The following is a 72089-nucleotide window of genomic DNA, read 5'->3' as shown; positions in this document are numbered from 1 at the left end:
ACAGACATCTGGTTATCTTCCATGTCCACCCAGTTCCCCGTGGTTTACAGCTCAGAACACCTATGTCAGGGTGGAGGCAGATAAGGGGAGAGTCACTAGCAGAGGCGGATAAGAGAAGAGTCAACAGTGGAGGCAGCTAAGGGAAGGAGTTACTAACAGAACTTAGCTATGGAATTTCCCTTGGGGTCCCAAGGACTTTACCCTTCCTTCCTTCCTTCCTTCCTTCCTTCCTTCCTTCCTTCCTTCCTTCCTTCCTTCCTTCCTTCCTTCCTTCCTTCCATCTCTGTAGGACTTATGAACTGAGCATTCAAAAATTACTTTTCTTATAAATCCCTTTTCTCTCTTCTTTTTGGGTCACACCTGTTGATGCTCAGGGGTTACTCCTGGTTCTGCACTCAGAAATTACTCCTGACAGTGCTAAAGGGACCAAATGGAATGCAGGGGATTGAACCCTGGTCGATTGCATGCAAGACTAACACCCTATCACCGGTACTATTGCTCCAACCCCTGTTTTAAACCTCTTGTGAGCCTACTTAAAATAGTATTGCGTGAAGAAATAATTCCCAGTGCATATTTAGAAGAATATTTCAGGCTTCCACCTGTGCAAAGATCAATGCAGTAGAATGTAGAAAAGTAAAAAAGTTAAAGTTAGGGAAATATAATAAGTTGAAATCATAGATAATGTCACATTGGAAAATTGACTAAATGCTGTAAAAGGCAGCTACTATTGGTAGGCGGATAAACAAATTTAAATTTAACATTTAGTAAACTAGATATACACTAAATTGTTCTATACAAAACTTCTATATATTTCTCAACCTAATAAATAGCAAAATTAAATATATACATGTATGTATTAAAAATATATGGAATATTGTGTGTGTGTGTGTGTGTGTGTATGAATGAGTTTGGACAATACCAAACTAGTGCTCAAGAGATTATATTGTGCTGTGAATCAAATTGGACCTATTCCATGCAAAGCTTGGTCTCTGGCCCTTTCCACTATCTCCCTGGCCCAATTCTTGGCATATTCTTAAAAATAAATCTTGATTCCAGTAAGATACAACTGTTAATTAAATCAAAATTCTTGTTCTGAGGGTGGGAAAGCCAGTTAACCAGTGGGTGTTGGTTCCATATGAGGTACTTTGCAATTCAGTTTCTCAATCCATCTACATCCTTGATATCTCTTGGATCTTTCTCTTTCTCTATGTTCCTGACCTTTACACTCCCTTAGCTCAAGCCTCTTTCATCATTCTTTAGTTACAATGCAATGCAAATCACTATAATTTTGAATATTTCCTATGATTGATGTTGTTGTTCTTGTTGTTTAAGGTGCTAGGATTACACTTAGTGCCTCACACATGAAAGACATGCTCTTGTCATCTGAAAAAGAACAGAAACAACTGACAAGAAAGAGGGGTTTTGTTGGCATGAAAAAAACCTTAAGTTTGGAAGAATGCTTACCAGCATAGACTAAAGAGCAAGTTTCAAAGAGAGGGAGTTAGTGATCTGGTTATATGCCCAGCAGAGAGATGGTGACATAGCAACTTATACATATTCTAGTAGTTTTTTAGAGACTCATACATATCCATAAGGGAGAACAACAGTGAATATGTAAGTTAAAGAACCAGTAATGGACATATACTGCACATACAGAAAACGGTAGAAAAACATCATGGGGTGGGGGAGGGCTGTGGCTAGGCGTTTGCCTTGCACTCAGCCAACCTGGATTCCATCTCTGGCATCCCATATAGTCCTCTAGCACTGCCAGAAATAATTCCTTAGTGCAGATCCAGAGGTAACTCTAGAGAATAGCAGAGTGTGGCCCCCCTCCCAAAAAAATCAGTGGGGTGTAGTTTGGGTATGGTAATGAAAAGAAAGATGAGTGGGGGTTGAAGAGCGCTTTGCTGACTGGTACTGTCTGTTTGGGGCTAAATCCTTATAAGTACAAATGTCTTAAGGTTATGTCTTGTTTCAATCAGAATAGCAACAACAAAAATGGAAGAAGTGGTTTCTCCCAGAGAATTGTCATGCCCTCCTAACCATAGACTTGGATCAGTTTGTTTTAACTTTTTCTAACCTGAGAACCTAAGTTTTCAGTTGGGAAATGGATCAAAGTTACAAAAGCTAAAACATATTCCTGGGCACTCTGGTGCTTTATAAAAGCAATTTCTTGCTCTACCTCCCCCCACCTTTTCACATCCCTCACAGAATCACTCATATTCACTTATTGTTGAAGTATCTCATACAAGTAAAGTTCTTGGGCATTTATTATTTCTTCTACAGGCATATATAGCCTTTCAGGAAAAAGAACGAACCTGACTATTGGTCTTAGAAAGACATAAGATGAAGCTTAACTTTTTTCTCTCCCTAATTGTCAAGTTGTCAAGTTGTGATTCTGGTACTCAGATTTATATATAAAATAAGAATAAATCTGACCATACCATCTTGTTTTAAAATTAAGGTAGAACATAGATTCAGGGGCTGGGAAACTCATGGTTGGGTGATTATCTTTCACACACATTATTTGACCCTGATTTGATCCCTGGTACCACATATGATCCCTTGAGCACAGCCAGGAATGATCTCTAAATGCAAAGCGAAGGAAAGGCCCAGAGTATCATCAGACGCCCCCTCTCCAAAAAAAAAAAAAAGAAACAAAAAGAAACCCATATAAATAAATAATCAGTGAAGTAACTATTACCTTAAAAATGGCCTTGGGTAGCAAAAAGCAATTACCATGATTCCTCAGAATATAGGTGGAGCAGACAATCTCTCTCCATGTCAACATGTGAGACATGTGGAGTACTAAAAAAGTCAGATCTAGAACCATCTTTTCATCAGAATAGGGATGGTTCATGAGGAACCCTTGTGAGCTGCTGAAGAATAATGGAAAAGTAATCATTACAAAGGGTGTCCTTCTCTATTGCCTTACACAAGGCTCACTCCTTAAACTTTGTCACGACTTCAGAAGAGAAGGAGCACGTCAAATGAATTGAGACTGAGATTCTGCTATGACGAGAGGACCTCAAATCACAATTTAATGGAAGAAAAGAGAAGTAAAGAGTTTTGTGCATTTGCAGGGGTTGAATCAGAATTCTGTATGATGTCTACTGAAAACAGGATCTGGAACATAATCCCTATATGAACATGGCTATCATCTGTAGGTTCACTTGATAATGAAGTTTTTCTCCAGATATTCAGAGATCATGTTAGAGTAACCTCAAAGAATACTTAACAAATGAGGAGGAAACTGTGTGGGCTCCAATTGTAGCTCCCAAAACCTGTTGTTACATCAGGCGAGTTTCTTTAACTTTTTGTACTTCGACTCTCTCCTCAACAAATTGAAATATTGATGATGTCTACTACCTACGATTGTAGCAAAGACTGAATTACAAAGTATGTAAAGTATGTATATAGTTGTGTAATCATCAGGCAGCTAGGGAAAGCACCAAAGGCTCTCCCTCTCGCCAACCACGTTCAGTGGACTCTGGATGCTGTCCCATCCGGGACAGTCAATGCCATGGGCAGATGATGGAGGAAACAAGGCAGTCAGGCTGGTTGGTGATAAGTTGCCATTTATTCCATTCTTCCACATGCCTGTTCCAGTCTCCTTTAAGCTCCCCATTCTAGTCTCACATTGCCCCTCATTCCATCTCCTCCTGTCTCTCCCGCTCATCTCTCAGAGCTCCCTCCTGCAGTTACATCTCCCATCTTTCCACGGGCCTATGCCTGTATTCTTCCCCTACATTCTTCTTCCTCTTCCCCCTTGCTAGTCTCTGCACACTCCATCTTGCTGCCCTGCTCTCTCTCTTATCTCTCCCCAACTTCCCAGCATTGAAGGTTGGCAGAATAAACATATCAAAGCCCTTCCTGATGGCCCTTCAGGCTCAATACCACCTAGGGGTGTTTCTCCTCTCCTTAGTCCAATAACTTAATTAACATCTTAATTCTACTTCTTAATATTAGTCATTTTCTATGGACACAGTAAGAGATACATTGAGCTTATAGGATGGCTCTCCTGGGGACATCTCATCATGGATTCAGACTACAGTGCTCAGGCCAGATTAAACATTTCTAACCCTAGCAGGGTCTGAATCTAGTTACTTTTTGGATCATGACAGAATTTGTCCATGACCATGCTCTTAACTTATAGTTAAGCATTATGGCACTTTGGCCAGGCCCATTTCGATGCCAGGGTAGCTCACTGCTTGACCTTGGTACATCCAGTCCCTCGTTGGGACCTTGCTTTTGGGGTGCTAGGAAGTTAGGGAAACTGAGGCTTAGGTTGAGAGAACAGATGTCCTGGAGTGAATATCATTCAAAATCAATTAACTCCCAAGTCACAAAAGCATAGTATTAACTGTCTTCCTGTATCTATATAAAAGGACATTGCTCTGATTTAACTATACAAAGGACTTAAGAAGACAAAAGCAATATTCACAAGTTAAAAGAGTGCAAAGAAAGAGGTTACAAATAAACACAGAGGAATGGGAGCACTGTGATGGGAGTAACCCAATAAACCTAAGCTCCCTGTGGCAAGGCAGAAAGGACAAACCAATGTTATTCTGCACATAGTGACTAGCATAGAATAAAAGATTACTGAACAGGGACAGGAGTCAAGCCATAGGCCTGTAGCTGGTATTTAGGTGTGATATGTCTATGTTTAAACCACAGAGCCAATGGCACAGTAAGCATGAAACCTAAGCATCAATATCCAAAGTGAATAATGTGCCTATCAAGAAACAGGCTGGAAACTAGGGGTTAGGTGGGAGGGAAACTGGGGACATTGGTGGAAGGAAGTAGATACTGTTGTAAGATAAGTTCTGGAACACTATATTCCTGAAACTCAACTCTAAATAGGTTTGTAAGTCACAGTGCCTTAATAAAAAAAAGATAAGAAAAAGTTCACTGAACATTATAAGTATCAGAAATGAAAGTATAAGGATGCAGTTATAATCAGAAAAAGCTATAAAGGAAAATGCTTATCATTTACTAATAGATTACGGAGGTCCTTGGAATCACTTTATTTTACTCACAAAGGATCTGAAATACCTGATCTAAATATATTTATATGACAAAATTAGATATGAGTTAACTTTTAATCTCTGATGCTTTTTCAAATTTTGATTTACTTTCTGCTAAAATTCATAGTTTTTCTTCAAGCACTGTTAACAATTTTCATGAACTATACACAAAACTTGTCCCCAACAACCAGAATTTCCTTCTCCCTTTTTTGAACTCATTTTCATTTAAAAAAGGGAGCTCGTTAACACAGTATATAAAATCTAGGAAAGTTGTTTAAAGAGAAAATCCCAAGAGTTATCATTGCAAAGACAAAAATATTCCCCCTTGCCTTTCTTTGTAATATATCTCTATAAGGAGATAGAGCCTACTTCAGAGTATAGATCAAAACATCATGCTGTAATAATTAAGCATAGGCAGTGATGTAGCTCTACTATTTCTCAGTAACTAAACCAGATTGGGCTGGAGCGATAGCACAGCGGTAGGGCGTTTGCCTTGCACGCAGCCAACATGGCCGACCCGAGTTTGATTCCTCTGCCCCTCTCGGAGAGCCTGGCAAGCTATCTTGCCCACACGGCAGAGCCTGGCAAGCTCCCTGTGACGTATTTGATATGCCAAACACAGTAACAACAAAGTCTCCAATGGAGACGTTACTGGGCCCGCTCGAGCAAATCGACGATCAACGGGAGGGCCTTTACTTTACTTTACTTTTAAACCAGATTAAGGAATAAAAGTGATCTTTTAAAATAGATGGATTCAGAGTATACTCGGATATAGTCAGTTATAATCTCCTTTTTGAGGGTGGGAAGTTGAGAGGAGAAAAGCTGCTTCAATACCTGGAATGCCTGTTAGCTTGAATCTCTTCTAGAAATAGTTACTTCTGCTGAGAAGCTCTTTTCCCACCAAGGGCAGGCAGTGACTCCACTTCCTGGACTGTACTTAGCACCTAGGATACTACGGTTCTCTGTCAGCTTATTTTCATGCTACTTCTCCAGTATCTGGGAAATCTGTTTCTTTATCTATAAAATGAGTCAAAATTGACTATCCTTCAAGGCTATTACCTCTAAGAGTCCTTATGCAAAATACACAGGAAGTGTTAATTATAATTAAAACAATACAAAGAAACTATTGTCTGTTTGTCACATAATATTAACCTTCATTTTTCTGACTTAAAACCTAGGGACTCAAAAGCAAACACTGGAGTAGGGACAAGATAAGCAGATGTAGACGCACAATATCCTTGTCTGTTTTTCTTTTTTTATTCTTTTTGGGTACACTGCGATTCTTAGGGGTTACTCCTGGCTCTGCACTCAGGAATTACTCCTGACGCTTGGGGGACCACATGGAATGCTGGGAATCGAACCCCGGTTGCCGTGTGCCAGGCAAACGCCCTACCCACTGCTGTGTTATCGCTCCAGTCCTGTCTATGTTTTTCTAATGTCACCTGGCTTTAGATCTAGCTCCTCCGGAAGAAAAACAATGTTGTAGTAGCTAGTAAGTAAATATGAGACAAACACTAGCTGCGCAGGTAGCCGTGTGACTTACGTTTCAACTGTGGAATGAAGCTAGTGCCTGACTTCTCTGATTATTTATATAGTCACTCGGCCATTCATTCATTTATAGGATTATTCATCTATTTATCTATTGATCACTCATACAAACCTATTGTTTTCTTCATTACTTGTAATTGCTATGGAACAGTTGCCTTCTGTATTGATGTTTAATGTTTCTGTGTCTGATATTCATTTGACATTAAAAGTAAAAGGTAAAGGCCCTCCCGTTGTTCATCGATTTGCTCAAGCGGGCCCAGTAACGTCTCCATTGGAGACTTTGTTGTTACTGTGTTTGGCATATCGAATACATCACGGGGAGCTTGCCAGGCTCTGCCGTGTGGGCGAGATACTCTCCGTAGCTTGCCGGGCTCTCCGAGAGGGGTGGAGGAATCGAACTCGCGTCGGCCATGTTGGCTGCATGCAAGGCAAACGCCCTACCGCTGTGCCATCTATAATAATGTCTTAACTTTCTTTTAGGGAACTATTGATTTTTATTCTTTCCCTTGTTGGAGAAGATGATGTACTGAACCAGGTTATGCTCAGAGGCTTCTCCTGACTGTGCACTCAGGGGTCACTCCTGCTGGTGCTCAGAGTACTGTATGTGGTGGCAGATATCAAACGGGAATGGGGGGTAGCATAAACTCATGCAAGACAAGTGCCTCATCCCAATACTAGCTCTCTGACCCTGATTTTTATACTTAAGTGAATGATTCATGGACATAAAAGGATCAGTACCACCTCCTCTCAGAGATTAAAGTGACAGTTTGCTAACTTCTGCCAGGGTCTAGAAATGTCCCATTTCTTGACCTTTTGACTCATTTGAGGGTATGGAGACTACACCACATTTTTTTCTCCTAAGTTTTACTTTGTGTGTTAGATAGAGACAACCTCTGGAAAGAACTTCATCAGAAATTGTATATAATAAGAGCTACTAATATAATCTCTGTTCTTCAATTCTATTTTTGAGTCTATATTTTGTGCTACTTATTGGATATTTCCACTTTGCTGTTTTGAGATAGTTTCACTCTCAGAACGTTTAAAATAAAAATTTATCTTCCTCAAAAGCTCTATTTTTAGCTTCCCCTTTCTCTGATTGCTAACTTTAAACTTTTTCTTATTTTATAGGGTCCAAGTCTTTTTCATGTTTAACTTATCTCTCTCACATCTTGTTAACCATACAATATTATTCACAATCCCTCAATATCTTTCCATTTATCTTTTAATACTCAATTTTATTCTGGTTCATAATCTATCAGACTGTTACTAAGATAATTATTTGGTGGATTTTAATATTTACGTGTGTTTTATTTAGACATTTTTAGTATGTCTAGACATCTTAAGACTGCGAAAATACAATTTTGTTAAATAATGTTTTACTCTTCATCTTGTCCTATCACATTTCAGTTATAATTACCTTACAGTATAAAAAGACAAAATAACTGCAAATAGTTGTATAGTAGAATACTTATGGTTATGAATAATATGTGACTTTACTAGATGAGGAAGCAGGAGCCAAAGTATAAAGCATAATCTTAATTTTGAGAAATATAAGTACTTGTCTAGGAAAAGGTTAGTGAAATATGTCCACAAAGTAAACCATTGGAATAGTTTAATTTTTTGTATTTATTTGTCTCCTGATTTCTTTTCTTTTTCTTTTTTCTTTTTGGGTCATACTTGGCAATACTCAGGGGTTAGTCATGGCTCTGCACTCAGGAATCACTCCTGAAGATGCTCGGGGGTACCATATGGGATGCTGAAAATTGAACCCGGATTATCTGTGTGCAAGGCAAATGTCCTACCTGCTGTACTATTGCTCTAGCCCCTGTCTCCTGATTTTCTACAATGAATGTTTAGACTTTTATCACTAGAAATTATAGATGTCATAAATTTAAAACACATATATAGTGGGTACCCATATTCAGTGATTATATTCTCATCTTCTCTAAGACCTCCTTTAATCAAACCTCATCAACCTTATGTTACACTTTGTCCAAGGCATAGAGATTGCTTCCCTTTCATCCTAACCACAGTGACCTACATATATCCAGGGTCTATTTTTGTTCAAGTTTTCATCCCTTCTGTTCAACTCACTAGGTCATCCTTGCTGTGGAGTCTTACTCTCCTGATTAAGCCGAAACCTTCCAAGTCACCACACTTGATCGTACTTTCCTCAGAGCATCTGTCTTTGTTTTCAGGACTTACTCCTAGCCCTGTGCTACAGGTGGTTCTTAGGGGAGCATATGTATCTCTCTCCTGGAATTTATTTGTATCTCAGTTTTAAAAAAGAAGATAATTCGACTCTATGAGCTACTCTTCCATATGGGTAAATCTTAGGTCTTTCAAGAACTTGTCAACTTCTGGAGTGTGGGTTCATAGAGCTCCTGGGGTCTCGTATGGAAAGTTGGAATTTCTCAGAACATCAGAGATGGTGCCAAGGGACATCTATGTATGCATGTATTTTTCTCTTATTTTTATTCAGGTTGTAAAGAAGAGAAAAAGTTTATACATGCTCGAACTAGTTTTTAAAGGTACATTTATTGATTAACATAAAAAAATAAAAACTCATAGTAAAGGTGAGCTTCTAGCCACTCCATTGTCTTTCTGAGACTCCTAAACCTGCTTTGTGCTGCTTTCACTCAATGGCAGGTTTGCCTCATTTCAGCAAAGTGCTGGTGATTCTAGGCATTGTGTCTCCTGTGATGCATGTTGCTAAAAACATCCCAAGATAGAGCTAGGGGTGTAGAGCAAATCTAGAGCATCTGATTTGTATTTCTGAGGCCCTAAGTTCAAACTCTGCTACCCAGGACCATCCCAATTTCTCTGAAGTACTGGATTCCAAGATTCTCTCGATGGGGCCTGCTTAGGTTTCATGACCACCTGATTCCAATATCTGTGACCAATGATTGAGAACATTTGGTTGACCTGAGTTAATATCTTAATCTCTGGATCTGGTTCTAAAAGGGTTTCTTTCGGCCCCTAAAACAAATTTGATGACTAGAAAGTAGAGCATTGTATAAGGAGATAATAGGCTCTACTAAGAAGAAATTCTCTTAAGGCAGCTTGTTTAAACAATATTCTGCCTGAGTAATACATTAGCTAATGCCATTAGTTATTTGACCAAATTACAAGTTCAAAGACGTCTATATTTACCAAAAGAAAAATTAAGTGGGACTATGTCAAACTAACAGACTTCTACTTTCTGAAGTAGACACCATTGTGAAAGCAAAAAGATGACTTACCTCAGACGGAAAGATATCAGCAAATCATGCTCCTGACAAGGGGTTAATGCCCAAATATATAGAAGACTCATACAACTCAACAACAGAAAACAGCCTAACAAAAAATAATGTACAAAAGAGGCAAATAGACACTTCTCCAAGAAGATATGCAGATGGTCCAATAACACATAGAATATTCTTATCCTCACTTATCAGGCAGATGCATATCAAGGCCACCATGAGATGGAACCTCTCACTTGTCAGAATGTCAGAAAGGTTATCATCAAAAAGACGAGAAGCGACAAGTACAGTCAAGAATGTGGCAAAGAGGGAACCCTTATATACTCAGTAGGATGTGAATTGGTGCAACCACCATGAAAAGCAGTATAAAAATTTCTCAAAAAACTAAAACTAGCAACAAAATATGATCCAGTTATTCAAATTATGGTATTTATCAAAAAATGACAAAGAAATTTAACATTTGTGTAGCATTAGTGCATGCTACAATGAACCTAAAGGTACCGATGTATATATAACAGCCAAGCCATGGTAATAACCTAAGTATCCACAAATGAATGATCAGATAAAGATGTGGAATTTGTCATACTCACACACACACACACACACACACACACGCACACAGCTACTCAGTTATGGAAAAAAGGGAGAGAAAAGGAGAGAAAAATCTTTCCTATATATATATATATATATATGTATATATATATATATATTATTGTTTTGGATAAGTTGCAAATCACAGAACTTTTACTTCAAAAGGAATTTTCTAGAAAAAACACTTGAATCTAATAAAAGGGGCCATCACATGATAAAAATAGCTTTAGACTTTTAGTGCCAGACTGATAGTTCAAGAGATAATGTGTGTGGTTTGTATGCTAGAGGTTTAATGTTGATCTCTGGTACTTTAAGGTCCCCAGTGCACCACTGGGCATGATAACCAAGGAAAGTGTCAGAAGTAACCCCTGAGCATGGCCACGAGTAGCCTCTGAGCAAAGCCAGGGCCAAAACAAACAAACAAACAAATAAACTTTAAATGATACATTTAACGCAGTATATATACACAGGTATTTATAATGATGTACAACTGAAACAATATGGTATTATAAATCTATGCTACTGTATTGAAGTACCATAGATTTATAATACTATATTTAACATTTAAATTTAAATAATTAATTTGGTTTCAGAAACAATAAATATAACGTTTAACTGAGGGGAGAAACCCTTCTATCATTCAATTGCATGCTGTTATCTTTTCGTTCTTTCTTTAGAATTCTGTGAGAGACTGCATATTTGATGAATCATACTTTCGGGTCACATCTTCCTGACTTTCTGTGCCAGCCAAGTCTGAGGGATTTAGGGAAGTACAAGCTGGGGAGAGTAGGGAATGAGGGTTGGAGGCCCCAGGAGGAAAACAGGACCCTAAAGCATGTCATGAAGCAATTTCCACCCCCTTTTTTTTTTTTCTTTTTGGGTCACACCCAGCTATGCTCAGGGGTTACTCCTGGCTCATGCACTCAGGAATTGCTCCTGGCGGTGCTCGGGGGACCATATGGGATGCTGGGAATCGAACCTGTGTTGGCCATGTTGGCTGCGTGCAAGGCAAACGCCTTACTCGCTGTGCTATCACTCCAGCCCCTCCACCACTTTTTAATCTGGACTCTAGAGATAGTTTGGCTGACCAGTTTCTCTTTTACATTTTAGTCCTCCTCCACTCCCCCCCACTTGTGATTGAGTAAGTTTTGTTGACCCAGCTGTTGTTAGCTGTAACTTAGGAAAGCGAGGGGAAATTTTACAGTAGGGGAGCAAGTCTGAGAGTATAATTTCCATAGCCTGTTGAGTTTGATTTCTGAGGATCTGGAAGGAACAGCATCAAGTGGAGAGGTGGAGAGGCGACTTTCAAAGTGGAGGCAGTACTATGAGCAGGGATGACTCACTGCAAGTCCTTTTTCCAGTAAAAAATAAATAAAAAAGGAAGGACTCTGCTTCTATTTCATAGATGGAGTGAGATTAGCCCCTCGTTGTTGTGCTGGTCAGAAGTGATTTGAGGGGCCAGACAGCTAGTACAGAGGATACTCTCTCTCTGGTTTTGTGTGTAGCTGACCCAGATTCACTTCATGACACCATATATGGTTCCCTGAGTCCTGCCAGTTGTGATCACTCACACAGAGTCAGGACTTAGCCTTTGAGCACAGACAGGTATGATCTCAAAACCAAAAAACCACACCAAAAACAAACAAACAAACAAACAAACAAAAAAACAAAAAAAAACCCTAATAAATGTACTTTTGAGGAAATTTTTAAAATTTTCAATATTTAACAACAAAAACAGTTAGGAAAAGGTGAATGATTGCCAAAATTCATAGGTAGTGATACTTCTAAAAGAAACTAAAGACTGGATGCAAATGTCTTAACAAAATGTTTTTTTTCTTTTTCACTTTCTATTGGATTTCTATAAAGAATTGTTCGTGTGGGACAGGGAAATAGCCTATTGTACACATATGATGTTCTTGGTTAGATTCCCAAGTTGCAAGCCCTCCTTCCTTAAAAAAAGGAAACTTAATGACTGGGCCTAGCCTGTGTTTGAAATACCCTCCTTGTCCAGAGCAGCAAATGCCTCTTTATCCTTTCTTTGAGAGCTGTTTAATTACTCCCTCCTTCTACAGCATTACCATTCTGGCTTGGATATATGAGGGTCTGGGTTTGATTCCCGGCATCACAGAAAAAAAAAGGGCGGGGGGAATCCAAACTATTTCTTAACCAGAAAGAATGGATATCATAGTAGATGAAAAGGATACCTGAGAAAAACTGATGATGAACTGGAGTCTTAAAAGCTTTATTTTTCCATTCTGCTCACATTTCTAAATATTTTAAAGTGGTATGTGATGATATAATTCCACGAAAAGGTGATGAGATAAAACCAAGTAATTGAGAATTCAATTTGTCATTAGAAAATAATGTTGGACCAGAGAGAGATAGCTGAATGGGCTGAGTGAATACCAAGAATTTGTTACTGTTAGACCCAGGTTTGGTCCCTAGGCATCAATGATAATGCATGGTTCAAGCACAGACCTGAAAGCAGTAGCCCCTGAGCAGAGCTGGGTATGGCCTCAAAACCAAAAGTAAAATTGATAAGTGTAATTTTTAAAATAGAATCACAGTGAGGTACACAGTTACAAAGTTGTTCAAGATTTGGTTTCCATCATGTAATATTCCAATACTCATCCTTTCACCAGTGTACATTTCCACCACCAATGTCCCCAGTTTCCTTCCCACTACACCCCACTGTGGAGCATGGTGATGGGTACTGGAGCAAATAAGACCCAACCTTGCAAAGCGGCCCAGAAGCGAAGTTTTTCAAGAGGGAATATCTGGGCAAAGTTGGCAAGAACAGGGTGTCAGCCAGCACCTGGTGTTCTGACTTGAGCCTCACTCAACCTCCTAGTCACATGCACCAAAAACACAGAAATTGTCACGTATGCTTAGCAGGTCATCCTAACATCATCAAGTAGCCTTGTTTGGGACTGGACCAGGGCAAAGCAAAGTAGGAGAGCTGATAGGCAAATAATGCTAAATGTTATGTGATTGGACCTTCCTGTAAGCCAAGACCCTCTATAAAATATATGTGTATTTTCCAATAAAGCGAACAGCCATCAGCTGCTCCCGACAGGTGTTTCTCCACGTGCCCATCATCCTTCACCGCACATCTGCCTGGAACCAGTCAGTGCGCAATGTATCCAGGCATGTTGGGGGGAAATTGTTCCCCAACAACCCACCCCCAGCCTGCCTCTGTGGCAGGCACTTCTCTCTTCTCTCTCTCTCTCTCTCTCTCTCTCTCTCTCTCTCTCTCTCTCTCTCTCTCCTTTTGGGCATTATAGTTTGCAATACAGATACTGAAATGTTATTAGGTATATCTATTTTAGGTAAGTTTAATGTTTTAAAATAAATAAATAACTAAAAATCGAATTTCCTATGTATTTTTTTCTTTGACATGCTTCATAATACCATGTAACTCCCCTTTAAGGAGGGAGAGGACCTCAGCCTTTACAGGTTGAATCTCCTGTTCTGTTTCCTAAGCTGTATGACCAATGTTTGCACACACTTAGCTATGGTGCACTGGAAATCACATACTTTATTCTGACATCAGAGATCTTAATCAGCAGAGCTGCTGGGATCACATTAAGGTATGTGGGATGGTATCAGGGATCGAATTCATGCCCTTATCCTTGGAGGGCAGGCGTACTTGCTGAGTTATACTCGGTTTCCAATTTTTCTTCATTATCATGATAATTGGGGACATGTCACATGTGAATTTTATTAAACTAGGGCAAGATCCTTCTATTTCTAGGTCTTTAAAAGCTGTTTTTAGTTAAAAGAAATTGAACTTTGTTAATAGTATGCTCTAATGAGATAATTATATGGTTTGTATACTACATTCAAGCTGGAGTGATAGCACAGCAGTAGGGTGTTGGCCTTACAAGTGGCCAACATGGCCGACCCAAGTTCGATTCCTCCACCCCTCTCAGAGAGCCCGGCAAGCTACCGAGAGTATCTCGCCCACACGGCAGAGTCTGGCAAGCTACCCCTGATATATTCAATATGCCAAACACAGTAATAAGTCTCATGATGGAGACGTTACTGGGCCCGCTCGAGCAAATCGATGAACAATGGGAGGACTGTGACCGTATACTACATTTGGTTAATGTGATGTTTCACATACACTGATTTGCATAGGTTGAACAATTCTTGTATCCTAGGGATAAATACCATTTGGTCATGGTGCAAAATCTTTTAATGTGCTCTTTAATTCTATTTGTTATCATTTTTACTAAGTATTTTTGCATTTATAATTATCAAGGATATTGACTGGAGTTTTTTTTTTTTTTAGTAAATGTATAGTTTTCATATCCTGATAAAGCTGACCTCATACAATGGATGTGGAAACATTTTTTCCTCTTCAATTTTCTGAAAGAATTTGTATAAACATGTTTTGGAGAATTTTCTTTAAAGTCATCTAGTCCTGTGGGGTAAGATTTTTTTTTAAATTTATCACTAATTCAATTTCTTTCAATCCATTCAGATATTTGTTGTTGTTTCTTCATAGATCAGTCTTAGTAAGTTATATGTGTTTTAGAATTTTTCTATTTCTCCTAGGTGATTCAACTATTTTTTGAATAATTTTTGTGCAATTTTTTGGATAGGGCACACCCAGCTGTGCTCGGGGCTTAATTTCTGCATCTATGTTTAGAGATCATTCTTGACAGTGCTTGGGTACCAAATGAGGTGCTGGGGATGGCACCTGGGTAGAATGCCTATAATGTCCTACTTTCTCTCTTTTGACAGCTTTCATCTATAAGTCTATTTTGTCTAAAGACGACAGAGTCTGAGACCTGGTCTATGAACTGAGCTTTCTGTGGTTAGGGGGTGGGCTGACTCTGTTGGGGTGGGGTGGGGGGGGGAACTCTTCTGGAGGCGGCTGTGGTATAAATTATATCCTATCAGTAACAGAATTTTAAAAATATGTCTAAAATAAAAAATTTTAAAAAATTGTTAAAGAGGAAGAAAGAAGGATTAAGAAATCAAACTATGAGGAAAGGGCATAGGTGACAGCTTGAAGGAGAGACCAGAGAGCTTTAGGGATAGAACCTGGTGCAAAAGGATCTTTCCAGGGACATAGTCTAAGTTAGACATGAGCAGTTCCTTTGACCCCACCAACAATCAGCATCAGTAGTAAACCAACAACGGTCTAAGAAAGATGAGCCTTCTTAAGGAAACTGAAATGGTATGACATCACTTTTAGGTGAGGAAAGGTCAGAAGAGAGTTCACCTGTACATGTGAGATGCTTTTGGTTCTTTGTCTGGAATAATGAGTATACAGTAGCTAAAGAAATATTTCACATGTCTATCAACTCTTTTGGAGCTCTGTTGTCTATACTGTTCTTTATTGTTGGGGGTGAGGGTCTGGGGGTAGATGGAGACAATAACTTAACTGGAATATAGGAGAAGAATATAGGAGATGAGATGCAGAAAACTAAACAATAACAGACTCAATTTTCTGAGTGGAAGACAATATTAGTTGTAGAAAGCGTTGAACCCACAAAGATGCTATCTCAGTAGAATCCAGGGGTCTGCATAGGATGATAGCTCTGAGAGTGAATGAGAAAGATATTAGTGGTTCCACTATGAACATAGGCCAAATGGTCTGTCTGTCTATCTGACTTGAGCCAGCTAGCATGTATCCTTAGCCCACTTCCGGAGGACTTCTAACTTTAGGTTTGCCTTCAAAGATTCTATGGTGTCAGTGTGTACATTCATTTCCCTTTCAAATTCTTCTTAATAGGCCATATTCTTTAGCAATCTATCATGTCTTATTTTCTTTTTCCAGTCCATCAGGTTTTTTTTTTTCCATCAGGTTTTTAGCTAGGTGTTCCCTCTTTATTATCTCTCCATTTATCCTCTTATCTCCATTCCTGCTTCAGATAAGGACCTACTTCTCAGCTACTTGAATTACTTTAAAAGCCTGGAATAGAGGCTCATCTCATCCTTTTTCTAATCAAATGGATGCACTCTGCTCAATACATGTACAATTCTCATTATATTACTCTGCTTCTAGGAATGCTCAAGGGCTCCTTACTTATTTCAGGTAAAGTACAAACTTCTTAGCATGGTTTAAAAGCCCCTTTAACTTCACCCTTCTAACCTCTCCAACAGCAATTTACACCTTCTTCGGAAAGACAGTCTTCTTGGTATCTATGCTGGCATCATCTTGTCTCCTCTAGGTTTTTGTACATGGTCTTTTCTTTAGTTATAGCATTTCTCTCCCTGCTCCCACATTTACCAGGTAATCCTGCCAATAATCTCCCCCCATCAACCTCATGTTTCAGTGTTTTTGTATCTTTCCAAGACACGAGTGTAATATTCTAAGAAATTTTTTGTTTTAATTCTGTGAGATTCCAGTTGCAATGTGCATGAGAAGTTTTTCTCATAACAGTAATGACTGATTGATGTAAAGATAATTTTTTATTTTGGGGGACACAAGGGTGATGACTGGAACCAGTTTTTACAGTGCTAGGAGGACCATATACTACAAGGAATCAAATCCTGGAGCTCCTCATGCAAAGTATTTACTCCATCCTTATGGCTCTTTCCCCAATTCCAAAATCTGATAATAATCACTAATCAATATTAATACTCAACCTCTTGTTAGGATTCAGAAATAAAGACAAGGAATATAGAACTGACTTTTAGGAATGATTGCCCAGGGTGAGACAAAGATGACTAAATACTAAGAGAATCCACAGACCCCCAGGAGACAATGACTATGTTTTCCAGGCCAGCAGGGTAAAACTTTATAAAGTAGATTAACTTGTAAACCTTTCCCTGGAAAACTAGGAGTATTTTTCAGGTAGAGAAGAAAAAAAGATCAACTGTAGGCATATATATATGTGTATATATATATATATATATATATATATATATATATATATATGCGATAGCACAGCGGGTAGGGTGTCTGCCTTGCACGCAGCCAACATGGCCGACCTGAGTTCGATTCCTCCGCCCCTCTCGGAGAGCCTGGCAAGCTACCGAGAGTATTTGATATGCCAGACACAGTAACAACAAAGACTCCAATGGAGACATTACTGGGCCCGCTCGAGCAAATCGATGATCAACGGGAGGGCCTTTACTTTACTTACATATATATATATATATATATATATATATATATAATGTTAAACATTCTTAATTGTATCTCATTTGCTGATGCAGCATTAACACTATTGATTCACTGGGTATCAATCTAAGGGGGAATAACATCTGTTCATGTTTAGGGGATCACACATCCTTACTTCACTGCTAAAGCGTGGAGTGGTGTGGTGTTGGTAAATAAATGTATAGCCTATTTGTTCCTCTTCCATTTCTATGTGATCACAGATACTTAGATACTTAACAAAATCCTATGGTATATGCAAGCTCCACTCATCAAATCATGGTTCTTCAAAACTTACAGTTGCCCTACACCATCATTATGTGAAGCCTCTTGCCTCACCTGCAGATTTAAAGCACATGCCACTGAGTGTTGGTGAAGTGGTTTTATTTGGGGTATTTGGGCATATTTACCTTTATGCTTAGGATAGTCTCTCTCTCTCTTTCTCTCTTTCTCTTTCTTTCTTTCTTTCTTTCTTTCTTTCTTTCTTTCTTTCTTTCTTTCTTTTTTTGCTTTTTGGGTCACATCCGGCAATGCACAGGGGTTACTCCTGGCTCTGTACTCAGGAATTAGCCCTGGCAATGCTCAGGGGACCATATGGGATGTTGGGAATCAAATCCGGGTTGGCCGTGTGCAAGGCTAAAGCCCTACCCACTGTGCTGTTGCTCCAGCCCCAGAACAGTCTCTTTCTGAACTGATTATAAACTGAATTCTATTAGGTCTTTAGAATATTGTCAATGTTGTTATGTTCACTGTAAACTTTTGGGATTTGTCTGTGGAACACATATGTTATTAGGCTGTTACATGGTAAAAAAAATGACCAGTTAACAGGTGTAGATGCTGTCCTAATGGAAGTACAAGCATGATTTTAAAAATTCCTTTTAAACTTTAACTTTAAAATTGTATTTTGGGGCTGGAGGGAGAGCACAGCGGGTAGGGTGTTTGCCTTGCACGCGGCCGACCCGGGTTCGATTCCCAGCATCCCATATGATCCCCTGAGCACCGTCAGAGTAATTCCTGAGTGCAGAGCCAGGAGTAACCCCTGTGCATCACCAGGTGACACCCAAAAAGCAAAAAAATAAAATAAAATTGTATTTTGCTGAACTGAACATAAAGAACATATTTAGTCTATTTTCAAAATGAAAGATGGAGGGCTGCCTGCCTGCCATGTACAGGGACCTGGGTTTCATCCCTGGCTTGGCGTGACTTCCTTCAACTTTGGAACTCAAGGAAGCAGAACAGCTAATATGAGGTTCCTGTTGGTAAGTACAAACAATGAAATTGAAGAACCTGCCTCTTCCCTGCCTGTACCGCAGCAGTTCATGCTCCCCAGAAAACAAGCTCATAACTGGTTTTATTTCATTTTAAAAACAGGACAATGTGTCTGATTTGCAGATATGGTAGAGCATATGACTTGCATGTGGATACCATGGCACTACAAAAAAGAAAATTGATAAAACAAAATAAATCAATTAATGAAAAATGGAATAATACTGTCAAAATCCATCTAAGCTAGTCAAATTGCTGCAACTTTCTGCTATTCCCCACCTCATGTAACAATTCACTACTCTGTCTACTCACAGATTGTTTGTTTGGTTTTATCAAAATAGTAAAGATGGTTGCCATTATTACTATAAACATATGGTTCATTATATTTAGGCAATGATCTGTACATTTAATACTGCCACTTACTCTCAATGGGAACACTATTTTGATTCCATTTTACAAAGGAAGCTACTAACACAGAAATGTTAGCAAAATGCTCATGGTTACAGGATTTGGTGACACTTGGATATAAATGGAGAGTGTAGTAAATGTGGCGTTAGACCGTCTTTTGTTTTTATTTTATGTTTGGTGAGAGAAGGCAGACTAAATGGTGCTCAGAAGTTATTCCTGAGTCTGATCAGTAATGGCCCTTGGCGGTGCTTGGGCAACAATGTAGCACTGTACCACTGTCCTCCTGTTGTTCATCGATTTGCTTGAGCGGGCACCAGTAATGTCTCCATTGTGAGACCTGTTATTGTTTTTGGCATATTGAATATGCCACAGGGAGCTTGCCAGACTCTGCTGAGCTTGTCAGGCTCTGCTGTAGAGCTATTACCAAACTGGAGTTGGTCGCATGCAAGGTGACATGACCGCTTGTACTATCTCTCTGGACTCTGCAGTGTCTTTTTATTTAGAAGAGAGTTGGGCCTTAACTTCTGGTGCTTAGGGGTTACTCCTGGTTCAGTGCTCATAGATCATGTTTGGCAGTGCCCAGGAGACTATATGTGGTTCTGAGGATTAAATTTGGGTTGGCCACATGCAAAACAAGTGCCTTAACTTCTATACTATCTCTCTGGTTCTGTATTGTTTTTTTATTAACAGTTATAATAAATATAGTTTCTATTCACAGTGAAACCACAGTGAAACCACAGTGAAGACAGAAGGAACCCCCCCGCCAAAGAATCCATAATATGCCCTTAACGTAAATTCTGGGCTGGAGCACAGTGGTAGTGTGTTTGCCTTGCACGCGGCCAGCCCAGCCTACCCTGGTTGGATTCCTCTGCCCCTCTCAGAGAGCCTGGCAAGATACTGAGAGTATCTTGCCTGCACGGCAAAGCCTGGCAAGCTACCCATGACGTATTCAATAGCACAATAACAACAAGTTTTACAATGGAGACGTTACTGGGCCCGCTCAAACAAATCGATGAACAATGGGAGGACAGTGCTATACAGTGCTATATAAAGGTAAAGGTAAAGGTAAAGGCCCTCCCGTTGATCGTCGATTTGCTCGAGCGGGCCCAGTAACATCTCCATTGGAGACTTTGTTGTTACTGTGTCTGGCATATCGGATACTCTCGGTAGCTTGCCGGGCTCTCCGAGAGGGGCGGAGGAATCGAACTCGGGTCGGCCATGTTGGCCGCTTGTAAGGCGAACGCCCTACCCTCTGTGCTATAAAGTAAATTCCAAATAAATGCAAGTGAAAATCTTGGTCAGAGTAATAGTATGACTTTCAATAAATAGCCTGACTGTATTTCCATAGCAATTTCAGGTGTGTGCTACAATAGAATTCAACAGTTTTGGTTCAAAAATGAATGAGTGTGTGAATGCATAATATGGCATGGGTATATGATCTTGCACCATGTCACTGAAAAGTAGATCTTTCAGGCTGTCTTTAGAGGCCAGTTACAAAACTCTCTGGACAGGTAACCCCCTTTTTGCCATCAGTCTATCATAAACAAGACTGTGGAGATAAGGGAATAGGAAAGAGAGGACAACTTAGAAATAGCAGCAGCTGCATTTGCTTCTGGATGTGCTTGGGGGACCAGGCAGTGCCAGAAACTTAAACTGGATCTCCTGCATGAAGAGCACCTGTGCTAGCCACTGAGATGTCTGTGTCCCAGAATCATTGAATTTCTAATGACCTCTGTGCTTCGAAACTTAGTTTCTTTCCACCAATAATCTTGTATTCTTTAAGTTGATTTGAAAAATCACTCCATTTCAACTTGGAGCTGAAGGAAACAGAGAGAGAGTGGTTCTGGTTTCTGCTGATGAGTCCAGAGGTGATGTCTTGGCCCTGCTCTACCTCCCTGCTGCTCCTGAGCCTCACTGTCACCAGCAAATAGCGCACAGTGGAGCTCATTTCATTTCAGTTGCTCTATTACCCTTCCTTGCCAGAGTCCTATTAATGATTATTTCTGGAAATGGTCACTTACCCCTGGTCTTGAGACCTCTTCTAAAGTTCTTTTTTTTAAATAAAGTTTTTGTGGACCTCAGCAACTTGCTGCAGAAGTCTCTCCAGACCCTGATTATTAAAATTTTAGAATTCCTAGAGCGACATTATATTGTACCCACAACAAGCAATACAAAACACATTGTCTAGCATTGCGTTTTTTGGCAGGTATGAATGGTGGTGGGACTGGGTTTAAATATCGAAGATAACCAAAGTAGAGAAAGAGTATTGTGCAAATAGGCTTCCACACAGGCAGGGGTAGGTGTGGAATGTGTGTGTGTGTGTGGTGGGGGGGTGGGGAGATACTGGGGATTTTGATGGTGGAAAATGTGCACTGGTGAAGGGATGGGTATTTGATGACTGTATGATCAAAGCTCAAATATGAAGGCTCTGTTACTGTACCTCACTGTGAATTAATGAAAAGGGGAAAATAAATAAATAAATAAATAAATAAATAAATGGGAAGGCAATCTGGCTGCGACATCTGTCACCCCATTGATTGCCACTGTTGATTCAGCTGATCTGGGTGGCTAGGCGGGTATTCCCTTCCTCCCTCACCACTCCATGTGCATCCCTCCTGAAGCTACATGCTTGGTCGAAGAAGATGGCCTTCCCCAAATAGAGATGGACTGGTCTTTGGTGGAGGGTATATGAGTAGCTGTGTTCCCCTGCTAGACCCTCCAAATAAGCTCTCAAATAAATAAATAAAATAGTAATTTGTGTTTTTTCTATGCACTTAGTTATTTGTATTTATTAATTTATTTGGGAGGATCTCCCAAGCAGTGCTCAGTAGGTGCTGAGTTGCCATCCTGCAATTCTCAGCCAATCAGACTCTGGTTCAGGTAGTTCAATGCAGGACTCAGAAAAGTGCCACTCAGTGCCCAAGTTCTGGCGGTTCTCTAGACCAGCTCTGGTGGTGCTCAGGGTCCTGAAGGTACACATTTCGTGTTTGGTGGCCTTCAGGGTTTCAGCTAAAGGACTGTGCAGTGCTGAGGACTGCCCACACACCGAAGAATGTATTTAATTCTTGAATGATTTCTGTGTCCCTCTCCTATGTTTCTGTTCACTCTTGGAGATGTGTTTCCATTTCCCTAATCAAATCAGAACCTTCTCATCTTCCAGCCACTAACTCTACCTCTCACCTGTACATTAGTTCCTGCCCAGAACTATCTTCCTGTCTCTTTAATTTTATGAAAGGTTGATATTTCTACTTGGGATTTTAATTCAATGCAGTTGTTTTCCATGTTGTAGTTTCTGATTAAGCAAAAGCTTAAGGAGTATATTAAAAACATCTCATTGGAGGTTATTTTATTGCAGTGTGAAGACTCTTGTAAACCAAAAGAGTCATTTTGGATAAGCACACGTGCAACAAAAGTCAACTGTTTCTGGTAACTGAAAAATCTGTCAGAGATAAGTGAGTTATTTCTGAAATATGCCAAATCCTTTACCTTTATTAAGGAGTAAATAGTCTGGGGCTGGAGAGAAAATACAGGGGATAAGGCACTGCATTATCTTTGCATGCAGCCAGTCGGGGTTAATTCTTACTTTTTTCTTTTGACAGAAAACTACTCTGTTTATTTGAAGTCTTGTATTAAGTTGAAGGTGGACTTTTTTTTTTAATTAGTGAAACACCATGAGGTACAGTTGTAGACTTACAAATTTTTGTGCTTGAGTTTCAGTTATGCAATGATCAAGTACCCATCACTCCACCAGTGCCCATTTTCCACCACCACGGGTCCCAGTATCCCTCCCACCCCCCATTCCCCCATCCCACTCTGCCTCTGTAGCAGGGCATTCCCTTTTGTTCTCTCTCTCCTTTTGGGTGTTGTGGTTTGCAAAAGAGGCATTGAGTGGCAATCATGTTTGGTCTATAGTCTACTTTCAGCATGCTTCTCCCATCCTGGGAGGATCCTCCCCACACCCTTTATTTGGTGCTCCCTTGTATATCTGAGCTCCCTTTTCCCTTAGCATGTGTGTCTGGCCTCCAAGCCATGGAGCAAAATTCCTGGTACTAATCTCAGCCACTCTTGGGTGTTAAGTCTCCTATTTTGTTACTTTATGTTCCCCAGATGAATGCAGTCTTTCTGTGTCTATCCCCCTCTTTCTGACTCATTTCATTTAACATGATACTTTCCATGTAGTACCCCTTGTTATCTTTTTTTAAAGATTTTTTTATTAGTGAAACACCATGAGGTACAGTTATAGACTTATAAATTTTTGTGCTTGAGTTTCAGTTATACAATGATCAAGTACCCATCCCTCCACCAGTGCCCATCCTCCACCACCACGGGTCCCAGCATCCCTCCCACCCCCCATCTCCCCCCATCCCACCCTGCCTCTGTGGCTGGGCATTCCCCCTTGTTCTCTCTCTCTTCTTTTGGGTACTGTGTTTTGCAAGAGAGGCATTGAATGGCAATCATGTTTGGTCTATAGACTACTTTTAGCATGCTTCTCCCACCCTGGGAGGGTCCTCACAACACCCTTTATTTGGTGCTCTCTTCTCTATCTGAGCTTCCTTTTCACCTAGCATGTGTGGTTGGCCTTCAAGTCATGGAGCAAAATTCCTGGTACTAATCTCAGCCATTCCTGGGTGTTAGTCTCTTGTTTTGTTGCTTTATGTTCCCCAGATGAATGCAATCTTTCTGTGTCTATCCCGCTCTTTCTGACTCATTTTGCTTAACATGATACTTTCCATGTAGTACCACTTGTATGTAAATTTCATAACTTCATCTTTTCTAACAGCTACATAGTACTCCATTGTGTAAATGTACCAAAGTTTCTTTAACCAGTCATCTGTTCTCGGGAACTCAGGTTTTTTTCCAGATTCTGGCTATTGTAAAGAGTGCTGCAATGAACAAACAATTGCAGATGTCACTTCGACTATGGGGTTTAATTCCTAGCATCCCATATGATATCCCAAGCACTTTCAGGATGAATTTCTGAGTGCAGAACCAGAAGTAACCCCTGAACATGGCCAGGTGTGGCACCCCCCCCAAAAAAAAAGAAGTAAAATGTTCCACTATCTGTGACAATGTGAGCACTTGGAAATGAGCTCATTAAATTGGGCAAAGTTGGAGATCTTATTAGTTGATATTTGGAATTGAATTTATGAATAGTTTTCTAAGAATTAAGTAATTAAATATGATTTGAAATTAAAATCGATCTGCATGAATAATATGTTGGAAAGTCAGAGAAGCTAGTGATCTTAATGATATAATCAGGAAATAGTTCAAGGAGGTAGAATGGTAAGTATGGAAGGGGATAGGGTGCAGTGATGAAGTCCTTTGGACAGATTGGAAGGCCAGCACAGCATCGTTTGTTTCTCAGGCAAGCTCCTTAAACTGCTTCCCATTTTGTGAAATGTGAATGCCAAATGGCTTTTATGCAACTTATCCATGCCACTTACAAAGGACCTGATACTTAACATGAATTTAACCATTAACTTTCTAGGTAACTGAGTTAGTGGCAGATCTTTGTCCATTTGGGGGCTTCTATAACAAAATATCAAAGTCTAAGAAGCTTAAATTTATGTTTTTCATAGTCCTATAGCCTGGCAGCTTAGGGACAGGGTGCCTCTAGAGTTTGGTTCTGGAGAGAATCATTTGGATCATACCAACTTCTCACATCTTTAAGTGGTGGGAAGAAAGTGAGCTTGTGCTCTTTCGTTAAAGACTTTATCCCCATTCGTGATAGCTGCATCTTCATGCACGGCCTCTCCTCAAAATACCAAAAGCTTGAGGATTTTATTCAATGTGTGAATTTGAGGGAGGGGAGAACAATATTATTAGTCATATACCTACTAATACACTAGATCCCTGAAAGGTTGTTTCATTTGTTTGTTTATTTTATTTTTGTCTAAATATTTGTGCTAATAGTTGTTATTGACTTTTTCCTTCCACGAAATTAATTTTATGTCTTTTTGGATGTGTATACCCATGTTCATCACAGCTCTATTTACAATAGCCAAGATCAGGAAACAGCCCAAATTCCCAACAACAGATGAGTGGATAAAGAGGCTGTGGTGTGTATTAACACAGTAAAATGTTTTTCAGCCATGAGAAAAGATGAACATTTACAACTTGCTGCAACTTGGATGAGATTGGAGGGTGTCATGCAAAGTGATGTGAGATAGGAAGTAAAAGACACATACCGGATGGGACTATAAAAGAACAAAGAAATGGATTAGATAATGTCCAATGGAAACGAATGCTGAGATGTGAGCAATATAACCGGAAAAGAAGAGAGTTGAAAGGAGAGGAAAGGGACAGTGGGATAATAGTGGAGAGATTGAAACTCTGGTGGAATAATTGGAATAGTCCTCTGTTATAAAAAATTGACTTCAGCACTATTTTAAACTGATACTTCAATTGAAATAATAAAATTAAAGAGAAAATGGTCAGTTGGGGTTTGGTAGCAAGGATGGTTATACAATTATTTTTCTTTATCTATTACCTTTCAACTACCTGCGACATTGTTGTAACTGTAACTAGTAGTTATATTAGTATTCTGCTTGTGGACTGGGGCACAGTGGGTAGGGCATTTGCCTTGCACATGGCCTACTCAGGTTCGATTCTCAGCAACCCATATGGTCCTCTGAGCACCATCAAGAGTAATTCCTGAGTGCAGAGTCAGGAGTAACCCCTGTGTATTGCTGGGTGTGACTGTTTCCACGCCCCGCCCCTTGCCAAAAAAAGTATTCTGCTTGTAACTACTAGTAACATTTTACTTGTTCCTCACTAATTAATGAGGTAAATAAAATTCTAAATTCATGTTCTTTTTATATTTGTATAAGTCATATAATCCTCCTTTAAAAAATAATCGTTCAACAACAATAACTGAAAAGACATTTCTTAAACGGATGAAAAAAATAAAATTTTTTGGTTTTATTGTTTGAACTACATGAGGCAGTGCTCAGGGATTATTCTTGGCTCTATGCTTTAGGAAATCACTGCTTTAAGGGCTTGGGGGGACCATTGGTAGTGTTGAGAATTGAACCTGGGTCATCCAAGGGCAAGACAAGTGCCCTATCAGCTAACCTATACCTCAGGTCCAGAGAAATTTTTAAAAAAGCTCTCACACCCACTAAAAAATGGCTTGGGTCCTTGTTTTACTATCTGCTGACAAAAAATATATGTTACTTCGTATTCTTGAGTCACTCCAAGTTAAAAGACAAGGTCATGTCTTTTATCAAGAAACAACTTTAATTTTAAATTCAGCGCTTGTGTACTAATGTCAAATTGAAATCTATGTTTTCATGGATTATTATTTTACATTTCAGGTCCAGAAGTATAGCTCAAAGACTGACTATGTGCTATGTCCGCAGGAGGCCTAGGCTCAAGTTCCTGCATCAAATAGTCCCCTGAGCATTACTGGGAGTCACCCTGAATTCAGAGCCAGAAGTAGTGTCTGAGAGAGGCCAGGTAGGCCCCATCCCCCAAAGAACCCTAAAAAAATAAAATCTAGGGTTTGGAGCAATATTGCCTTGTGTACTGCCAACCTGAGGTCAATCCCCAGAACCTCCAGACCTCTTAGCACTTCCAAGACTGATCCTGGAGCACAGAGCTAGGAGTAAGCCCTGAGCATCGCCAGGCCCCCAAACAAAAACAAATAAAATGCAATTAACATTTCAAATTTCTTAATATAATCATAAAGACATAAATATCTAAACAGCAATCAAGCAGTGTTTATTGGGAAGTAAAGAGGACTCAGTCAAGAGGACTCAGTCAGCAGCTCTGTAGTTCAGGTGGATTTCTGGCTTCACATCACAGACGATGTTCAGGAGCTGTTTCATCACCTCTTCCATGTACTTGTTGTAGCTTCCGTTCAGTTCCTTGATCTTCCCTCGTGTTTGCTCCTCTATTTCTTCCGAGAGATTGCTCTGAGAGCCCATTATCTACCAAAATAAAACAAATGCATTTGGTAAAGTACACTAAAGACAAGTTAAATTTGTTGTGGCTTGCGGCCAGAGCAATAGTACAGCGTGTAAGGCATTTGCCTTGCACGCGACTGACCCAGGTTCAATCCCTGTCATCTCATATGGTCCCCCAGCACCGCCAGGAGTAATTGCTGAGTGTAGAGTTAGGAGTAATCCCTGAGCATCGCTGGGTGTGACCCAGAAAGAAATGTTGTGACTAGTTTCTCAATGAATATCCTAAGGGAAATATATATATATATATACATATATATATATATACATATATATATATACATATATATTATGTATGTTAAAGGCTGCATGCAAAGCAAATGCCCTACCTACTGTACTATCGCTCCAGGTCACCCATTAACAGTAATGGTTAATTTTTTGCTAATTACCAGGCCTTTTGTCAGTGCCTGGGTAGGTTGCCTAAATTGTGGCTAGCAGTATTAATATTCACATTTCACAAAATGGAGAGCAGTTTAAGGAACTTGCCTGAGCAACAAATGATGCAACACTGTCCTTTCAATCTGTCGAAAAGACTCAAATGATCCACCCTACCCTCTTCATTTAATACCTTTCTGCTTCCAAAAGAAAAACGAGTATATAAGAAGCAGAGGCCTATTTCTCTTGCTAAGACATCTCATAATAGAATACTGCTTACCAAAAAAAATAAAATTGCATTAAAGTTAATTTTCCCTTTAAATCAATTATATCATGTGATATTCTACCAAACCAAGGTTTTCTATATCCACATGCTAGTGGGGGTCGGGGGCCATCCTGTGGTGCCTAGGGCTATTCTAGCATGGGTTGGGGCATGGACACATGTGGTAAGATTGGGCTCCCACATGTAAATCATGCACGCTCTAGCCTTTGAGCTCTTTTCCCAACCCTCTAAAGCCAATATCTTAAATCCTGAAAAACTTAGGCCAGTTGTTGTAAGTATTGTCTATTTTTCTTTGGAGCATTGTCAAAATAGTTATATTTAGCTATTACTATAATATTGTATGAGACTTTAAAAGAATTCAGGTCAGCCTTGAGGTTTAAAATTATTTTTATGAGGATAATATCACTCATTTTGTGGGATTGTTGTAAAAATGTCAACCATTCATGATTACAAATTATTCAGAGCGTTGTCTAAAAGAAATGTACTAGAATCCTCAATGCAAACTATACAAGTAATTAAAAATGTTATAGTTAGGAGACTTTGTTGTTACTGCGTCTGGCATATAGAATACACCATGGGGAGCTTGCCAGGCTCTGCCATGCGGGCAAGATATTCTCAGCAGCTTGCTGGGCTCTCCGAGAGGGGCGGAGGAATCGAACTCGGGTCGGCCATGTTGGCTGCGTGCAAGGCAAACGCCCTACCGCTGTGCTATCAAAGGGCCACAGCAGTAGCACAGCTGTTAGGGCATTTGCCCTACATGACTCTGACCCAGGTTTGATGCTCAGCATCCCATGTGACCCCTGAAGTACTGCCAGGAGTAGTGGTTAGAGTGTTTGCGTTGCATGCAGCCAACCCCAGTTTAAGTAAAGTAAAGTAAAGGCCCTCCCATTGTTCATTGATTTGCTCGAGCGGGCCCAGTAACGTCTCCATTGGAGACTTTGTTGTTACTGTGTTTGGCATATTGAATACGACACGGGGAGCTTGCCAGGCTCTGCCATGCAGGCGAGATACTCTCGGTAGCTTGCCGGGCTCTCCGAGAGGGGCGGAGGAATCAAACTCGGGTCGGCCATGTTGGCTGCATGCAAGGCAAACGCCCTACCGCTGTGCTATCGCTCCAGCCCCCTTCTCGGCCTTTTGGCTAAGATCAAGTGTAGTAACCCCAGTTTAATCTCCAGAATCTCAGATGGTCTCTGAGCACTGCCAGGAGTAATTCCTGAGCACAGAGCCAGGAGCACCTTTGGGTGTGGCCTCCAAACCTAAAAATAATGAAATGCTTTAATTATACTAAAAAATAAACCCTAAAATAGGAACAATTATTTTTTACAATGTTGTTTAGTTAACCACAAATACCATATTATTTTAATGTAAAATGAAGATAAAAGGTATTATATTGTTTTTTAATATCATCATTGTGATTTGTTGTGTACTGCACACATCTTAGTTTTAACACTTTAAGTGGTTACTAACTGCCTGCGCTCACTATGTTTCACAGTGCAGGCACAGGGAAATGGCAATATATGGAAACAAAACTCTGCCACACCAAAATATATAACAAAATGTTAATTTCAACGGAGAGATTGTGAAGGGAAAAGGGAGATTAACTTGGATGAGATAATTGCTTATAATAATCTTTCTAAAGGTCTTCTTCCAGGCAAGATCTAAGAAAGGAGAACGGTCACGGTCCTCCCGTTGTTCATCGATTTGCTCGAGCAGGCCCAGTAACGTCTCCATCATGAGTCTTGTTGTTACTGTGTTTGGCTACATCACGGGTAGCTTGCCAGGCTCTGCCGTGCGGGCAAGATACTCTTCGTAGCTTGCCGGGCTCTCCGAGAGGGGTGGAGGAATCGAACTCGGGTCGGCCATGTTGGCCACTTGTAAGGCAAACGCCCTACCGCTGTGCTATCGCTCCAGCCCAAGAAAGGAGAACACAGATATTAAATTGACCAACTGTCCTTTTTTTTTTTTTTTATAATCCAACAGATCTTCCATTCCTTCTTCCCAAATTTCTCTGCATCTAAGATGACATCTCAGACCACACTTGAACTACTCAGCTTGTAACTGCGCCCCCCCCCCCAAAAAAAGAGCTGTACTAAAAACTGAAATAATCAAACTCTCCCCTGGACTTGGCACTGTGAGAATGTTGCCTTTGGCGGGTCCTTCCCCCAAATCTATACAAGGTAAGGAACATATAGGCTAAACTCTCGTGCCTCTGAAAACCAGGCACCAAGAACATTTATTACCTACCAGCCTGCAACCTGCTTTTTCTTGAAAACAAACATCCTTGTTCTTTTCCTATATAAACTGATCTTTCTGAGCATACAGACATGATGGTTTTTACAGAACATCAGTCTGCTGTCTTGTAACATGTTGGCTGGTTGGTTGATAATCAGGCTTTCTCTGTCCCTCAATTAATTGTCTCTTAATTGATTGGCCTCTCTGAGTGGCAATGGGGCTGGACCTTTGAGATTTCATACTCTGCTAGACCACTGCCATGAGTACAGGATGGATATATGTCAGTAACAAACTTCTCATTTTTTTCTTTTATTTTTCTGAGAGGTGAGACTCTCCTACTCAGTGGTGTTTAGGGTTTCTGGCTCTGCACTCAGGGATCACTCGTGGTGGGGTTTGGGGAACTATATGTGCTACTGGGCTCCAACCCAGGTGGGTCATGTCATGTGAAAGGCAAGTGGCCTATCCACTGAACTATTGCTCTTGATCTCTCTTTTTTTCTTATTTGTGTGCCTCATTCTTGGTGATGATTTGTCCTGTCTCTGAATAATCCAGAGGGGTACAGCATGACACCTTTTAGTACCCTGTCAGCAGCAGTAATTGATATTTATTGTAATCCTATGTATTTTGTTTAGATAATGCAATATTTTTATGAATTAAATTGTAATAAAGAAGATTCTTTGAATAGAAGTTTAGAAGTAAGAAAATGTTTTTAGTCATTAGTGTTACTTTTTTTAAAAAAATGTGTTGCTTGAAATTGTTATCTAAACAAGACACTTCGAGAAATATTGGACTATTCTTGTAAATAATCTGGAATCTTATATCACATTTTGTATAATTATATTATTTCTGACTTGATGTAATTTACATTTCTACAATGCTTCCTAGATAGTATAATCAATCTTACACTATTTCAGTATTTTAATAGATCTCCCTTGGGAAGAAATCTGTGATTTTTTTTTTGTTTGCAGGCAGAGTGTTGATTTAAGCTAACGAGTTCAAATGAGTCAATTTAAGTTTGCAAAAGGCTGGGTCAGTATCCTCTTGTTTGCTAATATGCATTTAACGTCTCAAACAATTCCTGGCCACGGTATATGCTCAGGAAATATTTGTTGAACTCACTGGGATGACCAGGTCTTTGGGTATTATAAGAAACTTATTACTTGTATTCTACTACTCATATTGGCAGAAGCATATTGCGTGAAAGTTTGAGACACAATATAAATTACAGGTTGATGATTCTGTAACAGGTACTAGTAGATAGAATTTCTCCTTATTTGTTTTCAAAATTTCAATATGGAGACTGGTGTTTATAATTTCATATTAGAATTACTCAAAATGCTATGAAATATCAACTCTAAGTTTTTTTTTTGTAAGTTGTCCAAATGTTTCAGCTGAAGCATAAGAAGAGGTTAAAGTACCATTAAAGTACCAAAAAGGTAAATCAGTTTACATTTTTCATTTGTGATTGCTTCAGGGAAACAAAATACTTCCATGATATGAAATCAGGGAAAAAAATTGAAGCTCTAGAAATCTTCAATCTACCCAGTTCAGTCTTGTTTAGATTCATGCTCATCTAACTTCTATCTGCACCAACAATAGATTGAATTTTTCACTGTGGTCAAGAAATTCTTTCAGCGGTATCTGTTTTAAGTCAAGATGTTTTATTGGTTTGCAACGAGAAGAAAGGGATGAATTAATTTTGGCTAAAATAATATTTGTTGGTATATATCCCAAGTTCAAATGATTTTTTTTATGTTGATAAATCAAGGGACTTGGAAAAGCACTGTTTATTTTTAAAAGTGAAAAAGCAACGTAAAAGTAACATTGAGTTTACTGTTAAAAGTCACCTGGTTCATTCCTTGTCCTGGGTGACCTCCCACTTGTCCTGGGTTAATGATAGTGTGATTTAACTGGAAAGAGAACATGTCAGACATATGGAGGTCATGGCAAGGAAAGAGGAGCAGTGCTAATGGCTTTACAACATGCTTGAAGTAGCCAAGGCCTAAACACAGTGACCTTTCTCTGTGAGCTTTTGATCAACTCACTGTATAATTGGCCCAGTGCTAATTATGAGAGCAATGCGGACTTTTAATTATTCTCCAAAGCTGAGGAAAAATATCCTCAATCAGATTTGCATCTTATGGGATCCTTCTAGAAAAATTATGTTCCAAGAGCCTTAACCCAGCCATTTGCTGATACCATTGTTTGTGTTGATATTATTTTAAAAAATTAAAATGTAAGTTCTAGGGAAAGCACAGGGGCGGGGGTTGATCCTTAGTTCCTGGTGGCCTCCTGATGCAGCCGTGGATATCCCTGTGCATCCCTAGGGCAGAGAGGGGGAGTTCACGTGGTCCCTGGCACTGCAGGACTGAAGTAGCAGTGCAGCCTAAATCCCTCATGATCTGCCAGGATGGTTGAGTGTCACTGGGAGTGTCTCCCTGGCTCCCTGAACCCTACCTGGGATGGATGCTCCAAAACACCAAACAAAATTAAAGTATATTAGGGTCTACGAGGAAGCTGAATGGGCTGGGCTGTATGCTTTGTATGCAGGAGGCCTGGATTTGATCATCAGCACCTCAAGATTCCCTATTCACCACAAGAGGCAACTGAGATGGGGGTAGCTTCAGGATGATCATCAAGTGTAGCCTCCAAAACACCATGACCCTCCCAATGCATTTTTAAAAATCTAGTAGTATAATAAAACTGATTGATGTCAAGAATAGTTGTTTCCTCAGGACCTAACGTACTATGTTAATGATAGGACCTCATAGAAAAGATAAAGGGAAATTTATTTTTTTCAAAGAAAAATATCTGCTGACTAGAGGTAAATCCTACTTGAATATTGAGGAAAACTATGGGTGTATATTTGGGGGAAGGGGTGGGCGTGGAAGGGGGATGCTGCCCTTTGATACTCATGGTCCAGAAGAAAAGAGTGGCAGCAAGCAAAAAAGTGAATATGTAGCTTATTTATTCATCAGTGATTGATACAACGGCAATATTGGGGAATTTCTTTTTAATTGTAGACAAAACTTTAGATAAATAGATCAGGAAGAGGAAGCAATGGTTAAGTAGAAATAAAAATAAGTTGAGTGTATCTATGGCATATGCAGAGGCTCTGGGGTAGAGCATGTTCAGTGTGTTTGAAGAACAAGAAACCAAGTGGCTACTCTAGAAAGAGAAGCGACAACAGTGGAGGAACATCTTACAAATGACCAAAATAGATATTTTTTTGCATACAGTTAAAAAGTCTTGTATCTTATCATGAACTTTTTTCAAACTTTTGATCTGACTGGCTTCATTCAATTGATCTTAAAAGTCTGACTTTTACAATATAAAGCAAAAAAAAAAAAAAGTAAATATAGGAAATTTTCAGAACTTACGGGCAAGAGATTTCCAGAGGCCATTTATGTGGGTCTGTCTAGACCTGTAGGGATTTAGGATTTTATAGTTCTTTTTTCAAATATTGACAAGAAGAATTTACTTTTGCTGATTTATTTATTCTAGAAGGAGTTTTTATTTTATTCTAGAAGGAGTTTTTATTTTAAGAAATATCCCACTGGAAAATAGTTTCCTATCATGGGATCCAATTTTCCTGATCCCACAAAATCTCCAACTCTACTTCTGCTAAAATAAAAGTTGCGAACAGTGATTTTCAACCTACTTTAATTTCATTTTGCAGTGTTACAAACCTCTATCTTTGTTTTAACAAAGACAGAAAAAATATCACATAAGCCTTAGTTATGACTTGTGGAATTTAAGAATTCTATTTTATAACATGGATAAGAGGATGTCAGCTCTACAAACTTCATGCTGTATTTTATTTTGCAAAATTCAGAGACTTTTTTAATGCTAGTGTGGAAAAGAATATTTATTTCAATTTTCCTCAATAAGTTATTGAACAATGCCATCCAGCTGAAAAAATAAAATAAAAAAAATGCTGGGGCTGGAGTGATAATAGAGTAGATAGGGTATTTGTCTTACACATAGTCTACCTGAGTTCAGTCTCCTGCATCCCATATAGTTCCCTGAGCCCCACCAGGAGTGATCCCTGAGCATAGAGCCAGGAGTAAGCCCTGAGCACTGCTGGGTGTGGTCCCAAACCCTATCTTCTCCTCTCCTTCCCCTGCCCCCATGCCCTCCATTCCCCACCCCCCCCACCCCGCCATACACACAACACATTCATAAGTCCAGGAAATGTTTCAGCTATGTTCAACAATCTCTGTATTGGTCATTTGTAAATCTTGAGTTCACCAAAGGAAATTTGATTTAACAAACCCATTCACAATAGTAAAGTGCATACTTTTTATTGATTATGCTTGTAAACATCAACAGACAAAAATAAGTTTAATTGATTTTCTGTTTGGGGCACAATCCTTAGTGCTCAGGTCTTAGTCCTAATTCAACACTCAGGGATCATTCCTGTGTTGTTGGGACAGAATTAGCAAAGCAAATGCCTCAATTACTGTACTATCTTCCCAACCCCTGTATTGCTGTTTCATATGGCAAACAAACCTTGATGATGAAAATGCAAATCCATAATTCTATAGTATTTAACATTTAATCTGATATTGTTATGTATCTGCTCAATACAGTGTATTTACGCTGATACTTTGCATTCTACCTTATGAATATTGCTATTTAAAATGTATTTTGTGTCAAAAGCTGGGCTGACTTTGACTTACCTTCGACTGTTTCAGTCGAAACTCCTTATCTTTTTCCATTCTGTACTGATCAATTTCTGCCATGGCTTCTTCCTTAGCTTGCTTGAGTCGCTTTACTTTTCCTGAAAAGTAGGGGGAGTCATGGTTTTCTAATAGTCATGGAATTTCAAAGATCTGTTTTTAAAAATATAAGCAAAATTTACTGTTATTTTTATTTTAATTGTTTTTTCTTGAATGGCAAACTTCATTTAAAAATAGTAAATACTGAAATTTTCCTTTTATTGCATTCTTTCGATCGTGAAAATGGCAACATTTATACTTTGATGTTTAAATAAGTATCTGTGCTCTTACAGTAGTAGCAGCAGAGAACAAATTTGACATTATTTGGTTAAATTTTCTGTCCCCATCTGCTGCCAGGACCCTTCACTTCACACCAGAGGATCCTATTAAATTCTGGCAGATCTCCAAAAGCACTGCAACATGCAATGCAGTTGCCAGCAAATTGATTCACAATTTTTTAAGCCACTTTATTGGTATTTTTTCCTCCCCAGTTGTTGGCTCTAGAATTTCTGATTAACCCCCACATCAAAGCCTATCTAGATACACGTTTTTTTGTAAGCTGTCTTCACTGAAGGGAACTTGAAAGTGGTTGTAAAACCAATTGTTTTTAATGGTTAGGAGATTGAGTTAAGTAGCTCTTTCCTTTTATTAAGAGCAAAGGTGTAGGCCTTAAGCCAGCAGACAGCTTCGGAGATGAAAGTTTGAAGTAAGCACAATGCTATGGGGATCATTAGCTAAACACAGGACTGTTTCCTGGACAAGCTGAGTAAGTTTGGGGGGTTATAGGCTGATATTAATTGCTTCTGTACCCCACCCTCACCTCCTTTAGGGGATTAGGCACTAAAGCTTTGTGATCATTAAAACTTTAAAGAAACTCAGTGTATTTAAAATCCTTTTCTTCTCTAAATCTATTGTGTTTCAAATTCACTTAAAGGCCTTCATTGTTTTATTTCTTGAATTCTTTCTTTTCTCTGATGATGTCTCTTAAGCTTCTCTTTATGCAGACTTTGAACTAAGTAATTTTTCATTCAATAGGCAAAAAAGCAACTTCCCAACATGAAGTTTTATCATCTATGTTTTTTTTTTGGGGGGGGTCACACCCGGTGATGCACAGGGCTTACTCCTGGCTCATGCACTCACGAATTACTCCTGGTGGTGCTCAGGAGACCATATGGGATGCTGGGAATTGAACCCGGGTCAGCAGTATGCAAGGCAAATGCCCTACCCACTGTGCTATCCTCCCAGCCCCATCATTTATGTTTTTATATACCTTTGTAGCAGTTGAGATTACATGATTCCTAAATTTTCTTCCTGCTAGGTACAAGTTGCTATGCTAATCACTGAATAAAATAAAAGATCCAAACAAAATAAAATGTATATCAACTCTATCTTTACCCAAAAACCCTTATTCTGGTTCAGAGAGATAATTCAGTAGGTCAAGTATTTGCCAAACTGGATTCAATCTCAGCACCACGTGTTTCCCAAATACCACCAGTAGTGATCCCTGGGAGCAGAGTCTGGAGTAAATCCTGAGCAAACAAAACAAAACAAAACAACCTTAATCCTGGTGAAAAGTAATGCTTTTCTGATGTTCTGTTCTTGGGCTTGAGTGATAGCACAGCGGTAGGGCCTTTACCTTGCGCACAGCCAGCCCAGCCGAGCCAGGTTCGATTCCTCTGCCCTTCTTGGAGAGCCTGGCAAGCTACCGAGAGTATTCAATATGCCAAACACAGAAACAAGAAGTCTCACAATGGAGATGTTATTGGGCCCCACTCGAGCAAATCTGTGAACAACGGGAGGGCAGTGATGTCCTATGCTTAAAGGAACAGTTTCAGCAGTTACATTTCACCTACTTAAGTAACAGAATGATCATCACAGTTTTCTATATGCTAGTTCCTTCATCTCTATATTTCTAACAAGTTTGTGACAACCAGGCACATACTACTCATAGTTGGCAGGTAAAACTATTCCACTTTTTTTTTAATCACTGCTTATCATTAAACTAGGGCAAATGTGTCCAAAATGCATTAAAATTTTCACAGTAATGAGTTTTCAACACAGTAATGGTTGTGTAGAAAACACAACCATTTTATTAAAAAAATTGCAGGAAACATCATGATTCTCAATCTTAATAGCACATATAAAATATTTGTTTCAAAATCATGACTCCAGCACATAAAAAAGTTACACTAATAGGAAAAGTTCTGTGTGCCCTACCCCTGGGCACCATCCAGTGCTCCACGGAAGAGGTTGTATATTAGCTCTGTCACCTGGTGACAAGCTCCGAATGAGACTGTGGTTCCTTGGACCTGGCACCAGTACCTGCTGGTTCTCATTCAATTAAACTGGAGAGTCACCGGGAAATTGCTGCTGGCACAGCAATTTTTTGTGTAGACTCAGCAGTTGTCTCTGTGAAAACCTGCACAGACTCTACCAGATGCAATCCAGTGGCAGAAACTGAAGTCTCCAGCCTGCTGTTTTGCTGGAGGTAAAAAAATAAAATAAAATAAAATAAAAAAAGGCATGCATTCAATCCGTCTCTAGCTTACTTCTCTGCATAGGAAGATTTCCCAATTTTAAAATAACACCTCTTTCTTCTTTACAATGAATACCATGATTCATGGGGTCCAAAGAAGTTCAGAGTCTTTGCTCTCAGTACTTTCTGTATCAAACATGGATGGGATGGAGGGTGGGACTGATAGTGGGATGAAAGTATTTAATCTTGAATTCCTACAAGGCCAGCCAGACTGAGCAGACCAAATTCCTGATTGGAAAAAGTGGTGATCTTAAGCAAATCTCCTGTTTTAATTACTGTGATCAAAGCAAATATGATTTTTTGTACAGCCATCTATCATTATTTCAATATTTCTACCACATCTACCATATCATTTCTAACACACCTACTGTATCTTATCCTTAAGACTAGAAACAGAGGATAGGCAAGTACAGATGATAGATGATATCTCTATTTCTAGTTGACATAAATAGAGCATATTTTAGAATTGTGTACATGTTGCTCCAATTTCCAAGAAGAAAATTATAAAATACAGGAAATGTGCTTTTTCTGCTATTTCAATAGTTACATCTTATGTTCACAAAGCAAATAAAAAATATAAATAGACCCACACATGCAGCATGGGGACCAGGGAGGAGACTATCAGGTCCGACTGGGAAGAACTTCTGAGGAGGAAACCTCCAGAGCAGAATAGACTCATTAGTCAGGTCAATAATGGAATGAGTGGTTGGTCCATCTGGAGAATTATACAAAAAGACATGAAACTTCTATGGTATTTTACAGATCTCCTTATGAAAATGATTTATCTTAGTAATGCCATTTACTTTTAAATATGTGGTTTGCTACAGAGATGCATCCTACTTTTAGAAAGTCACAATTGAGATACTGTCCATAGTTGGGAAGGTGGAAAGAAAAAAGAGAGAAAGCATTTTTTGTATTGGTTTCCAGGTGATTTCTGGCGAAAGGATTAGAAATATCCAGTTAAGACAGTTGTAACTAAACTCTGTGTGGGAAACAGAGGACAGGGTTCAAAGATAAACTCTTCCTGGGTTTTGGTTAGGAAGAGCCAATTTAACTGAATTTTCCCAGTATTAATTAACTCTAGGACGCAGAAAACTGGATTTCTGAATATTCTGGAGTCACATTCATGATAGAAATGAGATTTCCGGGCTCGAGTGATAGCACAATGTGTAAGGCGTTTGCCTTGCATACTGCCGACACAGTTTCGATTCCCAACATCCCATATGGTCTCCCAAGCACCGCCAGGAATAATCCCTGAGAGCATGAGCCAGGAGGAACCCCTGTGCATCACCAGGTGTGACCCCAAAAGCAAAACAAATAAAAAAAGAGAAGATTTTATTATTTGAGAAGGGAATCAAGTGTATGATAGTCATTACTGAAATAAGCATTAGGAAACCACATGATCTTGAACAAATTAATTTCTGACCCCAAGTTTGTCAGCTATAAAATGGATTAATAATTGACTGTGATGAGTCATTAGAAAGTATTCAAGAAGCCCTTGACAAAGAGGTCTAAACTGCTTCTAATATTTCTTAGGAAAATAGGTCCAATTCCTTGGGGACCTTCTGCTGAGAAGAGAGGTAGTGACTGTTGAGAACATTTAAGAAATCCTTAGGCTGTCATCAACGAAGCCATCTGGAGGATTTAGAATTGTGTACATGTTGCTCCGATTTCCAAGAGGAAAATTATAAAATACAGGAAATGTGCTTTTCCGCTATGTTAATAGTTGCATCTTAAGTTCACAGGGCAAATAAAATATATAAATAGACCCAGACATGCGGCATGGGGAACCAGGAGGAGACTACCAGGTCAGACTGGTAGTTCTGAGAACATCCAAAGGAAGAATAAAAGCACGGCTGGACAGGCACGTCTGGAAGCCAAGAAAAAGATCTAGATAGACATTTCTGCATCAGTGATCTGAGTTTGTGTACGGGCTATACAATGGAGTTCAGTCTAAAATCCAAGGAATGAAGAGAAAAAATAGTCTAAGTCCTCCCTAGTTCAATGCCAAAATTTTAGGACTTGAAAAAGAAAGAGTCACAGGTGGTACCTGCGAATAGTGATCCGAGTAGAAATGGAAACCAGCAAACAGATAGTCCCAAGTAGGATGCAGCCAATAGCAGCAAATACTACAAGGGATGGAAATAAAAAACATCTCGGAGGCCACATTTAGAAATAGCTGTGGGGTCAGGTCACACACAGCTCAATAGAGGCAGGGTGAGGGTTTTGGTTCTTCAGATGACAAATTCTAGAAGGGTCTTGAGTCAAAGTCTGGCAAAATACTCCCAGTGTAAAAGGATTACTTTGGCTCCTGTGAGAAAAATAGATTGTAGGGTATACAGAGAAGCAGAGAGATAGATTTGAAATCTATTACAATAGTTCAGACAGATGTTCATGATTGCTATAAAAAGTGAAGTAGCAGTGACATTGCTAAGGGCATCTGTAGGCTTTAAAGGCAGAGTCCATATATAAACAAAAAACAGGCTGCACAGTTTAAAAAAGCACTTTAATGGAGAGGCCAGATTGGCATCAAGTGATGATGGTGAGAAGGTTTTGATAAATTTGGAGATGAAAAATCAAGCAAAGCTAGAAATTTTATGCCACAACATTATTATAATGGAGATGTATTGAAAAACACCTATTCAAGGTGATCACTCTATGAAGTGGCTGCAAAATGAGAAAAGAAAAGTCTTCATTGGAGTCTCATTATGCAATATTGCAAAGATAGAAGTAAGGCAGAAAAAGAATGTAGTCCAATGAAAAAGAAGAAAGTTTAAGAGATGAAAGGGATCCAATGTGACTAGAATTTTGAACTAATATTGGATTTGGTAATTTGGTTATTTAAGCAAGGGATGTATAGGTGGAGAAGTAAGGTCAAAAATCTGAAGTGGATTCAGTAGAAAAATTGAATGGAAAGAATATAGAGAAAGGAAATATAGGAGACTTCTTGAAGATATTACCACTAACAAACAGGAATAAAGAAGACAAAATTTTAAGACCATGAAGTACATTTGTCAGAGGTGGCTGAGTTCAATTGTAACTTCCAAAAGGCAAGTTTAGTGAGTGCCAATATTATTTGGAAATAGGATTTTGGCAGAAGTAGTTAAAATGAGTTCATATAGCTTAAGATGGTTCCTAAGTCCAGTGAATGAGATACTTATAAAGAAAGAGGAATTTGACACAGTGACTTAAATACACAGAGCAGACAGAAAGAAGCTCTTGTGAATACAGAGACAGCAGTTACAAAGACCAGGGATGCTAAAGATTGTTGACAATTCTTGGAGGATAGAATTGTCTTCTTTAGTGTCTTTAGAATAAACCAACTTGGTTATTATATTGTTTTTAAACTTCTGATCTCCAGAATATTGATTTTCATATTCTTAAAATATGCATTTCTGCTATTTTAAGCCTTTAGTGTCAGTTATAGCAATTTCAGGGAACTGTGGCGAGGCTTTCTGAGCTATTGCAAACAAAGCCAGATATCTCTGGAAAAAGTAAGTAATCAAATGAATGTATTACCTGACAAACATATGATAAACACCTGTAAAGGTGATTAGAAGCTGCCCCAAAGGCCTCTATCCCTTTAGGAGAGCCCGTCAAGTTACCGAGAGTATCCGGCCTGCAAGGCAGAGCCTGGCAAGCTACCCGTGGTGTACTCGCTACGCCAAAAACAGTAACAATAATGGTCCTCATTCCCCTGACCCTGAAAGAGCCACAATATGCCATCGGGCTACACTAGCACGTCACAGGGATGAATGGAGATTTTACTGGTGCCCACTTGAGCAAATTGATGAACAATGGGGTGATAGTGATAATGATAGTGGATATGCATTTCTGCTATCTTAAGCCTTTAGTGTCAATTAATTATAGACATCTCAGGGAACTGTGGCAGAAGCTTTCTGTGCTATCAGTGGAACATTGCAAACAAAGCCAGATACCTGTGGAAAAAGTAAGCAATCAAATGAATGTATTACCTGACAAACATATTTGTAAAGCATGCAGGATGACCTTAATTTGCTATAAAAGCAAAGAATAGCTTATTATTATTCAGAGATCTTGATTCGTTACCAAAAAACATTTTTATTCTGATTTACTATGCAAGAGAAACACTGTTTTTAAATTTTTGTAGGGTTGTTAATTTTATGATAAACTGACCTGGTTCATGAAATACTACTATTTTTCCTACCTATAACAAATGCTGAAAAAAATCAATGTTAAACAACCTCTTATTTGACATTACTTTTGATCTCTTGTTTGATATCATAGTCAACCTTCTGTTTGATGACTGATGTTGTAGAACTTTTCTTATGACCTTAATATACTTCATTTCTTCCTCTACTTTCTGAGTGCTTTGTTTATTTGTGCCTGTCCTCCACTAAAGATTCCATTATTAAAAAATAGCCTATGTAGATAATTTGTGTTGATCCTTTGGTGGATATAAAAAAAACTACTAATAGATGAAAATGTTCTCTGATTATTATTTTAATGTTAACTGCTCACAGATATGGAAGTCCAATATACTTTCAAACTCCCCATTTGTCTGTGAACTATAAAGAATTAGGAAACATTTACAAGCCTACAAAACACACAGGCAGGGTCATAAAGCTCTAGCATAATGACTCCTACTTCATTAGTTTATTAAAAATCATGTCCTCATGAACCAAAACATCCATTTGAATAGTAAAAAATTTTATTAAATCAAGATGCTTGTTTAAATAACTATCTGTATTTTGGAAGTAAATAGGTAATTAGCTGAATTTTAAAAAATGTTGATGACTGGCATCCAATGGACCCATGAAAATGAATGATTACTATTTTAATATATTTTATAAAATTTTAATATATTTGTGTACTTACAGTTAGTTATAATTACTAACTCAGTTCATCACAAGGCAATTACATAACATAATACCATGAATGGCTCCATTTTGAGGCTGAGAAACTGAGGCACAGTATGATTAAAACTGCATTGCCAAATGTTGTATAGCTAGAAGAAGGCAGGAAGTGGATTTGTTCTCAACTATTCTAGTTGACTCAAAGATGTAAACGTTGAGCACTGCCTTTGTAGAAAATTTTAGGGACTAGGATGGGGAGGGTGGCCACAATCAGCAGTACTTTAAGGTCACTTCTGGAATTATCCGGGGGACCATGCAGTGTCAGGGATCAAACTTGAGCTTCCCACATACAAAACATACACTACAGTCTGTTGATCTGTTTTGTCTTCTGCCTGTGTTCTTCATTTTTAATGGCACAATAAAGTACATATTACACTCATGGAAATCACAAGAAGCAAAAGTATCATGTATTTTAGAGAAATCCAAGCTTTGCTCTTCCTGTTTTACCTCTATCTAACTCTCACTGAAGATTCAGTTCAATGTCCCAGGCTGGAAGCTCCAGGACTAGTGTGATGGTCTGTTGTGAAAACAGAGCTTGTTGCAGACACACTCACTTCTGGGCTTTGATTAATGAGTATTTATTTTAATGTAAAAGGAATTAACTTTAACTAAAATAATCTAAAACAGTGTCTAATCTACTTTGATTCTACCTGAATTCAACAAAATAGACTGTTTTGCACGTAAAATTTTGTATTAGAGTCTTAACTAATAAGTATTGTTGAATCCAATATTAGTGAATAAAGGCAATTTTTTAAGCTTTTCTGTCATCTTTATAAAAACAATTCAGGTTTTCCTCTTTATTCATACAATTAATCTGAACAGTAAATACAGCAACAACAAGAACAGCAGCAACAAAGGAAGATGAGGAAAAGGAAGAAGAGGAGAAGGAGGAGGAGGTGGGGAGAGGAGAAAACTAGGGTTAAAGAGGGTGCAAGGTACTTGCCTTGCACGCATCCAGTGCTAGGGTGATCCCTGATACCACATATGATGGTCAAAGAAATTTGAATAAAGCAAAGGGAGTTGCCTAATGTTTCAGCCAGCAGATCTGGGGTTGCTTTGCTTAAAACATCATGCTGCATATACACCGTTTTATAATCATTATGTAGTTTGTTGCAGAAAAGATAATTAAGAAGTAGCAGAAATTGGTGTTCAGTTACTTGCCCTATCCTCTCTGCTTCTATCACCATACAAGGTCTCTTCTTAAGTTAACATCTGTGCATTGTTGAGTGTTCAGAAAATCAATTTATCTTAAGAAAGAAAATAATTACATCCATGGTGGAAAACCCCAATGAACGAAGCAGTGTCTCAGTTCTGATTTCTTTCCTTGCGTTAAAATCTATTTTCCTTGCATCTCTTTCAATGCATGTAGACAAGCTCTTGTTGGCACCTCCCCCTCTTTTATATATAATTCAGAGAGATCAGTGACAGTTTTAAGTCATGGCCCTTATCTCCCTGGACTTCTAATCTAACTGCAGTGGAGGAAATTTAATTAGTTACATAGATTATTAGGTAATAAGATTGCTTTATGGTGTGATATAAATGGGAGAGAAGAAAACATAGGTCTTGGCTCAGAGGGAACCTATATTTGAGCTAGAGATCAACTTTAGTTTACTCACTATTATACACTCTGAAAGGGTATAATGCAGGTGTTAATGTCTTGGGCTGGGAATGAGAACCTATCCTAATCCTGTCTCTACCTTTACTCTCCCTATGGCTTTGAGCAAATTTCATAAATTCCAAGCATCACTTTCTTTCCTCTTTGCAAAAAGAGTTAGTAAGAAGAGTAAATATGGTACTAGGAAAAATGCCTGTGAAAATTTTCTTACAAATAAAAACCGCATATACAGCCTTGAACAAATTATGAACTCTTTTTTCTAATTGTTTGCATAAGTAATAGAAACACCTCCTTCAAATGGTTACTTGTGAATATCAAAGTGAATAGGAAGGGGGTTGGAGTTTACAGAACATTCTGTGTGTGAATCTACAGATGCATGACTGAACAAAAAGGACGTTAGAAAATGAGGATAAAAAGGAAATATTTTAAAATGTTATAAATGAGAAGTGACAAGAGGAATGCAAATGAGCTATTAACCGTCATTATCCAATTTTTACAAAAAGAGAAACTTATGCTTACAGAGTTTTTAAAAAAATGTTCAAACTTCCTCACTAATAAAGCAGATTTGATCTAGAAGTTGTCTAGCTCTTAACCATTTCACAATACCGAGAAGCTGGGGCATGGCTTGAAGGAAATTACAGAGATGAGTCTTATGTCCAGTTCTCCAGAACTTCCATGACTGTGATCTTTCTACTCAGCTTTCGGGTCTCTTCAGAGCACCGAGTCAGGCCACCGCTACCTCACTACAACAATGGAAGACAATTTCTAGGCTCTGGACTCACAGAAAGTGCGGTGAAGCCAGGGGTTCAACTGGGGTTGGTTGCTTCAGGAATCTATGCTTGTCACTGATCCTGCCTCCCCCTCCCTGTGACAAAACCCTCACAGGTGGGGTTGAACAGAGACTTACTCTTTTTGGCTTCTTCTAGCTTGTCTTTGGCCCGTTTTTCTGCCTGAAGGAGTTGGTGGATCCCTTGAGACTGGCTGGCCATGATGAGGCTGCTTTAAATCAGGTGGTTTCTGAGAAATCTGGGAAGCCACAGGTCTATTTATCCTTTTAGAAATGGCCACATACCTCAGATTGTTGTGTCAACGGAGCTCTAAACACAACTGATTACTCTAAACAGGCCTGTAGAGGCCCTCTACCTGACTTCCAAGGAGAGCCCAAGGGTGGAATCCAGAAAAACAGGTTGAGTTAACACAAGGAAGCAGAAAATTGATCATTTCTGCCAACTTTCTTTTTCTTATGAAAAGACTTTTAATGGATTCTTGAATCCATTTCTGAAAATTATGGGTAAGATTTTCTTTATAAGATAAACTTCCAGGATACACCAACTAGTTGACTCACTTTCCTTTCCAAGTTCTAAGGTCTTCATGTTTTGTCCAAGCTTTTTGTTTTTCATTTCTAATCACAATTTTTTAAATTTGTTTCTAGTGATTCAATTATTGGTATGGGGCAAATTTATGACCTTATTATTAGGAAGAACATTTTCCAGGTTTGTGCACAGAAAATAGGCTAGAGATCTATGCATTTTTTTCTCCCTTAGTCTCAGGTAACAGATAGGAATGAAAAGAACTCCCTGAGGTATTTTGTAGCTTTCTGGTTATACTATATGTTGGATTTCCAGAAGATCTAAGTATGGTATATAAAATGAAGGGAAATTAAAACGATAGATTTTAATTTTAAAAGAAAATAACCTATCCATGAAATTTATATTTCTCAGTACTATAAATGTAATTTCAGTACTATAATGTAATTTATATTTCTTGTACTGGGTCTTGTCCTAGAGTGATATAGAAATATCCATGTTATTTGATTCAATTAGCAGTGATGAGACTCAGAAGATTATCATGGAGAATCATAAAGTATCATTTAAGCACATATAAAATTTTTATTTGAAATAAAAAGTGAATCTTTTGACTTAAAAGCAAAAATTTCTTTCCTTGAAATGCTTTTCAAATTGGAGTTTTGTGAATTATTACTTTCATAAACTACATTTTTATTGTCTCATATACAGATGTCAGGTTCAATCTCTTGAGTTAGGCATATGAATTTAAGGATAATTGTAAAGCAACCTGTAAACTCAATCTTTAAAGGTTTTAATAAAAATGTTTCCCTAAAAATTTAGAGCTGTCTCATTGCACATAGCTATATCCCTATATTATGTGTATATTGCCTTTTGCAAATCTTTCTGAATGAAACGGCCTTTTTTATCCCCTAGGGAAACCCTTTTTTCCTTTTTTCATTATTGAATCAGCTTGTAAAATTTAATTTTCATCACTAAATTACAATAATTATTATAACTGGACTATGCACATCTGTGAGCAAATAGCTCTTGGTAAATGTACATTTCAACTCTTGAAAGCAAAAGTGTGAAGTACAGTGTGGAGAGCAGTTCATTAGTCTCAAGTTCAGCCTGTCTTAGACATAGATTAGCACTTTCCTACTAATAGAGTGAATAAAGACTACCAGTTATTCCCATTAACTCTTAGGTGGAGATCATTATAAGCAATGTGCTTCAATTTTGTACCAACAGTACTTACCAAATAGCTCCTTTTGCTTGAATGAGGCTTGATCTTGAGTTATAGAAAAAAGGATCATTCAGGAGATTAATACCCAAGAATAGCCGAGATCAGTACCAAGAGGATTACTCCATGGCTTAGAGGCCAGCCGGGCATTCTAGGGGAAAGGGCCGCTCAGATAGAGAAGGGAGCACCAAATAAAGGGTGTTTGGAGGCTCCTCCCAGGATGGGAGATGCATGCTGAAAGTAGACTATGGACTGAACATGATTGCCTCTCAATGCCTCTTTTGCAGACCACACACCCGAAAGGAGACAGATAACAAAAGGGAATGCCCTGCCACAGAGGCAGGGTGGGATGAGGGGGATGGGGGTGGGAGGGATTACTGGGATCCATAGTGGTGGAAAATGGGCACTGGTGGACGGATGGGTATTTGATCATTGTATAATCGAAACCCAAGCACAAAAATTTGTAAGTCTACAACTGTACCTCATGGTGTTTCACTAATAAAAATTAAAAAAAAAAAGAAAGAAAGAAAAGAAAAAGGATCATTCAGATGGAATGAGATTACATTAGAGAGGACCTGGGAAGGAAGGACTTGATGGCGAAGCTGCTCTTCAAGTATAGATTGAAAAGCAGAATGGGACCAGAGAGGTAGTACAGTGGGTAAGGCAGTTGCCTAGCATGTGTCTGACCCAAGTTAAATCCCAGCAACCCATGTGGTTGCCTGAGTTCAGTCAGAAGTGTCCCCTGAACGTGTAAGCCATGAGCACTTATTAGATTCTGAATCAATAAAATTTCTAGGTATATCTCCTCTTCCTTTTTCTATCAGATCTGAACACTGGTCTTGGTAGTCATAAAAGTAGGAACAGAAATACTGAAAATGTCTTCAAAGGGCTCAAAGTCTGCCATGTTGCACATAGCCTAGTTTCAAACAAGTCTGAGGGGGATAAAAAGCTAGGTTTTCAAATAATTGATAACCAAAAAATAATGAAATCTAGTGAGATTTAACTTATTACAGACCTCCTGGATAATTGAAGAGTCCCTTTGGAAATGTTCATTTTAAGCCACTAGAATTCTTTCCATTCAATTAGTTTTGAGCTACCTGTGCTATTCTTACTATTTATTGTGTTTTAGTCAATATTTTATGAGAACAAATTAAATCTAATACCACAGCTGTTCTTAATGTGAGAAATGCAAATCATCTTTGGTGTTTACGGTAATAATTACAGTGACGATTTCTATGTTTCAATTTAAGAAATGCATTTAAATGTTATTGCTTGCTATTTTTGTTATTTATGATTTCATATATTACTTGATTATCATTATTATCAATAAAAATTTAAATAATTAACCATACAGTTTTCAAAAAAATTCCTGAAAGTGGAGAATTTTGTTTTCCAGAAGAGAGAGAGAGAGAAACAAGAGGTCATAGTTCTCAAAAGTTTATAAAAGGAAGTGTGAAAATATGTATAGTCTTTATTTAGGTCCCTGCTCTTTGATTCTCTTTTCTGAATATGTTCATACTTCTTTTTTACTAATAAAAAGAATATAAAGTTATGGGGGTATGGTGCCGCCAGCAGGTCAATCTGTACCTGTGAGATGAGTGCATCAGCAGCCTGATGGCAATGTCAGAACTTTCAAATACCCCAAAATTGCTGCTGTGCCTATGGCCAGACCCCAAAAACTTGGGGCAAAGTTTACCAAGAAAGTAAATGGCCAAAAGTTAGGTATGTGGGAGACACACCCACAAACCACTTTCAGCTCAGCTATATAATTGGAGACATGGTCTCTCTGGTTCCTGATCAAACTGCTTAATGGTCATGATCCCAGAGTCTCAGAAGTGAATCTCAGAACCCAAAGGCTTTTGGCAGAAATGTGTCCTGTTCCTGCAGTAGATTACTGGTGCTGGGCCACTCCAGGTGGGATTAGGTTTTGTGCCTTGGCCTGCTCCCCCTGGTGGCCTGGTGACTGCCATCCTCCAGAGGCCACTGGACAGTCAGGTTTGGGCCTGCAGTGATGAGACACATGAGGCCTCACCACATGGGGGTGGAGCCGACTTTTTCTCCGCATCCCAACGAGACCCCGAGTCACCGCCTACAAACAGCCTCTCTGGCTCCTGATCAAGCTGACTAATAGCCATGATACTGGAGACTCAGAACAAATCTTGAAACCCAGAGGCTTTGGGTAGAAATGCATCTGGACTGCATACAAGGTGGCCACCGGCTCAGAGCTTATTGGAAAGCCAGGTATGAGCCAGTGATGACGGGGCAACTGCAGTCTCATGGGAAAGGGGTGGTACCGGCTTGTCCTTCGAGCCCTACAGAGGTCACGAGTTGCCCCCCAGAGCGACTCTCTGGCACAGCCATAACACCAGACGCACAGAAAACAATCTCATAATTATCTGGCTCTTTGCAGAAATCCAAAATTGCGAGGCCGCTATTGAGGCCACGCAAGATTATATGATTCTCATAACCAGCTATAGAAAGGGAAACGATGCTGCTCCCTTCCGCCTTTTTCCCCCCTGGCAGCAAGGAGGCCGCCACCTCAGAGCTTATAGGAAAGCCAGGTACGAGTTGACGGTGACGGGGCAACTGCAGTCTCATGGGGAAGGAGGGCGGTTGTATGTCCAGACATACAGAACCCAATCTTGTAATTATCTGGCTCTTTGCAGAAATTCAAAATCGTAGCCACATGACATTATATGATTCTCATAAACAGCTATAGAAAACAAAATATTTCACAATGCCTTTTCAGCAATTCTGATTGTTTGGGGGGAAATTCCAAACAATAATGGTGCATCTTTTGTCGAAATAATAAATGTAATCAATATAGAGAAGAGTTAAGTAGAAATCATCTGCTTCACAGGCATTTGGGGGGGTATACTGGGGTTCTTGGTGGTGAAAAATGAGTACTGGTGAAGGGAAAGGTGTTTGATCATTGTATGACCGAGACTTAAACCTGAAAGCTTAGTACCTTTTCCCACAGTGATTCAATAAATAAATATAAAAATTAAAAAATAAATAAAAAATTAAGGTGGAGTTCATGCCCAATTCAATCAGCTAATCAGTGGCTGAATAAATAGCAGTACTCATACAAAAAATATAAAGAATATAAAGTTATTAAAGAAGAAAATGTTCTAAGGACAAAAGTCAATACTTTTTGAAAAAAAATTCAGTTACTTCATTGTTAAAAGATTACAGTGAAATAAATACCTCCAATTTTTTTGCTTGCCATGCATTTGGAAAGTTAACATTAAATCTTTTGAATAGCTGTGCTATAAATTTAGTAAGTGTTCAGTATATATTTTTTGGTTTCTTTTGTTTAAAGTTTCATTTCTGCTTAGACTTCCTCTTATCATCTTGGATTTTCATCATCATCTCTGTGCATTTTAGCTAATCACATGATACTTCTTCCTTTGGCCTACAACAGTTTAGTCCTTGAATTCAAATGATAGTGAAAAGTGGACCATTTCCTGGTTTTCTGAAAACCTCAAGTATCTAGGCATTTCCAAAGTGTAAGCTTCTAGCCTTAAGCGAAGCTCTAGGACTTGGTCTGTGTGTATTTCCAGAGCACACACATTAGATTATTCACCTAGTCACTCTACTGCAGCAGGCATTTAAAATATGCCAAATATTGATCACCTATTCTTTCCTTTACTATAGCCCCGGGTACCGAAATGGCTTTCCTTATTCCTGGATCTCCTGCTTATGACTCCCTCCTGGCCTACTTGTTCATTCTTGTAACGCATGAACATGAACTATCTTTGCAATTTCTAGAATCTAAAATTTATTTTAAGAGTCACATACATTTTTCCATTGTCACTTGCATCTTTTTATTTCATTTGTTAATTAGCTTTCTAGATATCTTATTCTTTTTGATGCAGCTGTAAATGACGTAAGGTTTTTTTTTAATTTATTCTCTTTTCTTGTTTCCATATAGATTTTGTGTATTGATTTTTAAGTCTGCTGGGTTACAATATTGATTTATTTTGAAATTGTTTTAGTGGACTTTTTGTAGTTTTCTATGTATATTTTTATGACACCTGGGAATAGTGATAGTTTAACTTATTTTTCAATTCAAATGCTTTTTATTTTATTTTATTTGTTAACTAATTACTATGGATAGATGAGAATAGGCATTTTTATATAAGCCTGATATTCAAAGATATACTTTTTTCAGTTTTTTATCACTGGGTATGACACTAGGGGTATGTCTACAGTACATGACCCCTACTTCATTGAGGTTTCGTCTTTCTATCTCCATTTTGTTGAGTGTTTTCTTTCTTTTTTTTTTTTTTTTTGCTTTTTGGGTCACACCTGTTGGTGCACAGGGGTTACTCTTGGCTCTGCACTCAGGAATTACTCCTGGCGATGCTCAGGGGACCATATGGGAATGCTGGGAATTGAACTCGGCTCAGCCATGTGCAAAGCAAGTACCTTACCCACTGTGCTATCGCTCCAACCACTGTTGAGTGTTTTTTTAAATGATTAATGAATCTTGAATCTACCAAATAGTTTCCTCTGCACCTATTGACATAATGACACAAATTTTACCTTTGCTTTTATTCATGTAGTATATTATATTAATTTTTATAAATTCAATCATCCTTGAATCCTTGGAATAAATCCCACTTGGTCATGATAAACTACCCCTTTAATGAATTGAAGGGATATATTTTGTTAAGGATATTTGTATCTATATTTATTAGGGATATTTTTCTATAATTATCTGTTTCGTGTGTGTGTGTGTGTGTGTGTGTGTGTGTGTGATATGCCTCTACTTTTTATAAAAGTGCTATTGATCTCTGGGGGAATTCAAATGAAATTGAAGGAATTCAAATGTTCAATATTTTGAAGAAATTTGAAAGTATTAAGTCATATTTGAAGGTTTGGTACAACTATCTGGACATGAAGTTTTGTTTAGGGGGAAAGGTTGGAAGACTATGAATTATTATTTCAATTTCTATGCTTGTAACTGACTCATTCAGATTTTCTGTTTTGATCTGATTAAATTTAAAATGTGAATGCTTCTCCTCTTGTTGCTATCCCACAAATCTTGTATTTTCATCTACACTTTTAAAAGATATTTGAGTATGATTTAGTTTACCTCATCATCCGGCTCACTGATTCGATTTTCAGCTTCTGAGGGCCCATTTATTTATTTGGTTTAGTAACTATATCATTAGCTCAAAAATTTATATTTGGATTTTTTCTCATATTTTATCTATTCTTAATGAATTTCTCTTTTATTGATTTCCTTAATTCAATAAGAACACTATGATTATTGTTTTGCCATATTCTTTGGGGAGCTTAGAAGACTTTAATGTGCTGAGGTTCTTTTTTTAGGCTTTTGTTTTATCCATGAATGAAGGTAAATTCCTCTTTTTTATATTTTATTATGTCTGGTGATTTACAAGGCTTGGAAATCTGTTTCTGATTAAGGTGGGTTCTCTTTGTAGAAAAGAATCTCCCCTCCTCCCCTCCCCCTTCCCCCAACCACATCAGTTCTCCTGTCCCTTGACTGTTAAGGAAGGTTTAAGACCTTTTCTTGATCCACATTTCTGTCTTGGGCAAGAAGACAGTGGCTAAGGTGAAGCTGGGATGCTGATGATTTTGTGGGTTGCAGGAAACCGTTCCACATTGAAGCACAGTGCTTTGCAGTGGGGTTTATCCCTAAGTCAGAGTGTTTATCTCCAAGTTCCAGTTATTCACCTGGGAGCTCTCCCCATTTCCTGTTTGCCTAGGCTGCCGACATATTTCTTTGAAAGTTCAGACATCTTTCTGTAATTGCTTATAATTCATTTGACTCCTGTTTTCTGCTGCATATTGGTACAATAAGTTCCAGTGACATACTCAAGAGTTTAATAGAGATATATGGTAACAAAGCAATAAACTAAGAAATATAGTAATAAAGAGACTTATTGTAGTATGTAATACTAAATACATCATGTTATTTTGAAAAATGTCCAGGTTTATGACATCTCTAGAGTTTGTAGATTCTCTGTTACTTGTAGTTGAATCAATTAAAAGGCCCTTTTTTTTTTTGCAGGACACCAACATTCTTGATTTCTCTTTCACTTTATTTTAATTATTTTCTTTATTTTTTCCTATTTCCTTTCCTTTTTTCCCCTTAAATTTTGGCATTGGGGGCTGGAGCGATAGCACAGCACGTAGGGCTCTTGCCTTGCATGCAGCCAACATGGCCGACCCAGGTCAATTCCCAGCATCCCATATGGTCCCCCAAGCACCGCCAGGAGTAATTCCTGAGTGCATGAGCCAGGAGGAAGCCCTGAGCATCTCCTGGTGTGACCCAAAAAGAAAAAAATATTTGGCATTGCTGGAGATGCAAACTTTGGTTGACTTCCTCTTTTGAGTCTATGTTCACTCCTGAGCTATCTCATCCTGGTATAAATGGAACTTATTCATGGGTGTATTTTAACATCTACATTCTGGTGACTCACAAATGAAACCTCCATGCTCCTGAAATCCAGGCTCCTATGCATTGCCATGTGTGAAAGGCAGTTTCAGATTTTACATCTCTAATCGCATTCCTAAACCCCACCTCAGCCGGCGCCTACTTTAGTTCCACTATTTATTCCTTGAGAGCACATTGAACTAAATTTAAACTGCAACTCACTATATTCCATAATTATAGCGTCATTCACTAAGTTCATTTCAATTTCCATGACAATATTTTTTTTCTTTTTGTGTCACACCTGGCAATGCACAGGGGTCACTCCTGGTTTTGCACACAGGAATTAACTCCTGGTGGTGTTCGGGGGACCATATGGGATGCCACCAAGAGAACTTACTTATTCCTTAACCAGATTATTCTACAGTTTAGGTATGAAATGTATTATTTAAAGTATCAGTTTAATTTTTAAAATAAATTGCTATGTGTTAAAAGATTTACATGTGGAATAGCAATTCTGTGTGTGGGGGGGTGGGGAAGTACTTAATTTTGTGACACTGTAACAGAAAAAAAACAAACAATAATCTTGCCTGATTTTACTGTTAGGTGAAATCTCCTCAAAATTCTAATTATCAACATTATAGTAGGCTGTGGGCCAGAGCGATAGCATAGTGGGTAGAGCGTTTGCCTTGCACGTGGCCAACCTATGTTCTAGTCCTTCGCCCCTCTTGGAGAGCCCGACAAGCTACTGAGAATATTCCGCCCGCATGGTAAACCCTGGCGAGCTACCCAGGACGTATTCAATATGCCAAGAACAGTAACAATTCTTACAATGGAGACGTTACTGGTGCCTACTCGAGCAAATCCATGAACAATGGGAGGACAGTGCTATAGTAGGTTGTGAACCTAATTTTATGTATAGGGAAATAGTTCATGGCAGAGCCTGGCAAGCTACCTGTGACGTATTAGGTATGTCCAAAACAGTAATAATAATGAGTCTCATTCCGCTGACCCTGAAAGAGGCTCCAATACATTTAGAATTTTGGGAAGGACAAGTAAGGAGAGGCTGCTAAAATCTCAGGGCTGGGATGAATGGAAAAGCTACTGGCACCTGCTTGAATAAATTAATGAGCAACGGGATGACAGTGATACACTGATAGTTTAAATTAGCTAGAATACAGAACTAACTTCTAATTTTAAGCAACAATCATTATTTTCTGACAGACTATTCAAACATCATGTAGAAGAATTTTAACAGTATGGCGAGGGCTGAGTAAAAAAAAAAATCCAGAAAGATACTTTAAAAGATACTTTCTAGACTCCATGTTTGAAATACTTCTTAACTAGAAGGGCAGATTTAGGGGAAAATTACCTCACTCAAGGCTGTGTTTTATCCTTTTTGCTTTATAATTCCTTTTAGCAAATTTGCAACCCTGAAGTTTTTACCATTGGATAAGACAAGATGAAGGGTCATTAGAATTTGCATTTCATCAGCTAATGATCCCAAAAGGCTGAGTTTCTGGCAGCTTACCCCTGGAATGTTAGGATACCAAGAGATTCAAAACTGAATTTCAAAGTCCAACAGACTGGGGTCAAACCCCTTGTCACATCCTTTGTTGGTTGAAAGCCTCTTTGGCACAGAGCTTAGGCTTATCTATGAAATTCTATAATAAAACAGTACCGTTGTCATGAGTATGACATAAAGCTTAAATTGGATCCTTTGAAAAATATCAATCATCTATAACATGTATTGAGTAAGTCTCAATACATGTTAATTACTATGCTAAACATTATATAAAACAGAAATAATGCCCCAAATATTTTTCCAACTTATTGCCTTTTACATGGTACAGGTGATTTTCTTTTGTCCTGGTGACTTCCTATAGCACCATTCTGAATTTGTCATTTGAAGGGGGGGGGGGGAGTGTAAATGCCGCATAGTCAAAAATCATTTAATTGATGTTACAAACTGCAAAGCAGATGATAATTCTTAACAAGCCCTTGAAGAGTGTTCATGTTAAGTACACTAAATAAGGGATTTTCCTCAGCCTATAACCTATCTAGGCTGATCAAGTTGTTCATATTGACTGCATAATGGACAGTTCTTGCTAGCAGTCTATAAGAAGCAACCACAAAAAATATTATTGTCTTTTAATCAATGTCAATTTAATTATAAGCACAAGCTTTCTCAAAGTTTTCAATATTAATGTCCTCTAACCAGGCAAACAGAAAACATGGCGTGAATTTTATCATTTACCAGGGGCCACTTATCACCAGTGACCATGGTTGTAGCACAACAGAGTTAGAGGAAACACAACCATTCGATCCACAATGATTTTAGATTTTGACTTGAACCAAATAAATAAACAGCTTTGGCACACTTAAATTTGTTGATAAATATTTACGTAGTAATTTCATATGTACGAAATTTTGAGGACCACACACGTGAAACAAAGAAAGGAACAGAAGAACAAAGTATCCAGACATTTCATTATTTCTGTCCTTTAATGAACTGTTACATACCTAATGATGAAGGGGCAGGCTGGAAAATTTGGAAATGTTGGGACTGGAGTAATCGCATGGTACATTTGTCTTGCACGTGGCCGCCTGGGTTTGATTCCCAGATCCCATATGGTCTCCTGATCACCTCCAGCAATAATTACTGAGTGCATGAGCCAGGAGTAACCCCTGTGCATCGCTGGTGTGACCCAAAAAGGAAAAAAAAATTGGATATGTTCTTGATAATGTGGAAGGTTTGCCCTGTGTTTTACAATTGATCTGTAATGATAATATATGCCATTCAATTTGCTTGGCTTTATCAAGATTGAATAAGACAGCAGAATGGCAAATTGCTCAGAGATTTTAATGTTAGTGCAATAAATCTATATTGAAACTTCACCACTGATGTGGCTTGATATCATCAAGCAAAATCAAGATTGGAAAATGCACTATTTATTTTGCATGTTTAGATCAGCCTAGATAGATTATAGGCTGGGGAAAATCAATATGTTCTCCACAGCATTATTTGTGGCAGAAATAAGTGGACCTATACTCCACAAATTTCACAGTGCAACTGGCAACTGTTGTGTGCTTGCAACAAAGGACACCAGATCTGGCAACGTCAGCAATGATGTCTAGCACTTGACACCATAATGCATTTTTTTCTCCACATTTTTTATAAAAGTATTGTGATTTTCAAAGTTATTCATAGTTGAATTTTAGACATACAATATTGCAGCACCAATCCCACCACAGTGTCAAGTTCTTTCTAACAGTGTTTTCAGGTTCCCTACATAACTCACCCACACCCCCACCCACTGCAGCCTGCCCTCTTGACAGGCATCCTTCTAAGTTTTGCCATTAAAATTTGCGACTCTTGATTTCAGTGTTTTGAACTCCGTCATTTGGATATTTGGCTCTCTCACTTCTTAACACCACCTTTTTACCTGGATTCCTTGTCCTGGTCCTATTGCCTCTCATCTGTCTGTTCTACCTCTCCCCTCCACTTTTTCTATCCTTCCCCTTATACTCTGGGGCCAAGGTTGATCAGGGTGGCCCTCCTTTACAACATTGCAAGTAATGCATTCTTAATAAGCCCTTGATAAGTTGCTAAGCACATGCATAATTGGATCTCACTCTATCACCATGAAGTAGGCAGGAAAAAACCATAATTTTTATCCATTTTGTGGATGAAAAAACTGAGACTGGGAATTGCAGGTGATTTCTCCAATTCATGTAGCTCTTAAAAAGTTAAGTTAGAGAGGCCGGAGCGATAGCACAGTGGGAGGGAATTTGCCTTGCACAAGACCGACATGGATTCAATCCCTAACATTGCATATGGTTCCCCAAGCACTTCAAGGAGTAATCCCTGAGTGCAGAATTAAGAGTAACCCCTGGGAATCACTGGGTGTGGCCCAAAAGGGAAAAAAAGTCAAGTTAGAATTAAGGTTTAGCTCTTAATGTTCCTTTTAAGTTGATATTATATCTTACCTTTAGGTGCTTTTGGAATGAAGCACCATGGATTTGCATAAGGGGCAAAAAAACCCCAGTAATCTGCTCATAAATTGGATTGTTCTAAGTGTCAGGGAGTGATTAGAGGTTGACAGTATATCCCAGATGTATCTATAAATATCTATCACGAACAAATATTGAGGTTCTCCTTTCTGTGAGCACGTTCTTATATATTTATTTTATTTTTTGGCTACTCATCAATGTGAATAAGTCACTGAGAAAACTAGTTATAGAATTTGAAAATACATCTCCTTTGAGGTGTGTCCCTGTGGTAAGATGTGATGAAACGCCCCAGTGCTTTAATCATTGGTTAGGTACTGATGAGGAAGTGTCCCCCTACCCTCCATCCGGGTTCTTGGTTTGGGTAAAAATTGCCTCTGGGTCATTGAGGACATCATGAGATTGAGGAGAAGAGGGTGTTTCCCAGCATGTATTATAGAGAACTGAGACTGTTTTGCACATCATCTGCCCATAACCTCCCTCACTAATACTCTTGTCAGGGAAGCAGAAAGGGGGTAGTGTTCCTCTTTCTTTTCATCTTTCTCTGAGACTGACTTTTCTCGAGGGTTTTTAATATTTTAATTTTTTAGAACTGCTCAAATGCTTCCTTGAAACTAGTTTCCTCTTTATGGGATTATGGATCAGAGAAAGGACACCAATTGAGCTATTGCTTGGTGACCCTGAAGAGTATTAAGAAAACCTAAGGCCAAGATAAAAAAAATCAAAGGAAATAACAAGCAGTAGAGCCAGAGAAACCAAGTGTAACCTTGCCTGAAATGAATCTTATTCGCATGCATTCTTGGCTTAAGCCAAAGAAGCACCAGGTCATGGTAAATGTGAAGAGAACAGTAGTAAGAATATCAGTTAAAGGCATTGAGAGCTTGCAACAATCTCTTGCTGCTCAATTTTTTTTTCGGCTTTTTTTTGGCCATACCTCATGATGCTCAGGGGTTACTCCTGGCTCTGCTCTCAGGAATTACTCCTGACTGTGCTCAGGGAACCATATGGGATGGCGGGGATTGAACCTGTGTTGGCCACATGCAAGGCAAATGCCCTCTTCTCTGTAGTATCTCTCCTGGCCACTGCTCAATATATTGCATTATACACTTACACAAAGGGAAGAAGAGTTTATTTTATGGTTTTACTAGTGTTAAAGCTTATGGATTTGATGTGTGCATCTAACAGGGAGGGGTTCAGCAAACTACAGTTAAAATCATATCTGAATTCTAAAGAAAAGAATATCTATTTATTTATTTAATAACTTGCAGAAAACTGTCTTAGCTGCAAAATTTATTTCTTTTTAAGAATTTTGGTTTGGGGGCCATACCTGGTGATGCTCGGGCCTTACTCCTGGCTCTATGCTCAGGGATCACTCAAAATATTTTGCTTACAGTAGACTAATAGTAATTTATTGTTTTCAAAATAGTTCTACAACCTTTTAGAAAAGCCTCCTAGTTTAATGAAAGTCACAATGGAAAGTACACAATGTGGATATTCTCAGGGAGGTAATTTTGTATCAGCCAACAGTTTTGTGTGTTTGCTGTAAATAAGAAGAAATAGCATTGGAATAAGCGACTGATCTAATTATAATATGAGGCTTATTTGTATGGAGTGACTTTTGCTAGATTCCTTCACTCTTTTGGAGGAAAGAGATAAGAAATATTATTCTCTGTATCCCCGCAATTCCTTTACTGTTCTTTGAAACAAGGCAATGATTTCGTCCGCTAATCACTGCCAAGAGCAAGATCTGAGCACTGAAGGGTGGGCCCAAACTGTCTCCTCCCAATTTTTTATACTAATGTGACCCAATTACCTTGGGTCATTATCAAACAGTTCCCTAATAGTTTTTGATTTTGAGACTAAGCATTAGAATCCAGAGGGTGGATAGCTATAGGAATGTCAGACAACTTGGGCAAGTTGCTTAAACTTTCTTATCTTAAAATGGGGAGACTAGTATTTAGTACCCTACAGGGTGATCTGATGCTTACATATTAAATGCAAAAAGTTTATAAAAGGTAGTTAAACTACCAATCACAAAGTAGGCACTGTGAGAAGTCATCTAGGAAGGGTATATATTATATTTCTACATAAAAGACTCTATTCTGGTGGTGAAAATATCACAGTGAAGAGGGTCAGTATCAGTCAGAGAAGATAAAATATTGCCTCCCTAGGATGTTCTATATCCTGTTGCCAAGAGGCCCTTTCCTGAGGCTGTTAGGAGCCAACATACATCTAATCATATAGTTGACCCAGCTCCATGTCTGTGGTCAGAAGAATTCATAAAAACAATGCAGTATGGTGTCGGGAATAATTTGAACATCTAGGTCTGCACTAATTGCTTTTAATTAAAAAAAACAATAGGTCACACCCAGCACTGTTCAAACCTTACTTCTACCTCTGTATTCATGGATTGCTCCTTGCAAGTCTCAAGAAACCATATAGAGTGCTGGGGATCGAATCTTGATTGGCTACATGGAAGGGATCTTATCATTGGAACCTTCCTTTAGGCCTGAGTGTCCATTATTACAAACACTCCAGAGTCTAACGAATCTTAATTTCATTCTGCCTGAAATTTCTAGTGTTTGATTTGGCAGACAAACACCATCGTTTCTACATTCTGCTCTTGGGTTTTAAAATTAAGATGGATTAAGATAAAAATATCGACTCATAGGAAAACAGACTTATTGGCTGTGGTGAGTGCAGCAGTGGTTTCATGTTCACAGCCTGTGTTCTTGGGCAACTACTAGATCTGTGGGACATGTCCTTTAAATTCTTTCTTTCTTTCTTTCTTTCTTTCTTTCTTTCTTTCTTCCTTCCTTCCTTCCTTTCTTTCTTTCTTTCTTCTTTCTTTCTTGTCTTCCTGTGTACCTTGTGTCTTCACTGTGATCTTAGCTCGGAAAAAAGATAAAAGAAGAGGCAGATGGTACCCAACTATTAATTAGTCTGGATCATTCTGTATGCCCACCTGAAAAACCAACTGAGGAAATCAAGATCACTTGATCACTTGATGTACCATTACTCATTGATTTGCTCAAGTGGGCGCCAGTAACATCTCCATTCGTCCCTGTCACATGCTAGTGTAGCCCAATGGTGTTTGCTTTCTCCAGGAACACAAAGAGTCTCAAACTGATCATTTGGGGTCTTGACAAAGAAGTCTGACCATCTTGTAGGTGAGCGGCCACTCGATCTTTTGATATCCCTTGAATCCAGTTGGTAACGACTCAAGTCCAGTGGTCATCTCCAAATCACATTACGTGTCCAGCCCATCTGATCTTCGACACCTTGGCAAATGAGGAAGCATCCCTGGTTCTTGATTGTCGATGGAGGTCGGAACTCAGGATTCCTTCTCTCACTTGAGGAAGCATGATACTCCAAGCATAGCACTTTCAATTCCTCTTTGGGAGACCTGAATAGCATTCTCATCCTGTTTTCTTAGGGCCCAGGTCTCTGAGGCATATGTTAATGTAGGAAGAATGGTGGAGTTGAAGAGATGTGCCCAGAGCCAGAGGTTCTTCGTCCTCTTAGCTATTTCTTTGACGATCTTGAAGGTTTCCACGCTGCTCTCTTCCTCCTGCAAAGTTCAGGTGCCAGGTCGTTTGTCATGTTGAGTTCTCGACCTAGGTACACTAAACTGATGCATTCAGAGATGTTCATTCTGTTGAGAGTGAATGGAATGTCAGGAATGAGTCCTTTTCTCATGAACATTGTCTTCATGAGATTCAGTCATAGTCCGACCTTCCCACATTCACGGTCAAAGTCGGCCAGCATTCGTGCTCTTTGGTTAATGTTTGGTGTTATTAAAATGATGTCATCAGCAAAGCAGAGGTGGTGCAGTTGCCAACTGTCTATCTTCACTCCCATTCCTTCCCATTCCAATTGTCACATGACATTCTCGAGGGTGGCACTGAAGAGTTTCGGTGAAATGGTATCACCCTGCCGAACCCCTCTCTTGACATCGATAATCACTTCCTTGTAGAATAGTGAGATCCTGGTAGTGATTCCATAATACAGCTCATGGAGGATCCTGATGTATTGAGTTTGAATGTCCTGTTTGGCTAGGGCTTCGATGACTGCTTCCATCTCAACAGAATCAAAAGCCTTCTTTAATTCAATGAACATTAGACAGAGAGGCATCTTGAACTACGGAGAAACCTCAATGAGCTTGGTTACCATGTGGATATGGTCGATTGTGCTGAATCCTTTTCAAGACCTTGCTTGCTCACATGGTTGTCCTTCATCTGGTGTTCTGCCAATTCTATTCAGGATGACTTGAGTGAATAGCTTGTAGGCGATAGACAACAAGCAGATGAGGTGATTTTTGTCAATGTTGTGGATGTCTCCCTTCTTGTACAGTAGAACGGTCCTGCTGGTTTTCCACTGGGACAGAAATTTGCATTCAGACAAATAACATGTGAAGAGCCGAGCCAGTGTATTGATGAATCTTGACAGCAGATTCTTCAGGTGTTCAGGTCTGACCTTGTCTGGGCCGGGTGCAGTTCACTTCTTTACCAACGAAACGGCATGTCAGATTTCAGAAGGGAGAACATTGTGAACGACATATCCATCATGCAGAATTTGGTATGTGGGGAGGTAGATGTGGCTATCGAAGAGATCTGAGTAGAAGTCATGTATAATCTTCTCCATTGCCCTTCTGGAAGATGTGATAGATGCATTAGGACGTTGGACGGTAGTCATCTTGGTCTTGTAGTTGGCGAAGGACAGGCAGGTTTTGTAAATGCTTTTCTTGGCTTCTGCCGCATCTGCCAGCACTGCTGCTCTTCTTTCTTTGAGGTCTTCCTTTATCGCTTCTATGTACAGTTTTGTGAGCTCGGACATTAGTTGTGGTTGCCTGAGACTCGCACCAAACCACATTGGCGAATGAGCTCGAGAGTTTCTGAAGACAGGCGTCTTTTTGTGGCTTTCTCTCTCTCAGCATTCCTCAAACAATCATGGAGGTGCTTAACCAGTCAATCGTATTCTTCATCAATCTCGTCAATGATGGCATCTTCCCATGTTTTCACAATAGTGCCAAGGAGCTCCCAGTTGGTGGTCATTCTGGGAGTTCTCTTCTTAAACTTTGTTCTTTCTCCTTGCTCTTTGAAGTAGAATTTTGCATGAAGGAGTTGGGTTTCAGTCATACAGTGTGGAAACACCCATCCCTCCACCTTTGTACATCCCTCCTGCACCCCTCCCCAGCCTGTCTCTATGGCAGACACTTTCTTTCCTACTCTCTCTCTCTCTCTCTCTCTCTCTCCCCTCTTTCCCCACCCCTCCCTTGGGGCATTATGGTTTGCAATACAGGGACTGAGAGGTTGAAGGAAAAGGAGAGTTGGAGGAAAATTATCATGGTGAACATGGCGGTGGGGGGAGAGAATTTACATTAAAATAGGAACAAAGGCAGTTTTTGACATTTTAGCTCAATTAGGAAATTTCAAGTTTGATAACTTTGAAAGGCTATTGAAATTTAAATAAAAAATGGACAAATTTAATTTTATGTTAAAAATATTTCTGTCTCTGCAGCGTAATGGATTAGATGTGATTCAGAGCACCAGTCATCTTTCTTTCTTTCCTTTCTTCTTTCATCCCTTTTTCCTCCCCTCCCCTCCTTCCTTCTTCCCTTCTCGCATCCTTCCTCCCCTTTCCTTGTCTCCCTGCCCTCTTCCTCTCCCTTCCCTTTCTTCTCTTTCACTTTCCTCTTCCTTCCTTTCTGCCTCTTTTTTCTCAGATTAGTTCCAGGCTGTGAGTGATCCTAGGAATCTTGGCTGGGCTGAGCTTGTAAAGAAAGAGCAAGGAGATTCTTTTTTGAAAAGTGAGACGGTTCTTTTTCTATCCAAGAAAATTAGGTTGATGTCGGCACTAGCTAACAAAAGCTATGCTCAAGTTGGCTTTAGATTTTTCCCAAGAAATTCTGTGTAGTTGGAATGTTGGACCACCCATTGGCAATTTCCTAAATTGTTAGAATGGATAATGTTTCTTAGATATCTTTTATCATGCAGTGTTTTGCCTTTTACTTGGGTTAAAGATGTGCTAAATTTATGGCTGGTGGTTGACAGATGAAAAGACAGCCACTGCCAGATGAAAAGAGCAGAAAACTAGAAGTGAACTACAGTATATTATCATCAGTAGCTACTGGGAGGTGCAGAAAACAGAAGTGAACTACATACACTATATTATTATTAGTTGCTGTGCTGAGTACCTTTGTGCACACTAGGTCCTAAAAATGTCAAATTAATTTTATTAGGTGATTATAACCTCATTTTCACAAAACAAATTAGTGTTCAAATCTGTTATAATTTTTCTAGAAGGTAAAGCTGAAATCATTGACCTTGAGAAACTTGTATAGAGGTCGAGCAGACCTGAACCCCTTCCTATTTATGCTGATGCTTCCTCAATTGAAGGAATTCTCTCTGCAAACATTCCCTGGATCTCCCTCAAGATCTTAAATACCTTTGAATTCATAAGAACTGCATTGGTGAGTGAAAAATGCAAGTCACCATAAAAATTAAGCTGAATAGTTTGAGAATGCAAATCCCAACTGGTGTCAGACCACTACATCAAATCAGGGGAATACCATCCAGCTGAGTAGAAGACACAGAAATTAGAACAAGTTTAAATGTAAAAATTTTACCTTTTCAAGGATTAGCATAGAATTAAGGGTGGGGGGTAGTGTCTTAGCTCTTGGCTATGGAAAAACTAGTTTAAACTGAAAACTAGGATCAGAGGGAGAGAAGGAGATAAATTAAGCTATTCATAGAAAAGATTGAGTGATCCATACATAGTTTTAATCTACTACTACTTTGTTGGTTTTTCTTCTTTCTTTCTTTCTTTCTTTCTTTCTTTCTTTCTTTCTTTCTTTCATCTTTTTTCTTATTTATTTATTGAATCACTGTGAGGACAGTTACAAAGCTCTCAGGTTTAAGTCTCTGGTCATACAATGATCAAACACCCATCCCTTCACCAGTGCATATCTTCCACCACCAAGAACCCCCAAATATCCCCCCTATGCCTGTGAAGCAGATGTTTTCCACTTAACTATCTCTGTATTTTGATTACATTCATTATTTCGACAAAAGATGATCCATTATTATTTGGAATTTTACTCTAACAATCAGACCTGCTAAAAACGCATCATGAAATAATTTGTTTTCTATTGCTGGTTATGAAGATCATATGATGTTATAGTGATAGTGGCCAAGCGATTTTGGATTTCTGATATTTTAATAGTTAAGTCTGGAGGGATTTCTGCCAAAAGCCACATAGTTCCGATATTGGCTTATGTGCCTTTGGGTCCATGGCCGTGCTGGAAAGCCACTTGTGGGGGGCAACTCGTGGTTTTGGCGGGGCAGAAAGGGCATGCTTGTTCCACCCCCTATCCCATGAGGCTGCAGTTACCCCTTCACCACCAGCTCATACCTGGCTGTCCAATAAGCTCTGAGGTGGTGGCCACCGTGCCACTGGGGTGAGGAGGGGAAGGCAGAAGAGACAGACACCTTTTCCCTCTCGGGTGTTGGGGGGCACGGCACCATAGCTTAATGCATAGTCCATTCACATGTCTGCCAAAAGCTGCTGGGTTCTGAATTAGTTCTGTGTGCCTCTGAGGCCATAGTCGTGCCAGAGAGCTGCTCATGAGGGGCAACTCATGGTCTTGGCGGGGGCAGGAAGTGTGTGCCGTTCTGTCCCCTCATCCCATGAGGCTGCAGTTGCCCCGTCACTGCCAGCTCATACCTGGATGTACAATAAACTCTGAGGCGGGACACTGTGCCGCTGGGGGGTAGGGGTGGGGTGCAGGCAGAAGTGTTGGCTTTTCTTAAACTTTTATTTTGGGTCTGCTTAGGGCTTACTCCAGGTTCTGTGCTTCTTCCTGGCAGTGCTTGGGGGGAACATAAGGATGCTGAGATTAAACCAGGGTTGGTCACATGCAAGGCAAGCATCTTAACCTCTGCAGCATCTCTCCAACCATCTATTAGTATTTTGAGTGGAATTTATACACACTTTTTAAAATAGGCAACCTTATGTGTTGTCATGCAATAGACACAAACTTAAAATGATGAGTAATAGGAATTACTGTAGGAAAACTGAATTTATAAATTTCTAGAGCATAGTCCTTGGGAGACACATTTCAATTACCTTGATAGTGGCATTCATAAATTATTCAGAGAAAAATGATAGGAATTTGATTAAAGAATCTTCTGGTGTCTTTGTTCTATTGCTCATCTCCAGGAATGGAAAACAAATAAATTTCTATTTATGTATTTTATGGGAAGTGAAAATGAAAGTGGGACTATGGTGGCAGAATAGAGACACTGGTAATTTTCTTGACTTAAATTAGAATTTCTCAAACATTAACTTGTGACAAAAGGTTACCCTGTTACAATAAAATGCACAATTAAATTGTGCAGAAAAGTTCAAAAAGTCACTGGGTGTGGCTGAGTATATTAATGGTATTAGGAGTTTCTTAGCATCTTAAGGAAAAGGAAGTGTGCATGTGCACGTGTGTGTGTGTGTGTGTATGTGTGTGTGAAAGTATGTGTGTAGAAGAGTTTCAGTGTGTGTTTCCTGGTGAAAGAGGCAGAGGGTAAGGGTGGGGGTAAGGTGAAGGAGCTAGAATTAATGTGGCAGGTCTGTCCACCTCAGAATCAACTTGTGATGCTTCCACAGCACCAAATGTCACTCTCCATTTCTTTGGGTCTGGGAATGATTGTCTTTAATTACCCATTTGGTTTGACTCCCATATTTCTGGGCTACCACGTCTGCTTTTAATTTTCTCTCAATTACAAAAGCAATATATAGTCAATGAAGAAAATTTAGAAAATATAGAGGGCAGGGAAAGTAAAATAAAACAGGCTCATAATTCTGTCATCCTGCAACCACCACTATTATTCTGATGTGTATCCTTCCAAGTACTTAATTTCATAAAATTGGGCTGATACTTCACATGTGACTCTGTAACCTGGTTCCACCTGGAACCTTTAGCTTGTCCTTGATCTGCAGTCCTTATTTCTGGAATAAGCCTTCATTTCTCACTAGGGCAATTCTCCTTCTTCAGTCTGTCCCAGTGTCTTTTCTCAATAATCACCCTCCTGTGCCTCCCCCATGTGTCTTTAAGATTCTCTGATTCTCTATAAAAATAATCTCAAATCCCATTTAGTAATCACCTGATAAAGTCTTAAACCTGAAGATGTTGAACACTCTTTCTGTTCCATGGCAAACATAGCTGGATTAAAAAAAGAAATCTACAGTAACCCCTCAAAATAGTTCGAGAAAAAAATAGACATAAGTGCTAACTATTCCTCAAGTAGTGTTTCTTTCTTTTTGGGGGGAGGGCTCACACCCAGCGATGCACAAGGGTGACTCCTGGCTCTGTACTCAGCAATTACTCCTGGCAGTGCTCAGGGGACCATATGAAATGCTGGGGATCAAACCTGGGTAGGCCACATGAAAGGCAAATGCCCTACCTGCTGTGCTATTGCTCCAGTCCCAAGTAGTGTTTCTTTTGAACGAATAGAAAGGATTCCTGTTTTCAGGACTCCCTATGTTCCCTGTATCCAGAAATCTCATTCCTAGGCTAACTTTCATAGTGATACTTTCAGGAAATCTCTCAAGTGCCATCATTAAAACCACAAGACACCTTGATATTTGGCCTTCACACCTGTGTTAATGTGCTGGAGTCTCTTGTATCTATTCTCCTTCATTCCATAGGTTCCTTGAAAAGAAGCAGTATTCCTGGTAGAATTTGGTCACACTCAGGTGGACAGTAAATATTTGCTAAATCGGAGAACAGCTAATAAGTAAAATCCTGCTTTTTCCCTTACCACTTATACCTATACCATCATAACTAATTTTAAAAAAAATCTCTGAAATGGGTCAGTGACAATTTGGGACCATTTTATATGCTATGAACCTGATTTGACCTGTTCCATACAATTAACAGGGCGTAAATGGTCACTGTTACTTTTTCTCTGCTCAGCTCTGCCCACCCCATCTGTTTCAAAGTACTGCCCCAAACAGAGTAGATTGCACCCTTGGATAATTGTCAATGTTTTAGTGAACATTTCCTGTCAAGACATAACTTTCCGACTAACTACTCCCAAAATTATCTAGCAGTTGGACACATTTTGTATACTATTTCCTTATATTTGCTTCAACATTATCTTTTAAAATAATTTGTTAATTGACTTCAAATTGCTTTCCTCTCCCTTATTCTTCCTTCCCCAAACTGCCAGTCCAGGAAGGCTCCATTTCTGTCTGCTGGCTAGCTGCCTAGTTCTCTTCCTCCTGACTCCGGGGTTAGGTATCAACCCAGCTGGAGAAACAAAGTGCTGTATCTCACAAGCTTTACCATTTGTGGGTTGAAGGCAGAGCTTCATAATGTTGTTAATAGTCTATCTGTGAATATAATAAAATGAACCAAGTCAATTAAGCAGAATATATTTCCAATGCAAATTTGTTGAGCAACAACTTAATTTCAAAAAGATCAAAAACTAATATGATCTAGGCCTGCTTTTAGGACATTGAACCATTAGAGTCTCCTAGATTTAACCAAACTCTATTTTCTTCTCATTGGAAAAACTCATGTGCCACTTGTGAATAATTGTGACCATTTAATGTAAGCCTTTGATAGATATAATGTTCCCCAGAGAAAAAAATATTAATAAATGTTTGTATGATCAAAATGAGAAAACGTAGGAGGAGAGGAAGACAAAGTTTCATGTTACTTGAATCTTGATACACCTGCTCAACATTTCAGAGGTTTGAGTTATAATGAAAGGATAAAAATATTGCAACCTGTGAAATATCGATTTATATTTTTGATTGTATTATCTAGGGATTTCTATTTTCTATGGCAGAAAAAGACAGGAAGTCTTCTAAAGTTTATAGTAGACTATTTATGGGGAAATAATTCTGAAAAATATGGCTCAACTTTATAAAATCACGTCCAAATGCAATACATAAAGCTCTACTTCCTATTGCCACTCACACATATTCTTTTGGACAAAAAATTTCTCCTATTATTAAAAAATAAATAACCCAAACGTAGTAATGTTTTGATTCTTTTATTTTTGAAAAAGAGTCCAAAACAGCAATTATGTTGTATTCTTGCCAGTACATTAAAAATATTTATGCACAACAAGAAATGAGCATAAGCATTTAAAAAAGACTGTTTAATCTTTTGTTATTTTTAAAATTTGTATTAGTTTTTATTGCCTTTCATTTCCTTGAGTTTTGAAATCTAAAACCTAGATCCCTCTCTGCTGGAGTTGTTGCAATGTAAAGTTGCAGAGGCATGTAAAAGGCCAAAAGTGTCCAGCACAACAAAAGTAAAATGAGTAATAACCAAGTATAATAGTTAACATAATACGTTATTAAAATACCACAATACATTATTAACATAGTGTAATAGTTTATAAAATTCATATATAATTATAAAATAGTATAAGACATTATTGCATATTATAATAATTATTATAATACCTAATAATTAAGTATAATACATCACTCTCTGAGTCTCTGTTCATTATTTTCTAAGGATGGATACATAGGGAAAATTCAGGACTTTGATTCAAGAATTTCCCGTAAAAATTGTCCTCTATGAATCAGAATCATTGATCAAGATTTCCGACCTGGAGTATTTAAATTTGTAGCTTTGCCTTAAAATATCTATTTTACAACAAAGCATGCAAAAAATAAACAGACTCCAGGGAGGCAAAAATAGTCCCTCCTGTGCTCTAATATAAGCCTTTTTTGTGCCACCTTGTTCATATGGAAGTGAGCCAATGCCAGTGGCAAGACGTTTACAAACAACGGAATGGCTCCATATTGATTGGCAACAAAAGGTTTGGCTCCATAAAGTCTGCAGAAGGAATCAGGGAGCTAACCCTGTTACTAGCCCTACTTCAATGTATCTTTGTTTGGTTACCCCAGAGAAGCAATTTAACAACAGGCAGTTTACAGTCTTGATCACAGTGAGTGGGTGAGGGTCAGTTTAGATGCACTGGCAAAACTCAACCAACAGATGGGTAGCTTTACTAACTTATTTATTTTTATAAAGTTAGCTCTTAATGACCCATTTGTGCCTGAATCCAGAATATCAGTCTCTGTTAGAGCAAGGAACTCCAGATATTTGCCAAGATTTTCTTTGACCCTAAAATGGGAATGATAATGACCAGATAGGAAATGGTATTTTGACTTTATAATAATTTTGATGCTTATTTTTTAAGTAACCTTATCAGTGTGACAAAAATAGGAAACAACTTGCACCAGATCTGAGTATAATTCTGCATTGTGAGATGTGCCTATATGAATGATTCTTTATTCAAATTCTATTGGAAGAAATTATTTGTTGTGTTCACTTTATAAGATCCACTCTATAGAGAAGGATAGTCATTTAACTTCCTGGAAACCCAAGTTGTGAAGTTAATTTAAATAAAAAGATTTTATTTATTTATTTCTTTATTTTTTATGTAGGAGTACTACTATTTATTCAACCACTGATTAGCTGATTAAATTGGGCATGAACTCCATTTTACTTTTCTTTCCATAATTTTATTTATTTATTATTTTTTTCTTCTTATATTTATTTATTGAATCACTGTGGGAAAAGTTACTAAGCTTTCAGGTTTAAGTCTCGGTCAAACAATGATCAAACACCTCTCCCTTCACCACCAAGAACCCCAATATACCCCCCTCCAACCCCTCCCAATGCCTGTGATGCAGATGATTTCCACTTAACTATTCTCTACATTGATTACATTCATTATTTCGACAAAAGATACACCATTATTGTTTAGAATTATCCCTCCCCAACAATCAGAATTGCTGAAAAGGCATTGTGAAATACTTTGTTTTCTATAGCTGGTTATGAGAATCATATAATCTTGCGTGACCTCAATAGCGGTCTTGAGATTTTGGATTTCTGCAAAGAACCAGGTAGTTATGAAATTGGTTTCTGTGCATCTGGTGTTATGGCTGTGTCAGAGAGCCGCTCGTGGGGGGCAACTCGTGACCTCGTTAGGGCTCGAAGGACGAGCCGGTACTACCCCCTTTCCCATGAGACTGCAGTTGCCCCGTCATCGCCGGCTCATACCTGGCTTTCCAATAAGCTCTGAGGCGGTGGTCACCTTGCTACTGGGGGTGGGGGAGGGGAAGGCAGAAGGGAGCAACACCCTTTCTCTCCTGGGAAGGCATGAACCATAGCTTAACGCATGGTCCAGTCATTTTTCTGCCACAAGCTGCCGGCTCTGGATTAAGTCCTTTTGCCTCTGGAGCCATGGCCATGCCAGAGAGCAGCTTGTGGGGGGCAACTCGTGAACTCTGTAGAGCATGAAGGATGAGCCGTTACCGTCCCCCTTCCCTCGAGACTGCAGTTGCCCCATTACCGCCGGTTCATACCTGGCTTTCCAATAAGCTCTGAGGCGGCAGCCACCTTGCTGCCCAAGGGGAAAAAGGTGGAAGGGAGCAACACCCTTTCCCTCCCGGGGAGGCATGGTGCCACAGTTTAACGCATAGTCCATTCACTTTTCTGCCACAAGCTGCCGGGCTCTTGATTAAGTTCTTTTGCCTCTGGAGCCATGGCTGTGCCAGAGAGTCGCTTGTGGGGGGCAACTCTTGACCTCGTGGGACGTGAAGGATGAGCCGGCACGTCCCCCTTCCCATGAGACTGCAATTTCCCGTCACCACCATCTCATACCTGGATTTCCAAGAAGCTCTGAGGCAGCGGCCACCTTGTATGCCGTCCAGATGCATTTCTGCCAAAAGCCGCTGGGTTTTGAGATTTGTTTCTGAGTCTCCTGGATCATGGCCATTAATTAGCTTGAACAGGAGCCAGAGAGGCGACTCGGGGTCTTGCTGGGATGGGGAGGAAAGGGCAGGTTACACTCCAATCTGGTGAGGCCCAGCACCAGTAACTCACTGCAGGAACAGGACGCATTTCCGCCAAAAGCCTTTGTGTTCTGAGTCTCTGGGATCATGGCTGTTAAGCAGTTCCGTCAGGAACCAGAGATGGCATGCCTCCAATTATATAGCTGAGCTGGAGGTGGTTTGTGGGTGTGTCTCCCACATACCTAACTTTTGACCATTTACTTTCTTGGTAAACTTTGCCCCAAGTTTTTGGGGTCTGGCCAAAGGCACAGCAGCAATTTTGGGGTATCTGAAAGCCTCACGGTACCATCAGATTGCTGATGTACTTGCCTCACAGGTACAAATTGACCTGCTGGCAGCACCATAACCCCTAAATAAACAGATTTAAAAAAAACAATTATTATGACTCATAATCATTGAAAATATCAATATATATATATAGTCACTGAGAATTAAACTTTTCAATATATATGCTGTATTTGGGAGCATTTTGAAAGAAACTAGAAACAATTTCTTTATTTTAATAATTTTTATTCAAATCAATGACTTTATAATAAAAAGCAAATAATCTAATTTTTTCACTATTGAAGCATTTGTTAAACTGCAATGAAAGTGAAATAGAAACATATTATAAAATAGAGGGATCTTCACAAACCTGTACCTAGAGTCAGTGAAATCTATTCTTGGCTCAACTTTCCTGTTTTCCTAGACCCCTTTAAATCACCTGAGTTTTTTGGCATTATGTCTTGTACTTGATTTTCTTTCCCATGTCTTGCTCCTCCCTCCCTCCCTCCCTCCCTTCCACCGTCCCTCCCTCCCTTCCTTCCTTCCTTCCTTCCTTCCTTCCTTCCTTCCTTCCTTCCTTCCTTCCTCCTTTTATGCTATTTGCTGTTACATGAGTGGAACTAAAAGGCATCATGCTGAGTGAATTTAGTTAGAAGGTGAGGGATAAATAATCTCACTATTATGCAAAATATAAAGAAATACAGTAAGGGGATAAAAAATGGCCCATTGGTAATAGTTCCTGATAGCATGTTGAACTGAATTTGTCAATGGAATGGAGTGAAAAAATGGGGGTGGCTCTGTGGGTGGGGATGCATTGCAGCATTGCGTGCCTGAAACACTACTCTTAACAGTATTTTTGTGCCTAAATCAAACCATGAAGCTAACACAAGAAGAAATTAAAGAAGAGTTTATTGTTGGAGTCAGTGTAGTAAATAACAATGAAATGTTTGTGCTAAATCAGAGCTAAAAGAATCACTAGAGTCTAAGCAAAAAGTCAGAAGCAAGGCAAAGAAAAAAGGGACACTGGAAATGTTGTTTGTACCTGGATTTTCGGGTCACGACGTGAAAGGACAGAGTCAGCGAGACAGTAATGCAAGTGCAAAGGAGTTTTATTCCAGTTAACTGGGGTCAACTATCTCACCCACAAAGTGGTCTCTTGATAGCGACCCCGACCTTCAAGTGTG

The 72089-nt window shown here is 39.0% G+C and overlaps 1 protein-coding gene, 1 non-coding gene and 1 pseudogene across 3 annotated transcripts; 2 read left to right on the top strand and 1 right to left on the bottom strand.

Moving 5' to 3' along the window:
- Nucleotides 1-26956: 26956 nt before the first annotated feature.
- Nucleotides 26957-44809, bottom strand: ATP6V1G3 (ATPase H+ transporting V1 subunit G3). 2 transcript variants are annotated; one of them, XM_056110837.1, is made up of 3 exons: nt 44728-44809; nt 34736-34863; nt 26957-27130 (listed from the first exon to the last, which is right to left on the bottom strand). In XM_056110837.1, exons 1-3 carry the CDS (start codon nt 44807-44809, stop codon nt 26957-26959), a joined length of 384 nt encoding a protein of 127 aa, XP_055966812.1. The 2 variants fall into 2 exon arrangements, with proteins under 2 accessions (XP_055966812.1, XP_055966813.1); XM_056110838.1 differs by having other exon boundaries at nt 34736-34836.
- LOC130020212 (uncharacterized) lies at nt 28940-29189 on the top strand (annotated as a pseudogene).
- Nucleotides 44810-47145: 2336 nt separating the features above from the next.
- Nucleotides 47146-47278, top strand: LOC130020188 (small nucleolar RNA SNORA61). The gene has a single exon (XR_008791963.1). It is a non-coding gene; the product is annotated as a small nucleolar RNA SNORA61 (small nucleolar RNA).
- Nucleotides 47279-72089: the final 24811 nt, after the last annotated feature.

The sequence above is a fragment of the Sorex fumeus genome, unplaced genomic scaffold, assembly GCF_029834395.1.
Source record: "Sorex fumeus unplaced genomic scaffold, SorFum_2.1 ptg000010l, whole genome shotgun sequence".
In the NCBI taxonomy this organism is placed as follows: domain Eukaryota; kingdom Metazoa; phylum Chordata; class Mammalia; order Eulipotyphla; family Soricidae; genus Sorex; species Sorex fumeus.
Note: the sequence above shows the minus strand (reverse complement) of the source record. Positions and strands in the feature narration are given on the sequence as shown.

Excerpts from the sequence above, each read along its gene's own strand:
- ATP6V1G3 (XM_056110837.1), bottom strand. The coding sequence starts at position 44,809 with ATGGCCAGCCAGTCTCAAGGGATCCACCAACTCCTTCAGGCAGAAAAA. Across the intron at positions 34,864-44,727 it reads GCTAGAAGAAGCCAAAAAGA|AAAACCATGACTCCCCCTAC; the intron begins GTAAGTCTCTGT and ends CATGACTATTAG. Across the intron at positions 27,131-34,735 it reads TTCGACTGAAACAGTCGAAG|ATAATGGGCTCTCAGAGCAA; the intron begins GTAAGTCAAAGT and ends TTATTTTGGTAG.